The 72,089-nt window shown below is 34.0% G+C and overlaps 1 protein-coding gene across 1 annotated transcript; it reads right to left on the bottom strand.

Annotated features, from left to right (window-relative positions):
* Positions 1-45,250: 45,250 nt before the first annotated feature.
* LOC117340283 lies at positions 45,251-58,873 on the bottom strand. The gene is made up of 8 exons (XM_033902050.1): positions 58,703-58,873; positions 54,020-56,563; positions 53,499-53,592; positions 53,066-53,180; positions 52,408-52,497; positions 50,783-50,921; positions 50,390-50,511; positions 45,251-49,953 (listed from the first exon to the last, which is right to left on the bottom strand). Exons 1-8 carry the CDS (start codon positions 58,797-58,799, stop codon positions 49,690-49,692), a joined length of 3,465 nt encoding a protein of 1,154 aa, XP_033757941.1. The 5' UTR covers positions 58,800-58,873; the 3' UTR covers positions 45,251-49,689.
* Positions 58,874-72,089: the final 13,216 nt, after the last annotated feature.

Here is a 72,089-nt window from a genome sequence, read left to right as displayed (position 1 = left end):
AGATTAAGAAGGAAGTTTAAATCTGCAAAACCTGTAAATTGTGACACCAGTTATTTCAGCAGCGGCAGTTCCATTGATACCACCATCGTACCAACAAACGCCAATTGACCCACGTCTTCAATCCATAATGCCACCTCCAGTTATCGAAGAGGATTAATGCATCATCAATATTGTAACTTTTCTTCAACGTTTTATCGAATTGTTTATGTGCTGTGTTTTTCATACAGAAGTTCCAACATTTTCATCATATCATCCTCAACATATCAGAAGAGGCTTCGACTTCATGTATGCTATCTTCAACTGAAGAGACACTATTTTATATATTACAACAATTTTATTTATTCATATATACCGAAGAGACGTCTTCACCTATATCAACAACGATGGAGAGTTCAGCCTAACGTGATTCCAACACGAGGTTTTAATTTGTCAATATTATGTCAGAGTCAGAGACAGTGACGTGATAATACACGCACTAATATCTAAAATATAATCTACTGTAATCGAACGACATAACAACGCACCATACTTCAACGGATAAGGAAATACCTGATGCAGTTCAAATGCCAGGGAAAATAAGTCTACATTTCCTTGTCCGAAGAAGAAATATCTACATCTACACATCCACTAACACTTAACAAGATTATTCGACGGATTTGGAATACTCGATGGAGTAAAATTGCCGAGGAAAAAGGATATACCACTTCCATTTCTGAAGAGGAACATCTCCACAATACACGGAACTTCCTGAACGTCTTTTTTCACATATTCTCAGCCTAATTGGAGTGCGAGAATTCACAGTTGGATTTTCAGATGGTTGTACATCGTATCCACGCCATTTCATTTTAACATTCATTTTATATCAGTACATAAACATTTCTTTAATTACGTTGGACACTATACTGGAATTACAACAAGTGAACTGTGTGAACATAATATTGTGTGAAAATAATTCTTGTCTTTTGTTTATATATTTTAATGCATTTCAAGTACACATTTAAAGTTTTTGTACACATATAAAGTATTTTGTGAGTACAAACTAAATATTAATTGATTAATATAGCTGATATTACTATCAGTAATAGATATGTTGGTATGTCAATTCACTATAAGCTTTATGATTTTTGTTACTACGTAATGTAATCATGTTACTTCATGATTAGTATTCCATTCATTATTAGTATCTATATGACTTCATTTCTTATTCTAATGTAAGCAATGTATAATGAATGTCATTTAATTATCAATATTATACCGTTATAATATTTAGTATAGGTATCTAGCCATCACCACAATTTCTTTTGCTATTTTATTTTTTTTGTTTTTTTTTACAATAATCTAAACATGTTATAGTTTTCTTACTTTTCAATAATTTATGACAAAGGGACGATATCAACATAATTAATTATTTTAGGATCTACTTATATGATGTCGAAATTATATCTAATTTGAAATCATTTTTGACAAAGGGACGAATGAAATACAATGAATTATTTTAAAATTTAGTTGAAAATATATATCAGATTTTATTAGTTGATCTGATGTTAATGGTACATGTTGTACATGGTTATCTAATATTGTCTCAGGCTATATGACAGCCGTCTTCCGTATTATCATGTATCAATCAATCATATATACTCATACCTAGGACTTAGGACTATAAAAGATTAGATGTTACTATATTATAGAGTCGATTTTCAGGGACACTAAGTCCTGGGCTGGGCTTTCGCCCGGGACTGGCCTGAACCGATACATGTACAGATGTATACCTATGTATGCTATATGTATTTATGATGCACATATAACTTAATAAAAACACCACCTCAAAAAAGAAGATTCATTTCATTATATAATATATAAAATACATTATTGAAGTAGAAATATGTTTTTGTTGTTTAAGTATCATGATTTGCAAAATAAGTTATAATTTACTCCAGACCTGTTTCAGATGAAAGCACTTCCGGTAAGAACAAAATATAGTTGTCCAGTCACAGTTGGAGAAGAAAACAGCATCTGCAACCAGATTGAAGGCATTTGACCTGTATGTGAGATTGTAAGTATATAGTATACGTATGGTATTCATTAGTTATTATTATACCTCAGACTTGTATCACAGCTTCTGATTAGTGAAAACCATGTCACGTGATTAAAAACATTCGTTATGTCAACCACAACTTTCCAAATAATTCATTATTTACTTGCTGTCGCTTTCGAAACATCATGTCACCCTCTGAATATCATAATGTCACCCTCTCGTGAGCCCTCCGAAATCGTCATGTCACCCTCTCGTGAGCCCCAACTCGGAACTCTCTTCCGTAACGTCTTCAAAAGTAGTCGAATCAGAGGAGTTCCGAGTATTCTGCTTGACAACAACAATGGCTGCCGGCGGACGCTATCGTCTGCCAACAGAGGAGGAATTGGCGAAATTATTGCAAGAAAAGGATTCTAAAAACACCAAAAGGGTCATCAATGGGGTCGTGGATTCCTTTAGACATTTCCTATCTGCAACAGGTAGGCCTAGACCAAAGGATTGTGAAAACTTCGACGCCCATACATTGAAAGTTCGACTGGGAGAATGTTATGCCGGGTCCAGAAAGACGATGGGGTACATCTTAAATTTTTTTCTTAAAAACTGTTGATAGTAATAAATAAACTTATTGATATCAAAATTAATTCACTTATGTTTTTTTCGGTATAATAAAACAATTACTGCCCTTGTTCCGGGTTGACATGAATATTTGCCCACCCTTGAGGTGTCATGTCACCCTCTGGCTACGCCCTCGGGTGACATGACACCTCTCGGGTGGTCAAATATTCATGTCAACCCGGAACAAGGGCAATAATTGTATAATGTCGCCTATGCAACGATCTGGTTTTGTAAAAATGTTAAAACATAGAAAACCGTGCCTACTTCGACAGCTGACGTTCATGTTGTTTGTGGTTTGTTGTCAGTCGTTTTCAAGCACTTTCAAACTTTTTCTAAGTACTTTCTCAAATCACTTGTGGTTGATATTATCTTTATTTTATAAATAATTTGTTGTAAAACAGCAGGTAAGTTATTCCATAGCTCCTAAAAAGTTATGAAATCAATATAAGTTCAGTGATGTAATATGGGAGCTCGGAAGAGCACATGCATGTCGTGCACTGTCGTGTTTCACAAATATCAGAAATAAGATGGTGTTAAGGGGAAAAAAACACTGGAAACCAGGTAGAAGGTTTGGTTTATCAGGAGGCATACAATATGCTATCAGAAAGGCAACTAGAGCTGTTGGTCGTCCCAAGTATAGATTTTCCTCTGCCCTCAGCAGCCAACATCATACAGATAAGGATAAATCCAAAAATATCTTAATGAAAATAACTCGAAGGCGTATAATGAGATCTATCGTAAGGAGAACACGATCCCTACTCATGTCAAATGTGCCCAAGACAAAATTTCATATACATAAAATTGTTTCGCGTAACAGAAGGGACCTAAAGTTCAAACTTTGCAAAGTCAAAACCATTAATGCCAAGGGATACAGGATTGTAAACTTGGATTCATTAGAAAAGTTCCTCAATGAGATAACTGGCCATACAGTACATTGCAACGGCGCTAAAAAAAATGATAGAAATGGGTTCTCAAGCCATTTCCATCACTTCAGAACAACGCACACTTGGACTGGCATCTGTTTTGGAGGTTAAGTGTGATGGTTGCAGTACTTTGTTTCAGTTTGAAACAAGTACAAAATTAAAAACTGCTAGTTCATCACACTATGACATCAATATCAGGGCTGTATGGGGTTCTATTGCCACTGGTAATGGATCGTCACATCTTAATGAATTATTAGCCACAGTGGACTCCCCAGGTATGACAGAGAACTTTTTCATATATCGAACAAGAAATAGGGTCATTGTGGGGTGATGCAGTGAATGCAGAATTTGCAGCTGCTGGTGCTGAAGAGAGGACAATAGCAATTGAAAAGGGAAACTTTCATGATGGTGTACCCGCAATAGCTGTCATAGCAGATGGTGGCTGGAATAAGCGGAGCCACAAGCACTCCTACAATGCGCTAGGTGGTGTAGGCATAATCATTGGAAAAGAAACAGGTATACTTCTTTTTGTGGGTGTACGCACAAAGCATTGTTATATATGCTCAAAAGCAGAAAATGAGCACGTGGTCCCTAAACCTCATGTATGCTATCAAAACTGGCATAAAAGTTCACTGGCCATGGAGGCAGATGCTATAGTGGAAGGCTTCCAAAAAGCAGAAAGCAATCGTGGGGTGCGTTACATGTTGGTGATGGGGACTCCTCTGTGTATGCTCGTATACAGGAGGAGGTTCCCATCTGGGGTAAACATGTTCAGAAGGTAGAATGTGCTGACCATATTTGCAAGTGTTTCCGTGGCAGTCTGGAGAAACATGTAGAGGATAATTCTCACTATAAAGGCAAGGACAAACTTACAAAAGCTACGGGGATTAGACTTGTTTCTGCGGTTAGGTGTGCGATAAGGGTGAGATCTGCAGAAACCAACAAAACTGAAGCATGATATTAAAAATAGTGTGCACCATGTATTTGGATTTCACGCCAACTGCTCAGATTTTTGTAAGGCCAAGTCAACAGATATTCTTCCTTCATCGTTGATTTCTGACACCATAACCAATGACACATGTACAACAGCAAGAAGCGAAAACGACTGTGTAGAAGTTTGTAGTGACCAAGTAAATATGTGGCAAGAAGGTACATCATTGGAAGCCCAGGAACAGTCCCGTCACTCTACAAACTTAGATTATTGTAACCTTGACAGTATTATGCTAGCTGACATCTCATTACTGTTAGAACGCATTGCAATAAAGAGTGACCGCTTAATAACAAACACAACAACCAATCTAGCTGAATCTTGGATGCATGTCCGGTCTAAGTTTGATGGTGGAAAGTTATATAATATATGTAACAGAGGTTCGTGGAACACTAGATGCCTAGGAGGAGCTCCCCGATTAAATGTTGGTCCGCAATGGTCCCCTAAACTCTGGCAGTCCACCACCAACTCCACACCAGGTTACCATTTCTGCAAATTATACCAGCAACGAGAAATTCAACTTGACCACTCTACTAGATCCAAGAAAAGACCCGGAGCAAGTGCATCTAGATGGAAAAGAAAAATATCCTCTTTAAAACAGTCAACAACCAAATCAGCACGAGAGTCATATGGGAGTGAGGCACTTGATTCAACACCAGATGTGTCAACTTCGGATTGTGAAATTGTCCAAGACACATTTCTTAAAAATCATGTTAACATCAGCAAAGAAAGGATTTCTGCAGTCGAAAAGCTTACACGATCACAGTCTTCTTCTAGTGTTTGGCATACTGAGCGACGTATAAGGGTTACCTCATCCATGCTTGGAATCATAATTAAGCGTCGACCAAAAATACCTGTAACACCTCTGGTACGTCGATTACTCTATAGTACTTTCAAAGGAAACTGCCACACAAGGAAATGTCTGAAGGATGAACGAGTTACAACACAAGAGTACATTTTGAAAAAGGCATCAGAGGGAACCAATGTACAAGTGTCTAAATCCGGATTAGTTATTTCAGAACACCACAAATACTTAGCAGCAAGCCCAGATGGAATAGTGACTGTATCTAATGGTGAAAGTGGACTAATTGAGATAAAGAGCTTGCTTCATTCTAAGCCAATAAATTTGGATCAAGCTGTAAAAACACCAGGATTCTGTCTGACAGCCAATGCTTCAACCAGCTGAGTCTCAAGAAAACCCATGATTATTTTTATCAATGCCAAGGATTGTTAGCAATCACTGACCTACCTTGGATTAATTTCATTGTAAGAACAGTAAACCCATACCAGATGCATGTGGAAAGAATTTTCCAAGATAAGCCATTTTTTGATCAACAAATGTTGCCTAAGCTCCATTCCTTCTACTTTAAAGTGCTATTACCAGAATTGTCAATGCCACGAGAAGGGAAATTTCCTGGAATTAGAGAACCAGGTGTTTGGGTAAGCGTTAGTATAATAACAAATAAATACTGTACATCTAAACTCAACAGTCAAGGGACAAGACATGATAACTAAAACTAAGGAAAGTCATGAACACGAACCTGCATAAAAACTAGAGGTGAAATCAGGTGTTTCCAAAGGATAAATTAGGATTGATATTATATAAATAAGTTATCATATACCGCTATGCTTATATGTTTTCATAATGATTGTATAAATTAACCATGTATACGATTAATATCCTATATTTCTATCTATTTGTTTTGCAGTTCATACCAACAGACATTTCGCAGAAATGGCCGAGTGAGAAAGATGAATGTCCATCATCCAACAGAAATCCATCCAATGTCTCTCTAAGTAGTGCCAAGAAATCTGTGTTGAGCAGAATGTATCATTCTTTTATTTATTATTATTATTATTATTATTTTATATAATTGCAATTCTCCTATGAGTGCTACATGTTACGTCACTCCCAGCCAGTGGGATAACTCGACAAGGTTATCCAACAGTGTTGGAGAACCGCTCGTGACTGACGTCATAATTCAATTTCCCATTGTGACGTCACTTTTACCAAAGAAGTGACGTCACAATGCGAATATTTTTTTGATTTGACAATAGAATTGTGCATGTTTTTCTCCAAATTCATAGGAGAAACCAAATATCCACACTCGTCCATGTGAAATATGGATTATATTCACTCTCGTTAGTTAATTCTCAAGCATAACCCACTCGACAAGTCTCGTGGGTTATACTTGAAAATTAACTAACTCGACTGAATATAATCCATAATTCACTGTGACTCGTTAGATATTAGCTATATATTCTCAAATTCTTTAATTTTGTAATTTTTAATTTTAATTTTAATTGGTATTTTCTGTATGCACATATATTGTCAGCAAAAACAATAGCTATACATGATATAGTTATGATCTATGATTTATTTATTCGTTATTATGATATATTCATTTTTTACCACATCCAGTTCATCGCATTCTGCCAATTCTGTATCTCTAACAATGGACCACCATCATCACAGAAACGACAGAGACAGATACATGATTGTCCATCATCTTCACACTCCATAGTCTCGCTTAGAAGTGCCAAGAAACGTGTGTTGAGCACAAGGTATAATTCATTTATCAGCTCCTCTTGCAGAAACGCCCATATGAAATCAAATGAAACAAGATATCGCAGAGGGATCTTGGCATCCACCATCGAAAGACTGTTCTTTTCCCGTATTTTTTGTCTCAACATCATGTTTGAAATTTAAAGCAGTAATTGTGCTGTGATCTCATTCACAGAACAAGGCGATCATTCATCACAAATTTCATAACAATTCCTTCAGTACTTTCTGCGATATAGTGGTAAAAAACTCTAATTGTCAAAATCCAAGATGGCTGTCAGTCAGCCATGTTGGATTCTGACCCTCTGAAAATGTGTAATGATAAATACACAAACAAAAATTACAACTAAACATTCTGTAAAAAGAATACTTAGCTTGTGTGTAGATACGATAGGAATGACATTCTTCTTTGTCCGCGATTAATTTTTCAAACTGACGTCAACACATTCAGTACATGACGTCATCTACTTATGACGTCATATTCGCGATATTTTCTGACCGACAAAGATTCCATAAAGAAATAAAAACACAAACAACCGAAAATGATGTAAAAACACTACATTGGTGGTATGTATTTATATGTTAAAATATGTATATAAATATGTATATGTGTATTTTTAAATAAATAACCGAAAACCAATCTTGAAAAGTATATATACATACACATACACATAAAAGCAACAGTAATTCCTGAGTTACATTAAATGATCTATGATTATGAGTTTTTATTATCAATTATTTATATATTCTTTATCATGATGTACATGTATGATAGATGATTTTTTCAGGTTAGATACACCATCCAATTCACCACATTCTGCCAATTCTGGGCCATCATATAAGAGCAGGTAACTTTATTGAATGTATCCTAAGCTTGCGGGAAAATATAACATAGGAGTTTTTTTCAGACATATAAAAAATTTAAATCACTAAAACATGGGTCATGCGCTAAAACATGACTCATGCACCAAGAAAAACTTAATTTGTCTGCCTTAATCAAATGGCTATGGGTATAATACATATAGGATATTCAATGGTTTCCCATTTACCGGTAATATAAAATATATTTCACGAGTATGACAGATTTTGTTTATATTTTCACGAGTGCATAGCACGAGTGTAAAATATTGATAAAATCTGTCATACGAGTGAAATGGTTGTTATATTAAATGGGAAATTGTTAAATTTTCTGTTTATTGCATTTGCTGTTTATCTTGAAATGCATTTCTTGTTATCTAAATGCATATAGTCTAGATCTAGAATGTATCTTAGGTGAATGCATTGAATTCAAGAAATTCTATACATGTATCATCACTAGTAATGATATAAGATATAAGATTTCTACAGTGTATTTCATAGTGAAAATAACTTATTGATAATTTTCTATATTTCAATAGTAAAAATGCAATAAAGTACTTTATAACATGCAATACATCAGTATTATATAGTATTGTGAATATTGTTATAATTTATAATATTATGAGATATTCTTTGTTTCAGGCGCAGTGCTTCAAGCAAAGTTAACTTTCTTGGCAGAAGAATTGCCCATAAGTGGAATATTGAAGAAGACAGGAACAAACAGCGGTGGTTTAATGGTACAGTGCTCAGTGTGGTGAGCGGAAAAGACGGGAATGCGGATGCAGTTTATGAAATTTTCTATGATGGGACAGTGATTCTTATGAAGTGGACAACCTACGTAGAGATTACAGTGAATCATCTGTTAGATTCATTGATGTGTAAATAGCCTTTACGTACTTTTATGGGTACAATTTTCATTGTTTATTATTATATTGGCATTGCTAAACTTGGTAACTCGAGATCTTGTCTTCTTTTAATACTGTTCATAAAACAATATGAGAGAGATATTTATATGTTTATATATATTATATATATTATTATATTATATTGTATTATTTATATCATAATTTATAATATTATGTGATATTCTTTGTTTCAGGTGCAGTGCTTCAAGAAAGTTAACTTTCTTGGCAGAAGAATTGCCCATAAGTGGAATATTGAAGAAGATACGAACAAACAACGGTGGTTTGATGGTACAATAAGTTTCAATGCTTTTTTGAGCCCTTTATGATAAATATTATTTTTTATATTGTTTTTGTTAAATAATTACTCTTAAGATTGTGAAATAAATGAGTTGTCCTCTATTAAATTTTTGTGTAATTTCAATAGGGGGGATAACTCTTACATTGTACATATTTGCCTTGTCATCTATAGTTTAGTTTAAACATATTTTATTTGAAAACATTTCAAAAGGAATTGGACACAAGTTTTACAACTTATAATTGTCCTCTTCCATAAACATGAATATAATGGTATTAACAAATGGCAGCATTTACGATACAATATAATGATATTTTACACATAGATGTTCTATATATATATAAAAGAACACAACATTAATATCTATTGGTTGAAACAACGACGTGTGCCATACCAGTTACCAAAATTACAATAGTGTTATGGCTATTAAGTAAATGATCATGACATAATATTAATAAGTAAACATAAAACAATATGGTAATAACAATATTGGTTTACATGTACTATCAACAATATAGTTTCGATATATATAGTCTATCGATGTTATATATATCAGTATTTTGCATATTATATATATGTCATATATAATTTATTTTGCACAAATTGATATAGGAGTTGTATAGTTTATTGTTCATTACTTACAATTATGACAATAATGACATCAGATTAATAAAAACGGTTAGTATTTTTTATATAGTCTTGAACAATCAATCGTATATTGTCATTGTCAATTTGACTAAGTCTATCTGATCCATTAAGTATCAGATTTAGATCTATATGGACATTAAATAAAGACAATTTCCTCAAAAACATGACACGATGATCGTTATATTGGTGACATTGTAAAAAATAATGTAGCGCATTTTCCAAGGGAAATGAACAATTACATGAAGGGTTCAGAGTTAAATTAACTTTAAAAGGTCTGAATTTAATGAGCTACATCCATGTCGAAGTTTAGTGTGAATGACATCAAGTTTTCTGTCACCAACTCCTAGTCTTATTGCTACAGGTATTTTTTGTTTTATTTGTCTTTTAAATTTTGCTAATGTTTCTGAAGATCTTACAGTGATGTCTAAAGAATTCCATGTTTTTACTGTGCTGGGAAGAAATGATTTTTCATATAGAGACAGACGGCATCTAGGTGGTACATAATCTTGGTTATTTCTCAAGTTGTAAGTAGTATTTTCATTAACTCTGTTGGGCAAAAGGTCGTTCAAATAATATGGCGCCATATTATAGTGCATTTTATAGAATAATAAAAGTGTTTTCTGCTTTCGCCTTTCTAATAGTGTTTCCCACCCGGTTTCTATATATAGCGACTGTCTACTTGTAAATGAGGTTAAACCTGTGACAATTCTAGCTGCTTCTAGCTGCTTCTAGCTGAATTTTCTCTAACTTGTCAGTATCTGAGTTGTTACACCCATCCCATAATTTCAACTTACGTAAAACAGATAAGTGACGTGAGGCAGAATTAGCGATATTTGAAATATGAGTTTCCCACTTAGCATTTTCGTTCAACGTTACTCCTAAGTGTTTGTGTATATTACTGCAAGTCAATGTTGTGTTATTAAATTGTAAATTAATATCATTTTTTTCAAGAGAGCCGTTGAAGATTATAACATCAGTTTTGCTTGGATTAAAATTAACTTTCCATAGTTTTGACCAATGATCTATAGCTGTTAAATCATCATTCAAATGCCGTTCTATATTCATTCTGTTATTTCCAGAGTATGAGAGAGAAGTATCATCAGCAAACATTCTTGACAATGAAAATAAATTTTCAGAAATGTCGTTAATAAATATTAAAAATAGAAATGGCCCTAACACCGACCCTTGTGGAACTCCAGCTTTCAAGTATCCGGTATCTGAGCTTGAGTCACCAATGACAACGAATTGATTTCTGTCAGTTATATAGTCTTTTAACCAGTTATAAATATTACCTTTGAACCCATATGAATAAAGTTTTTTCAGAAGTCCACGATGCCAAACCCTATCAAAAGCCTTAGAAATATCGAAAAAAAAAACATACAAGTTTGCAATTTATTTTCCAATGATAGGCAAATGTTATGATAAATCTCAATTAATTGTGACACAGTAGAATGACCCGGAAGAAAACCAGACTGATACTTATATAAAAGGTTGTTATCAAAGACAAAGTTATATAGATGTTTATACACAACTCGCTCAAAAACTTTACTAACAGTGCTAAGCAGAGAAATTGGTCTATAATTAGAGGATAAAAAACGTTCACCTTTTTGAATAGAGGTATTACCATAGCAGTCTTCCATTGGTTAGGAAACTTACATTGAGTTAAGGATAAATTAAATAATAACTGTAAGGGAATGCATACAGTTTCAGCAGTATTTTTCAACATTTCATGACTAATAGTATCTTTACCAGTAGCTTTGTTTAATTTAAGATTCAAAAGAATATCCTTTACTTCACTAACAGATAAAATAATATTTTCAATAGTATTATTACCTCTTGATGTAAATTCAGGAATATCAATTGGTTCAGAGCATTATTAACATAGTCAACATGTTCATTATAAATATGTACCGGCATAGATCTTGTAGACTGTCTATAAAACAACTGCATAAAGCCCACTTGTTGTACTCGGAATCCCGCCAACAACCACGCAGCTTTAGAAATTAGGTCGGTCACTATTGTGTCCTTCACCGTATCAAAGTCAAAACGATCTAGGTCGTTTCCTCCAATCTGGAGTAACACTACTGGAGGTTGAGCATCCTGTATAATGTTAGATATCCATCTAGCATACATGTGACGAAGTCTACCTCCACTTTTTCCAACACAAGTAATCTGAACTTTGTCCGGGTCAAATCCCAGATTCGTCCATGAACCAGACAATGTACCACCAAAACGTCTAACAAAACTGTGACCCAGAACCACAACAGAAGCCATTTCACTAACGGTAACATACAAAATAGAACTTAGTCAAAGTAGTTAAAATACTTGGTGCAAAAGTACAATAAAATAGGTTGGCCTTGACCGTACGCACCTTGTTCCGCCATGTTTTCTTCAGCTTCTGTGTGTAAATAACTGCGTCATCGATTTATATATATAGCAGTCTAAAAATAGCGACAAATTAATGCGCGACACTGATGAAGCTTGACCTCTTCACACATCCCTCAAACATGCCTCCTTCCATATCAATATGATAAACTTTATTGATAATACTATTAGTTTGCCTGCATAAATTACATTAAAACAAGTTTTAATTAGTATTTATATATGCGGACAGCCGACCAAACCAGTTTTGCCAATATTTTTTTTATCCCGTATAAATTCCATACATCAATCTTAACGGACATGTTTGTGTCAATGCAGGCTTTGAAAGATATCATCACAATGATTCGCCCAAAACAAATATAAAACCAGTTGATCCATAATGATTTTAATGCTAACAGCTTAATATGCCTATCCGGCCCATCTGTGCAACCTTTCTAAACGGAAGGAAACGCCTGGTCTTACGTCATCCAAATATAGGCCGCCTATTTATATCCAAGTCGAGTGGAAAAGTACTGAGAAGGTTGAAAAAATAGACCATTTTTTAAAAAAATCTTGTGACCTTCTCTTAAAGATATTAAAAAACTAAACAAACCGTTTTCTTTAGCAAACATTTATCTATTGATATGTGCAGTGTATCTTTTCTGGATTTATTTTCGAATTTTGAAGGCGATTTAAACAGACCTTATCGGTCAAAATGACGATTTTGCCATGTTTAACCCAAAATATCTCACAAAAAATATTTGCAGAGGGATACCAGATACACTCAGACCTAGATCGAGCCGAGTTTTATGATTGTGCAAAAAATTATCCGAATCCTATAAGCCATTTTTCGGCTCCCAAATCGCTATTATATCCGGCAAAATCGGCGAATTAGCTCGTGTTATCACTACGTTCCTTAAGGAACGAAAACAGAGTTATTGCCCCTTACTACACTTCATTCTTTAATAATTTTTAGAATAGCTTTTATTGTTTTCACCCATTTAGATGAAGAAAGATTTGAATGAATTATCTTTGTTAGTACGTATTAGGCTGCTAGCTTCATTATTCATGTTCCTATCAGCCCAACTAGCTGAACTATTGCTCTGTATTCTTTTTGTATGAATTCTATCCGTCATAGTTTTAATAATATCTCGTTTGACGTCCATGGCTTATCATTAGGACATATGGTGATGTTCTTGGTAGATATACAATAAATTATGGCTTAGTTAATATAATAAACATGTAAAGCATTAAAGACATCTTGTCCTTCTTCCATACTTACCCAATTCTTTTTATTTTCAATCACATGATTCATTTTTAAAATGTCAGCATTATTGTACATGAGAACATTTCTTGTGTATGCATGTTTTCTAAACACAGTTTAGGGAGCACTAAAATTGATAACAGTGTGGTCAGTATACATTGGAAGAGATACAAATACATTTTTAACAATATTATCATTACAGGACAATATCAATTGAGGTAGAGGAGTCCTGGGTTATTCCTGTAGGATCTGGTACTTAGTTGTACAGATTCCATTTTGTTAAAAGTCTTTTCAAGTGCGAGTTAGGTTTAATATCACTCATGTTAACATTAATGTCACCAGTAATGATAATATCTGAATTTGCGTGATGTGAGATATCACTTGCATGATTAAGTATATTATCAAGTGTATCACAGTGGTTGATGTTACTATCAGGAGGACTATAAATACATCCTAGGAGTATTTTGTTTTTATTTACTGTAATTTCTGACCAATACAACTCTTAACCAGGAGTCTCGAGATCAAGTCTTCTGCTCATAATGATATTACCCTTAAAATAAACAATGATGCCACCCTCTTGGCGAAGTCAGCTTATTAGAAACAATTTCGAGAAGTAAATCGTTGCCATTGACCATTTCGTTTATTTGACTTTCAGTTAATGATATAATATCTTAATCATTTAATTCAGCTTCTAATATATCCATACCGAACGGATGTTTAAACAAGCAATGTCTAGACTACAAAAACGACCTGGATTTCAATATCCATATACATAACAATTAAAACCAATATTTAATAAGGGAGAAATTGACATTTGAATAATGATAACGAAGTAATATATATAAGACATAGTCTGTGTGTTATTAAAAATGATAAAGATATAACAGGCAAAAACACAGTAATAATTGGTATAAACATGATAATATAAATATGATGGGTATAATATATAACATAATATTATGACGACAAACAAATATCAAGATCATTTTGGAAAACAAGTGAATAAACATAATCAAAATTACCTATGGTATGTACAACATTTAAACGTTCAATCAACGACTGCTAAATATATATAAAGCATATAAGTACAACATGAATATACAGGTTACTCCCTTTACACTTCAAGGCACAAATCAATTTTAAATTGATCTATTTAATTTAGATCATGACCGTAATAGTATTACGGATGTGTGTTAAAATGTGTATTACATGTAGGTATGTTTATTTAATGGACGTTTGTGTATTCCATGTACATATTTGTATTGCACTAAGTACATATATTATATATGTGAATTATATATTTGTAATATGGGCATTATATATATATGTGTGTTTGTGTATGTGTGAAAACATGTATCATGTCTGTGTATTATGTTTACATGTTATATGTTGATGCATTTTATTCAATCGTATAATGTTTATATGTATTATCCGAGTGTATTATCTGTATACGTTTGGCAAATAAATATGTCTGTATTACCTGTATACGTATTATATTTGTGTATTACCTGTATACGTATTATATTTGTGTATTATCTGTATAAGTATTATATTTGTGTATACGTATTAAATGTGTGTATTATCTGTATACGTATTAAATGTATGTATTATATGTATACGTATTAAATGTGTGTATTATCTGTATACGTATTGTATTTGTGTATTATCTGTATACATATAATATTTGTGTATTATCTGTATACATATTATATTTGGGTATTACCTGTACACGTATTATATTTGGTTATTATATGTATACCTATTAAATGTGTGTATTATCTGTATACGTATTAAATTTGTGTATTATTATCTGTATACGTATAATCTTTGTGCATAACCTGTATACGTATTATATTTGTGTATTATCTGTATACATATCATATTTGTGTATTATTATCTGTATACGTATATTTGTGTTTCAGATGTATACATATTGTATTTGTGTATTTTATCTGTATACGTATTATATTTGTGTATTATTATCTGTATACGTATTATATTTGTGTATTATCTGTATACGTATTATATTTGTGTATTATATGTATACGTATTATATTTGTGTATATTATCTGTATACGTATTATATTTGTGTATTATTATCTGTATACGTATTATATTTGTGTATTATCTGTATACATATTATATTTGTGTATTATATGTATACGTATTATATTTGTGTATTATTATCTGTATACGTATTATATTTGTGTATATTATCTGTATACATATTATATTTGTGTATTATATGTATACGTATTATATTTGTGTATTACCTATATGCGTATTATATTTGTGTATTATTATCTGTATACGTATTATATTTGTGTATTATTTGTATACGTATGATATTTGTGTATTATCTGTATACGTATTATATTTGGTTATTATCTGTATACGTATTATTTTGTGTATTATCTGTATAAGTATTATATTTGTGTATTACCTGTAAACGTATTACATTTGTGTATTATCTATATAAGTATTATATTTGTGTATTATCTGTATACGTATTATATTAGTGTATTATTATTTGTATACGTATTATATTTGTGTATTATATGTATAAGTATTAAATTTGTGTATTATCTGTTTACGTATTGTTTTTGTGTATTATCTGTATACGTATTATATTTGTGTATTATCTGTATACGTATTATATTAGTGTATTATTATTTGTATACGTATTATATTTGTGTATTATCTGTATACGTATTATATTTGTGTATTATCTGTATACGTATTATATTAGTGTATTATTATTTGTATACGTATTATATTTGTGTATTATCTGTATACGTATTGTTTTTGTGTATTATCTGTATACATATTATATTTGTGTATGCGTATTATAGTTGTGTATTATCTGTACACGTATTATATTTGTGTATTATCTGTATACGTATTATATTTGTGTATCATTATATGTATACGTATTATTTTTTTGTATGCGTATTAAATTTGTGCATTATCTGTATACGTATTGTATTTGTGTATTAGGTGTACATGTATTATATTTCTGTATTAGATGTACATGTATTCTATTTGTGTATTATGTGTACATGTATTATATTTGTGTATTAGATGTACATGTATTATATTTGTGTATTAGATGTACATGTATTCTATTTGTGTATTAGATGTACATGTATTATATTTGTGTATTAGATGTACATGTATTCTATTTGCGTATTAGATGTACATGTATTATATTTGTGTATTAGATGTACATGTATTATATTTGTGTATTATTATTTATATACGTATTATATTTGTGTATTATTATCTGTATACGTATTATATTTGTGTATTACCCGTATACGTATTATTTTGTGTATTATCTGTATACGTATTATATTTGTGTATTACCTGTAAACGTATTACATTTGTGTATTATCTATATACGTATTATATTATTGTATTATTATATGTATACGTATTATATTTGTGTATTATCTGTATGTGTATTAAATTTGTGTATTATCTGTATACGTATTGTTTTCAAATGAGGTTATCATGGCGACTGTAGAAAATGGTTTTATCAGCCAAGGTGTGGCATGTATATACAATGGAGCTCGTGTAGTCTTGTCAATTCATTATTTGACCACAGACTAATTACAACAGATTTTTTTTATTTTTCCTGTAGATTGGTATATTTATGTGATAGAAAAAAAATGCCCTAAAATCTAAAATGGGGGAAATGGTTTTATTCACCAAATAGAGTTGAGGAAATAAGAGAAATTGACCAATATTATACACTTGAGTGACATTGGACGAGAGATTTTGTATGCAACACAAATAGACTAAAATAGTCAATTGGAACCATATGTACTATACTGTACAAAGCCACCTGTCATGTGATTTTTACTATGTCAGGTTACTCGCATCACATGCTAGTAACCTGTCATGTGATTTTTACTATGACAGGTTACTCGTTTCACATGCTAGTAACCTGTCATGTGATTTTTACTATGTCAGGTTACTCGCATCACATGCTAGTAACCCGTCATGTGATTTTTACTATGTCAGGTTACTCGCATCACATAAATGCGAGTAACGTGACGGCTGATATCGGCCATCGTACGTACTAAACCTCGTCACGCATGGTAGTCGATATAATCTCGGTAACCCTGGAAACCAGATCTTATAACATAGTAAGTGCCCTGAGCAATGCGCGTGACCTTTTTTTCTAAACACAGCACTTTCGTTTAGGGAGAATTTATGAAATTTCACACATTTAAAGTCCATTAAGCTAATTTCACCGTTACAAAAAATGGATTTTGGAATGCTTCATATGTATATCGGGCCGATCTATAAAAGAGCCAATTTTCTATTGATAACCTTGGTCTAACCTGTATTTAAAAAAAAATGTTGAATTGCTAATAGAAATAATGTGTCTTTTTCCTAGATGTCATTATCATCTACTCAAAAAAAATCTTCGATGAACATATTAGTAGATTTTAACATGTTTTGCCATACTCACAAAATATAGCTTGCACATCGAACCTTTCAAGTGAAAACTCTTTCAATACTGTATTACCTACAATCACCTCGGTACCTAGGGATAAGATTTTTTAACGCTTTTAAAGGTTCATTAATTGTATCTGCTGTATTTGTCATTCGGTCTGTGAGATAATAATAATGTTGTTTAAAAACATCACCAATAAGTGTAAAAACCATTTTCTTTAGCTAATTAATTCATTGCATTAAAAACAAATAACAGGTTACACTAGTCTTAACAACATGTTTATTGCATTTTTGCCAGTGAACTATAAACAAAATTATCAAACTGATGAAACTTATATTCTCATTGCAGCGATGTGCAGTAAAAACAAAGGTTTTGCAATGAAAATATAAGTTTTGCATTGAAAATAATTTTAAAAGCTTAAAACTTATACTCGTCATACTCGTGAAATATGGGATCCTAACCCTGTACATCAATACTTGTATTGTCATCCCTACTCTATCCATATAAACAATGAATGTCCTCTCTATCCTATATATATATTAATATATAGAAAGAGAGAGACCTTGATTTTCATCCCTTCCCTATACATAAATACTTTGATTGACATCCCTACCCTATACATATATACTTTGATTGACATCCCTACCCTATATATATATACTTTGATTGACATCCCTACCCTATACATATATACTTTGATTGACATCCCTTCCCTATACATATATACTTTGATTGACATCCCTACCTTATACATATATACTTTGATTGACATCCCTACCCTATACATATATACTTTGATTGACATCCCTACCCTATACATATATACTTTGATTGACATCCCTACCCTATATATATATACTTTGATTGACATCCCTACCCTATATATATATACTTTGATTGACATCCCTACCCTATACATATATACTTTGATTGACATCCCTACCCTATACATATATACTTTGATTGACATCCCTACCCTATACATATATACTTTGATTGACATCCCTACCCTATACATATATACTTTGATTGACATCCCTATTCTATACATATATACTTTGATTGACATCCCTACCCTATACATATATACTTTGATTGACATCCCTACCCTATACATATATACTTTGATTGACATCCCTACCCTATACATATATACTTTGATTGACATCCCTACCCTATACATATATACTTTGATTGACATCCCTACCCTATACATATATACTTTGATTGACATCCCTACCCTATACATATATACTTTGATTGACATCCCTACCCTATATATATATACTTTGATTGACATCCCTACCCTATATATATATACTTTGATTGACATCCCTACCCTATACATATATACTTTGATTGACATCCCTACCCTATACATATATACTTTGATTGACATCCCTACCCTATACATATATACTTTGATTGACATCCCTACTCTATACATATATACTTTGATTGACATCCCTATTCTATACATATATACTTTGATTGACATCCCTTCCCTATACATGTATACTTTGATTGACATCCCTACCCTATACATATATACTTTGATTGACATCCCTATTCTATACATATATACTTTGATTGACATCCCTACCCTATACATATATACTTTGATTGACATCCCTACCCTATACATATATACTTTGATTGACATCCCTACCTTATACATATATACTTTGATTGACATCCCTACCCTATACATATATACTTTGATTGACATCCCTACCCTATACATATATACTTTGATTGACATCCCTACCCTATACATATATACTTTGATTGACATCCCTACCCTATATATATATACTTTGATTGACATCCCTTCCCTATACATATATACTTTGATTGTCATGTCTACCGTATACATATATACTTTGATTGACATCCCTACCCTATACATATATACTTTGATTGACATCCCTACCCTATATATATATACTTTGATTGACATCCCTTCCCTATACATATATACTTTGATTGACATCCCTACCCTATACATATATACTTTGATTGACATCCCTACCCTATACATATATACTTTGATTGACATCCCTACCCTATACATATATACTTTGATTGACATCCCTACCCTATACATATATACTTTGATTGACATCCCTACCCTATACATATATACTTTGATTGACATCCCTATTCTATACATATATACTTTGATTGACATCCCTTCCCTATACATGTATACTTTGATTGACATCCCTACCCTATACATATATACTTTGATTGACATCCCTATTCTATACATATATACTTTGATTGATATTCCTACCCTATACATATATACTTTGATTGACATCCCTACCCTATACATATATACTTTGATTGACATCCCTACCCTATACATATATACTTTGATTGACATCCCTTCCCTATACATATATACTTTGACTGACATCCCTACCCTATATATATATACTTTGATTGACATCCTTTCCCTATACATATATACTTTGATTGTCATCCCTACCCTATATAAATATACTTTAATTGACATCCCTACCCTATACATATATACTTTGATTGACATCCCTTCCCTATACATATATACTTTGATTGACATCCCTTCCCTATACATATATACTTTGATTGACATCATACCCTATATATAGATACTTTGATTGACTTCCCTACCCTATACATGTATACTTTGATTGACATCATACCCTATACATATATACTTTGATTGACATCCCTACCCTATATATAGATACTTTGATTGCCATCCCTACCCTATACATATATACTTTGATTGTCATCCCTACCCTATACATATATACTTTGATTGACATCCCTACCCTATATATAGATACTTTGATTGACATCCCTACCCTATACATATATACTTTGATTGACATCCCTTCCCTATACATATATACTTTGATTGACATCCCTTCCCTATACATATATACTTTGATTGACATCATACCCTATATATAGATACTTTGATTGACATCCCTACCCTATATATATATACTTTGATTGACATCCCTACCCTATATATAGATACTTTGATTGTCATCCCTACCCTATATATAGATACTTTGATTGTCATCCCTACCCTATATATATAAATACTTTGATTGACATCCCTACCCTATACATATATACTTTGATTGTCACCCCTTCCCTATATATATATACTTTGATTGACATCCCTACCCTATATATATATACTTTGATTGACCTCCCTACCCTATACATATATACTTTGATTGACATCCCTACCCTATATATAGATACTTTGATTGACTTCCCTACCCTATACATGTATACTTTGATTGACATTATACCCTATATATAGATACTTTGATTGACTTCCCTACCCTATACATGTATACTTTGATTGACATCATACCCTATACATATATACTTTGATTGACATCCCTACCCTATATATAGATACTTTGATTGCCATCCCTACCCTATACATATATACTTTGATTGACATCCCTACCCTATATATAGATACTTTGATTGACATCCCTACCCTATACATATATACTTTGATTGACATCCCTTCCCTATACATATATACTTTGATTGACATCCCTTCCCTATACATATATACTTTGATTGACATCATACCCTATATATAGATACTTTGATTGACATCCCTACCCTATATATAGATACTTTGATTGTCATCTCTACCCTATATATAGATACTTTGATTGTCATCCCTACCCTATATATATAAATACTTTGATTGACATCCCTACCCTATACATATATACTTTGATTGTCACCCCTTCCCTATATATATATACTTTGATTGACATCCCTACCCTATATATATATACTTTGATTGACCTCCCTACCCTATACATATATACTTTGATTGACATCCCTACCCTATATATATACTTTGATTGTCATCCCTACCCTATATATATATACTTTGATTGACATCCCTACCCTATATATATATACTTTGATTGACCTCCCTACCCTATACATATATACTTTGATTGACATCCCTACCCTATATATAGATACTTTGATTGTCATCCCTACCCTATATATATATACTTTGATTGTCATCCCTACCCTATACATATATACTTTGATTGACATCCCTTCCCTATACATATATACTTTGATTGTCATCCCTACCCTATACATATATACTTTGATTGACATCCCTACCCTATACATATATACTTTGATTGACATCCCTACCCTATACATATATACTTTGATTGACATCCCTACCCTATACATATATACTTTGATTGACATCCCTATTCTATACATATATACTTTGATTGACATCCCTACCCTATACATATATACTTTGATTGACATCCCTACCCTATACGTATATACTCTGATTGACATCCCTATCCTATACATATATACTCTGATTGACATCCCTACCCTATACGTATATACTTTGATTGACATCCCTATCCTATACATATATACTTTGATTGACATCCCTACCCTATATATATATACTTTGATTGACATCCCTACCCTATACATATATACTTTGATTGACATCCCTATCCTATACATATATACTCTGATTGACATCCCTACCCTATACATATATACTTTGATTGACATCCCTATCCTATACATATATACTTTGATTGACATCCCTACCCTATACATATATACTCTGATTGACATCCCTACCCTATACATATATACTTTGATTGACATCCCTTCCCTATACATATATACTCTGATTGACATCCCTATCCTATACATATATACTTTGATTGACATCCCTATCCTATACATATATACTTTGATTGACATCCCTACCCTATACATATATATATACTTTGATTGACATCCCTTCCCTATACATATATACTCTGATTGACATCCCTATCCTATACGTATATACTTTGATTGACATCCCTACCCTATACATATATACTTTGATTGACATCCCTATCCTATACATATATACTCTGATTGACATCCCTATCCTATACATATATACTCTGATTGACATCCCTACCCTATACATATATACTTTGATTGACATCCCTACCCTATACATATATACTTTGATTGACATCCCTACCCTATACATATATACTTTGATTGACATCCCTTCCCTATACATATATACTCTGATTGACATCCCTATCCTATACATATATACTTTGATTGACATCCCTATCCTATACATATATACTCTGATTGACATCCCTACCCTATACATACATATATACTTTGATTGACATCCCTACCCTATACATATATACTTTGATTGTCATCCCTACCCTATACATATATACTTTGATTGACATCCCTTCCCTATACATATATACTTGATTGACATCCCTACCCTATACATATATACTTTGATTGACATCCCTACCCTATACATATATACTTTGATTGACATCCCTACCCTATACATATATACTTTGATTGACATCCCTATCCTATACATATATACTTTGATTGACATCCCTACCCTATACATATATACTTTGATTGACATCCCTACCCTATACATACATATATACTTTGATTGACATCCCTACCCTATACATATATACTTTGATTGACATCCCTACCCTATACATATATACTTTGATTGTCATCCCTACCCTATACATATATACTTTGATTGTCATCCCTACCCTATACATATATACTTTGATTGACATCCCTACCCTATACATATATACTTTGATTGACATCCCTACCCTATACATATATACTTTGATTGACATCCCTACCCTATACATATATACTCTGATTGACATCCCTACCCTATACATATATACTTTGATTGACATCCCTACCCTATACATTTATACTTTGATTGTCATACCTACCCTATATATATATACGTTGTTACCTCTGAGGGATTATGGGGGAAAATCACACATGTCCGTTGGTCTCTAAATTAAACCACCATTTTTCGACAAATGACTTAGCAAGACCATATACAATATAAGAATATTTAGTTGCACCAAACATTGCATTTTAAAACCATATACAACATCAGATAACATACCACTAACCTCTAACGGCATCCCTAACTTTCATATCTTAGACATTTCTATCTAAGTACTATCACTTGCTAAAAATAGAAACTGTGTAAATAATGTAACACAGTACAAACCACTCTCCTGATAGCATAAGCTCTAACTTTCAAAGACCTGAAATACATCCCTGGAATTTCCGAAAGAGTGTATGCTTTAAATATTATACCAACAACAAAATCTTTTTTGGAAATTATTTGGATAGATAACACCAGAGACTACTTTTTCTCCTTTCGTGAAATTGTTGCTATGCTAAAACATGTTCATGTTTCTGCTTTATTTTGTTCTGTTACGGGTATTACGGGATTTAGTTCATAACATACCTATGTAAACACATCAACTGTACTTGCATACATATGTAAAATAATAAGGATTGTTTGGTATGCCAAGGTGTAGTGGTAAATTAAATTATGACATACAAATGTATTAATTAGTCACATATGTAATACATACAACTAGGTAAATGAAATATGATAAAAGGTACAAGAGATACGCAAGACGGTATCATCATTTAATTTTCTGAATATTGAAAATATTTACTTAAGCATTGATGTCATTTTTTTTAGTTTCATCGGGGTAGCGGATTCTTACAGAAGTTTGGAAACAAAATTTGTTTCATACCCCGATGAAACTAAAAAAAAATTACATCAACGCTTATAATTAATTTTTGAAAATGATTTTCTAATTTAAAACATGTTTTATTAAAGAGGCTTGCCCGCAGAGAGATCAGAAAAATTGGCTAATAGAAAAAGATTTTTTACACATGACAGATTGTTGGAATTGTTGATTTTTTCATTTTATTTTCCTTATAAAACGCTGAAAAGTGATATTAAAACCTCATTTTTAAATATTATTTATTTAATCGCAACCCGCAATAAGTCTAATTTGATTGACACATCAAAGAAACAAGCACGTGCACAGTGCCGCAGTGATAACTTCAAAGGCAGCGGCGATTTACAAAGAAGATTTGCCGTTATATTCCATACATTTCCCTCTCAGGTTGAGTTTTAAAACGTCTTTTAAATACATATTCTGTAATTGTTTTCAAGAAATAAAGTCGGAAAGCCTCTAATTTTGTCACATAGAAACGTGTACTGAAGTTTATTTAGTGATCGGAGATGTGCCGTTTACCGGTCCGTCTGCGGGTAAGCCTCTTTAACAATTTTACTGGTTTTAAATGGGATTCTTTTTCTCAAATCAATACGCAACGTCAATTGTCGTATTGTGACGTCACATTTTTCGCGCCATTCTCGGAATTTCTTTCATAGAAGAATAAAAAGAATTTTTCGACCAATCACATTTGAGTATTTACCATGAAAACAAAGAAACATTAATTATATGTAAAAACACATAACTAACCTGATACGTAATATATACATTTATCCATGTGAAGAGAGTAGCACATATTGCGTACACAAAAAATGTTAATTTTATGACTGATGCCATTACCGGGCTTCGAACTTACGATCTACTGCACCTAATCGCCTAGCCAGACAACCCCAGAGCTTAAACCAACGCGCCTCATATACGTTCGTAAAAAGAGACCTTTCAATGGCGCAGTGATTGTCGGACCATTTGACGATATGAATACCTAGATAGCAATGTATATGCATACATGAAAGCGAATGGTATACATATAGCTTATTATATTCAAAACATTACAATGACGAAAGGAAACTGAAATCTTTTACCTTCAAATCAACAACACATATTGCATATGATACATTGTGTTAATATAGATATATACGTTGGGTATAATATACAACTTAATGTTATGAAAAAAAGATCCGTCAAGATTTGTTTGGAAAACAAGCAAACAGAGTAAATCAAAATTTTCCATTGATTGAACCACCATTTGAACGACTGCAAAATATATATGAAACATACACGTACAACAAGAATCTACAGATTACTTCCTTTACACTTAAAGGCAGAAAAGAATTAACAAATAGCGGGGGGGGGGGGGGGGGGGGGGACTTCCGGTTAACGGGATCTTAGACAGACGTGGTGTGTATCGCTCCGAGACAATTCACAAGTTCCCATGCATGGAAATCCTTTATATGAACTTTCATTGACTTCTGATATCAACAAGGAGATGGTAAACTGTTCTGATATTCAAAATAGATGTAAGGACTGTGAAATTACAAAGGACTTCCGGTTAACGGGATCTTAGACAGACGTGGTGTGTATCGCTCCGAGACAATTCACAAGTTCCCATGCATGGAAATCCTTTATATGAACTTTCATTGACTTCTGATATCAACAAGGAGATGGTAAACTGTTCTGATATTCAAAATAGATGTAAGGACTGTGAAATTACAAAGGAATTTGTATCAACGGGAGTACGCCATGCGTAATGGTCGGTAGATCGTGAGTTGAGCGAGCGCACGGACAGGTAACATAGCCCACCGTATATGAAGTAATAGCTCATATCCGTGCACAGTATTGTGGTTATAAGAAACATTCGATAGTGTTCTGTGGGCCTGATGCTCTATAATAGAAACCTTTCAACATGTCTTCAAATAAAAATTCGGCAAGGCAGAGGAACAGTGTCAGGTCGAGGGCGAGTGACGCACACGAAGGTAAAGAAAAAGATCGAAGTGTAAATGAAAAGTAAGATGCGATTGACGTAATGTTTTCTACACTCATTACTAAAAGAGGTATGGATTTAAAAGTATTGTCACTGAAGGAAGCCAATAGGACAGAAAACAAAGAGCTCATAGGAAAATTAGAAGGGCGATTGTTTTTACTTTGAGGAGGAAAATGAAGACTTGAAAGTAATGTCACCAGGTTAGAGCCAACAATATCAGTTCTGGAGGATCGGGGAAAATTGTTGAACCAGACACAAAACGATCTTGAACAACAAGGTAGAAAGAATCGATCAGAATTACCGGATTGGAGGATCCAGAAAGGCAGTAGACAGTGGAGAAGTGTGTGAAGAAAGTAGTTAAGTCCCATGAGGACCAAGCTAAATGTGCCTGTCACGGAGAGTGACATAGACATTGCGCACAGGCTTGGTACATATCAACAGAATAAACCTAAAACAGTAATATGTAAGTTCACGCACGGACAAAAAGTAGAGGTTATTCGCACAAAGAGGATCCTGAAAGGGCAACAGTATTGTGTGTACGAATATCTGACAAGGTTTAATCAGGAGAGACTGGAATCTTGATTGTGTGAAACATTCAATATAGTATGGATTAGAAACTGTTTGCCCAGCTAAAAGATGGAAAGAAAAGAAAAAAGTATACGACACCATCCTAACAGACAGTTACCTGTATGATGATTCCAATTTTAGGTAAAAGACTAACATTTGTGTTGGACTCTTGACAAAGAACTCAAACATGCGTAAAGTGTAGAGAACATTTATTTTCAGATCTCAGTATGATTCAGAAAACGAGCTTGTAAAGTTCAAATGATAGTGAAAATTTATAGGTGTAATAGAAATATAATAATTAAAAGTAACTGCTGAATGTAATAACAATAAAAGTAAATGTCTTGCAATTTAATCTTTCCAGAGGATTTTTCTGTTAAAAGGTGTATAACACATAAATCGGAACATACGTATGTAATTATGCATATTAATACAAATAAGAGCATAGACATATACCATAAGAATGTAAGATATTAGTTTGCTGCGGATATGTTCCATTATAGCAGCCTATGGTGTATCCTGAGTATAACCAAAGAAAAGCCATAATTTGGCTTCTATATTGTATCTGAAAGTAAAGAAGTAAAAGTTGTATTGAATTATAAATGGAAGCTGTATTTGGGTAAAAGGTTTCATAAAGAATGTATATTCTGTTATAGAAACAAATTCCCATATGTGTACATATCTATCATTTTTAGAAAAAAAATCGAATCAAAAGGGACATATGCAGGTCGATATGAAGGAATGCTCAGTTATAATGTAAACATGATATAAGTATGTTAACTCTATCACTATGATACTGGTTGGTATGAGTTAGTGATTTTATCTTCGGTATATTGTTCATTATCATATATGTAAGAGGTACAATTTAATTAATTAAAATAATTAGTTAATATTTTGTCGAGTACATGTACATGTTGTAGGCTACGTATGTATATCATACTTATACAGGCTATTTTGTGTTTCAGGGGTTTTTCCTTTTGTATCAAGTTATGTCCTAATATCCGGTAATAAAATATAGAAAGAACCAGCAGGAGTGTGCTCGTTTTCCTTCCTGTGACATATATCTATAAGGGCGTACAAGGTTTCATAAGGAATGTACATGTATATCACTTTATAGAAATATATTTCCATATGTGAACACATACATGATTTTCATGTTCTAGATTGGGGAAAAAATCAAAAGGTGCCTTTGCCGGTCTATATGAAGAAAAGCCCAGTTTTAATATAACTTATAAGTTTGTTAATTCTAGATCTACCACTATGAAACTGGATTAGATATGTTTTTTTATTTTTTATCTGCCGTATAATTTTCATATACATATATATATATATAAATGTGTAAAAGGTTTCGCAAGGAATACAGATCCCTTCATAGAAATATTTTTCCATGTGTATATATATATACATGTTTTTCATGTACTAGATTGGAAAAAAAATCAAAGGGGCCTATGCAAGTCTATGAAAGAATGCTCAGTTTTAATATAAGACCAGTGTGCTATTATTAAACTGTATTAGATATGATTTGTTAATTTTTATGCTGCTGTATAATTTTCAGCATCATATACATATGTATATAAATATAAGTGTGTTAAATGGTTCATAAGGAAAACAGATCCCTGTCTAGAAACATTTTTTCCATGTATGTATATATATACATGATTTTCATGTACTATATTGGAGAACAAAATCAAAAGGGACCTATGCAAGTCTATGAAAGAAAACTCTATCACTATTAAACTGGATTAGATATGATCGTTTAATTGCATCTTGTGCATAATTTTCATCATGTATACGTAAGTGTGTAAAAGGTTTCATAAGGAATGCCGATCCCTTTATAGAAATATTTTTCCATGTGGGTGTATATATAGATGCATGTTTTCCATGTATTAGATCGAAGGGGGAAAATCAAACTTGATAACTCTATCATTGTTAAATTGGAGTAGATATGACTTTTTAATCGCTTCTTGTGTATAATTTTAATATATATGATAAGTATGTAAAAGGTTTAATAAGGAATGTACCATATCTCTTTATAGAAATTGATATAAATGGTTTCGAAATGAAACAAGAGTCAGCATATTCATAATAATATTTCATATGTATAATATTGTTGGTATCAAATCAAAGATTAATTACAAAGTCAATATTACCAAGGTATACATGTATCGAAATACAGTCATATATTTTCACACTATATGTAAATATTAAGGTAAAAATATGGTTTCCCCATGTGTAGGTGTGCCTTGGTTGACATATGAAGTTACATATGGAACTGTACATGTTTTTGGTGAATTATTCCGGACTTATACGTCCGATAACTATAGTTTATTAGGTAGTTGTAAGAACTTCCGGTTTCCGGTAAAGAATGAGGAATGTGTGAAAGCGTGCGTAAGTTTCAACTGTACTGACTTTTTTTGACCTAGACTATCAAATGTTATCTTATTTTCTTTTCTTTTTTGTCTTCTCTTTCTCTCTTACATTCTTCCTCTTCACCCTTTCTATCGCCCTTCTTGATAAATTCTCGTGTCACCATAGTAGTGTTGGAAGTTCAAGGGGTTGGTTACTCCAACAATGTTAGAGGTTTTACACGGCGAGATACTTTTGACAGGCGCCGTGTAACCTCTAACTGCCCATAGCTGATTTTCCCGATGCTGACGATGACATTTTCAAAGTTCGTATATTGAAAAAATATAGCGTGTCAACTTACATTTAAATGATCCACAGGGTCCAATATATATTTCTTTCCATAATCGAATGATTAAATGAGAATAATTTCGTAAAAAAACACAAATTATGAAGTTTTCTTCTTCCGAAGCGGAGCAGAGCTCAAGCAGACAATACTGTCGGTAGTGATAGTAGATATACCACGTGATTTGCCGGTTAATACAAAAATGGATTACAACCTCTGTCCTACAAGCGGAATACAACAAAGTCCGTATCATTTCGTTCCGTTTGAAATAACGACACCTATTTTGTATCAACCATTAGGCAGCCATTATTAAAAACGACTAGAAAAGTGCTACAACGACATGGGCATGTATTTTGTGTGTTATACACCGTATTATACTATATATTTGTGTCTGTGACATACACATGGGATAAATATTGCATACATGATACGTAGACATCGTTGTAATGACCTGTCAACCTCTTAAGAGTTTTTTTCAAGCATATTTAGTTCCGCCCGGATTTCGGGCGGAAACTGCATCAAAGAATTAGTGCTTCGGAAATAAGAGGTCGCAGTCGGCAAAATAATATCCGATAGAAAAAGAGCCGACCAGTGGCCTCTTATGTTATAGGAGTAGGGGTTGGTATACTTTTCATATACTAACCAATTATGGATTCTATTAGAATAATATCGGCAAACTGCCAGGGTTTAAATGACAAAGGCAAGCGGAAAGATGTATTTTCATACTTAAAGCGCCATAAGGGCAATATTTACTGTGAACAGGACACCCATTTTACGGTAGAAATGGAAAATAGTATTAGGTCAGAACGGGGATATAGCTGTCATTTTAGTTCATATAGATCTAACGCTAGGGGGGTAGCAATTTTATTAAGCAATAATTTTGAAGGTAAAGTTCTGAATGAAAAAAGGATGTAGAACGTAATTTCATAGCCTCAGACATGTTGATGAATGATAAAAATGTGACTTTGATAACAGTGTATGGTCCAAACTCGGACGCCCCTAGTTTCTACCAGCATATAATAGATGTGATAAATGAATACAGTAATGACTTTTGTATTATTTGTGGAGATTTTAATTAAGTGCTGAACCCTAACCTTGATCATGATAGAAGTTAGAAACGGATAAACAATCCTAAGGCACGAGATAAAGTAATTGATCTGATAGAGGAATTCAGTTTAGTAGATATTTTTAGAGAACAACATCCAGATTGTACGAGATATGATGGAGATGGAGAAGAAATAATCCTATTAAGCAGGCACATTTAGATTTTTTTTCGTTTATCGGAGAATATGTTAGGTAATATACAAAAAAAATCTAGTATTGAAACTGGATACAGATCTAATCATTCCGTACCTATTATTACATTAAAATTTACTGACTTTAATAGAGGAAGAGAATAATTTTACACGATGAGGACTATCTCAAAACTATAGATAAGCTAATTTTGGAAATTAAAAAGCAGTTTGCGCTATTTATATATAACCCACATTTCCTAAATGATATATCAGATGATGATATCCAGTTTCAAATTAATGATCGTATTGTTTTAGAAACTATACTATTTGAAATACGAGGTAAAAATATTTCATGTGCATCATATAAGAAAAAATACAAAACATGCAAATAAATACTCTTATATAATCTTTTAACAGTTTAGAAATTATGAACAATGTTAATTTAGCTCAAGTAGATGAAAAAAAGGGAATTGGACAAAATAAGACAAGTTAAAACGAAGGGTAGTATTATAAGGTCAAAGGCTAAATGGGTGGAAGAGGAAGAGAAGCCAACAAATTATTTTTTTAATCTTGATATACATTTTATCTCAAAAATTATCCCGATTATAGAAAAAGAAAATAGTGATATCATAAGAAAACAGGACGATATTGTAAATGAAGTTGAATTATTTTATAAACAATTGTATGCTAGTAATAGTAACATTGAACAATTAGATTCAATTCAATTTTTATCGAACTGTAATGTTCCAAAATTAAATGATGTAGAATCTTTATCTTTAGAGGGAAATATAACTCATACTGAAGCCTCGCATACTTTAAAAAATATGAAAAATAATAAAAGCCCGGGGTCGGACGGATTTACTGTGGACTTTTTGAAGTGTTTTTGGAAACAATTAGGTAGATTTGCTTTAAGATCTATTAATTATGCCTTTTTAAATGGAAACTTATCTATAACACAAAACCAGAGAATTATTACAGGTATACCTAGAGGGTATAAACTAAGCCAATTTCTTCTGTTTGTCTTTTAAATATTGTCTACAAAATTGCATCAGGCTCAATGATGATTTTGAAAAGGTGTTTGATTCGGTGAGCTGGGAGTTTATTGATAATGTATTTAAATATTTTAATTTTGGTAAAGACAATAAAAGCTGGATAAAAATATTACATAATAACTCTATGTCTGCAATTAATCAAGGTGGTAATCTGTCTCCCTTTTTTAAATTAAGAGGGGTTGTCTGCAAGGTGATCCAATAGCTCTTTGTATTTTTATTTTGTGTTAAGAGATACTAGCAATTAGACTTAGAAATAATATAACTGTCCACTACTTCTCTCACAATACGCAGATGACACCTCTCTTATAATAGATGGAAACAAAAGAATCATTAAAAGAACTAAATTCATGCTTAAAAATGTTTGGTCTCAGAATAAATAAAAGCAAAACATATGTAATATGGATAGGCAATCAAAAAAAATACGGATGAAATTTTTGGCCCCCGGCTAATTTTTCGAAAAAACCCCATTCCACTTAAAATCATTTCAAGAAAAAAATTCCCTCGTAAAATCCGAAAATCCCGCTTTAAAAACCCCACTTTAATTTTTAAAACAAAAAACCATAAATTTAAAACCCCACGAAAAGCGCCACATTGTGACTTATAAGTTTTTGGCTAGGTTTGACCTCCTTTCCCCCTTCATTTTTTGGGACAAACTTACATGAAAATAATCTTTTAAAATGAAAACATCCTCAAACAAATTCAACTTAATTAAATGATTAAAAACAAAACCGAGTACAAATCCTGCAGGCGCTTAGGCTTTTACAAATTTTCCCCCTCTGGATGCCTACTAGACTACTTAACCCAAACTTTTTATTTCCTACAGATTCGGTAACACTTTGCACCGGGGTTTCGTTTCTTTCAATCCATCTTTTTTAAAAAAAAAGGCACACTAAAACAAATACACCACACCTTAAAAAGGCCTACACACATTAACAATAAAACTTTAAAACAAAATAAATTCCAAAATTGTGAAACTGCCACTAAAATTCGTGCCATTTTAATAATCCCCCTTCCCAAATTAAAACTCCAAAGGGGGTATTGACCGTCCCCCCCTTCCCGGGGGGAAACCGGACCCCCCCGGGGGTTTTGTCTCATTTTTTGGACCCCCCTAGATTTTTTCTAAAATTTTTTTTGAAAATTAAAATATAGTCAAACGGGAAAAAAAAACTGGGGTTTCCTCCCCCCAAAGGTTTTTTTTTTTAAAGGGGTTTCTTTTCCCGTCCCAGTTTTTTTTCTTTTTTCCCATATTTTATTTCGTGTTACCAATTTTTTTCGGTTTTCTATAACCCCAACCGTAACATAACAAATACCTAATCTTATCAAAAAAAATTTTTTAACAATATTTCTTTGGCCCCAAATGAATTTAATTCCACCCAAAATAAACTACCCTTTTTTTTCTAAAAAAAAATTTTATATCCAAAAAATTTTTTTCAAAAAAAAGGGGAAAAATTTGTAAGTTCATAAACTTAGGTTAAATTCATGAAAGCAAATAATTTTTCCCTTTAATACATTTTAAAAAGCAAAGTTTTTTTAAAATTTTTAAAACTAAACTCCTTAAAAAATCAAAAAATTTTAATTTAAAATTTTTTTAAAGCCCAATTTTGGGCATTGGATGGGAAAAATTGAAAAAAACAAAACCTTTTAAAAATTTCAATTTCCGGGATAACAATTGGAAAAGGCCCCCCTTAATTTTGTAAAAAATTAAGGGGGGTTCCCTTAGAATTAAAAGAAAAACCAAAACCTTTATGAAAAAATTTTATAATCCCTTTTTTAATGTATTTTTTAAAAACAATTTCCAGTTCAAATTTTTTCCCATAATCATTAAATTTAATCCCTTTATAAAAACAAAAATTATTTTAATATTTTTTTTTTCCTTCTTTTTTAAGAATAATAACTCTTCTCCCCAAAATTTTCCTCATTACAAAAAAACTTTTCTGAATTTCCCCAATTAAATCACTTTTTTAAAAACTATTAAAATGAATACTTCTTCCTTCAAAAAAAACTAAAAATCTTCTATGACCTTTTCCAAGTTCTACCGCCCCTGTGTTTTGTAACGTTTACCTGCATACCATTTTTTTTTAAATCAAGTTTTAAATTATCTATACTTTAAATATAAATCTTAAAACCCATTTTTATAGATGTTTTTTTAAGGGAAATTTTAAAACCAAAAATTTTACTATTTTTTTTCCCTAAAAAAACATTTTAAATTAAAAAAAAAAAATTTCATTTTGATATTAATACCTTTAGAAGAATTAAAAATGAAATTTATGTAAAAAATTTTATAAAAAAGACTCTTTTCTTTTTATTTTTTTATTTTTATTTTTTAACAAAGGATGTGTGGGGTTTAAAAAAAAATGATTACTTTTTTTTGTAATATGAGAAGGGAAAAAATTTTTTCCAAAGGTATTTTTAAAAACCCATAACTTTACCTTAAAAAATTACTTCCCTTTTTTTTCCACTTTTTCTATATACATATGTTTTTTTACAGGAATTTTGTTTGGGTGGTAAAGAAATTTTTTATATTTTAATTTTAAAACTTTTTAATTATTCTGGTCAAAAATATTTCCTTTTTTTAAAAATTTTTTTAAAACCAAAAAATAAATATCTTAAAAAAATTTTAAATTTAAATTTGGATCCTTTGTAAAAAAGGGCTTTTTATTTTTGGGATAAAAAATTAATTTCATATGTTTTTAAACATTTTTTTTTAATTTTTTTCTTGGGTTCAATATTTTTTCTTCTTTTTTTTTTAAATAACTTTACCATTGAAAAAGGTAAGAGATTCTCCCTCAAAATTAAAAAAGGGGGCTCCCTTTTTTAACTGTCCTCCTTTGTCCTTGTTTCAAAATGGGGGAAATACCTAGTTTTTTAAACACCCATTTTTTCATCACTGGGGTCTTCTTCATTTTCATTTTATCACAGTTTTAAAAAAATTAAAGGTAGGGGAGTAAATTTTCACATCCCCAACGATATATAACCCACTTCAAAAAAGAGGAGGTTTTTTTTACTACCGCGTTTTGCCTTTGGGGTCACACTTCCAAAAAAAGGGGCAACAAAACCCGGATTATTACACCCCAAATTCGGGGTCCACATTAAAAAATCAGGGTTTAAGCTTCGGGTTAAACAAAAAAAGATTTAAAAAAAAACCCCCCAACCCCCCCCAAAAAGGGCCCCCCCCCCCCCCCCCCAACCCCCGGGGGGGAAAACAAAAACCCCCCAAAAAAAAAAACCCAAAAAAAATGGTTTTTTTTTTTTTTTTTTTTTGGGGTTATGGGTTTTTTTTTTTTTTTTTTTGGTTTTTTGGTTTTTTTGGAAAAATTTTAAAAAATGTCCTTTTTAAAATTTTGTTGGTATTGGTTTGGGGGGAAAATCTTTTTGTAAAAGGGGGGGTGTTTTTTTCCCCAGAAGGGGCCCAAAAGGGGGGAAAGGGAAGTTGTGAACCCCTTCTGTGAAGTTTACCGGGAAAGACGTCGAAAAAAGAAAATATGTTAATTTTTAAACATTAGGGACCCCAAGGGGAGCCCCTTTACAAAGAAAAAACCAAACCGGAAGAAGCCTCGGGTCCGGGACCAGTTTAAACACAAGTAAAATTTTTAAAACACCCTAAATTTTTTTAACATTTATTTTTTTAAAATTTTTGAGGGGGGGCTAAAACAAGACATCCTTGCAGGACACCCCAATGGATTTTCGCGTTTCGGAAAAGGGCCTTTTTAATTTTTGTTTTTTTTTAAAAATAGGGAAAAGGCCAGGTTTTTTCCGTTGAGGGAAATTTTCCCGGTTGTTCCCCGATCCCCTTTGGTCCTTTTTTTTTCCCCGCCCTTTTTCGTTTTAACCTGTTTGTTCTAAAATTGGAAAAGGCCCAAATCCGGTTGCTTGTTTTTTTTTAAAAAATCCTTTTGGGCCTTTTAAAATCCCCGGGCCACCTGTGCCATGACCCGTAATTTGGCGTAATAACCAGTAGCGTGCCAAAAAATCCCCAAATGCCCTTTTTAAATCGCCCCACCTTTCAGCTAAAAACCAAAAAAGAAAAAAAAAGGGCAAAAAAACATTCGTAAAATGAAGGGAAAAAACTTTCCCCAACAAGGACAAAGATTTTTCCCAAAAAAACTCTTCAAATCTAAAGCCCCTTCTTAAACGGCAAACTTTTCCCAAGGCAAAAAAATTTTTGGGGAGGAGCCCTTTAAAACACACCCCAAAAACTTGGCAAATCGTACAAGCCCAAAAATGAAACTAAAATTGAAAACCAACCCTTTTTTTTCAAAACCTAAATTAAATTTCATAGAAAAAAGTAAAATTTCCCCTTTTTAGGGGTTTAAAAAACCCTTTTTTTCCCTATTCCCCCCGGGAAAAATTTTTTTTTTAAACGATCCCTTTTTTGGTACCCCAACTCCGTTTACAAGAAAAAGACACCATTGGGAGGGGCCGCCAACCACGGGGAGGGGAAAACCCTTTGGCCAACAACGCTTTAGGGATACTCTTTTTTTGTCTTTTAAAAATATCCATTCTTTTTTGTGGTTTTTAAAATATTTTCCATTTTAAGTAATTTCCAAAATTTTTTTAAAGGGAAAGTTGAATTTTTTCCTTGAAAACCGTAGGGTTGCCAAATAAAACAGATTGTTAAAACCAATCCAAACAAAGGACAAAAAAAAAGGAAAGGGGAAATGTAGAAATTTTAAAAAACCAAAAACCCAAAACTTTTTTTCCCCATAAAGTTTTTGTACAAAAAGTGGGGGGGGTTAGTAAAAAAAACACAATTATTGATCATAAATTTTAAATTGAAGCTAAAAGCATAAGCTTCCGTTTTGTACTAAAAATTCTTTCTGGGGAAAATCCGAAATCTGGTCCAAGTCAAGATCGTTATTTTTGTTTTACATCATACAAATGGTCCAAAAAAGGGGAAACTTGTCAGTGTTTTTTTGGCAAAACATACAACTGGTCCAAAATCGACTCGTCAGTGTTGTTAGGGCCATACACGGGGCCGAAGGGCGACCGTCATGTTGTTTATGGGCTCATACAACGGGCCAAATCAAGGGTCGTCATGTTTTTTTATGGACCTCAACTGGTCAGTCCTTCAAGACCGTTTTTGTGCCTCTACAGCTACAATTCACAGAAACCCCCATACGGGAGGGAAAAACATTTGGAATCCGAGAGAAAACTCCCTTAGACGGGTTTGGAGGTTTTGAAGTTTAAAAATTTTTTTAAATAAAGAAAAAAAGGTGTTTATTCTAAATTAGAAAAAATACTTGTGAAGTATACACAAAATTACAAAAAACTCCGCTGGAGTAAGCGGAAGGGACGGGATTACTTACTTTCTCCTGGCTATACTTTCAAAAAGATATAAACAACGTCAAACAAACAATTCTTCTCCGGCTAACTTTCATACAATCTAAACACGTCAAAAAAGACAATGTCTTCTCCTGGCTATACGTGCATACGATCTAAATAACGTCAAAAGCAATGTCTTCCCTGGCTAACGTGTCATAAAAGATCTAAACTAATCAAACAAACAAAGCTTTCTGGGTATCTGTCAACAGATCTAAACAAAGTCAAAACAAAAAGTCTTTCCCCGGCTTACGTGCAAAAGATCTAAACTAAAATCAACAAAACAAAATCTTCTCCTGGTTTACGTGTCAACGATCTAAAATAACGGGCAAACAAAACAATGTCTTCTCCTGCTATCTGTTTCAGTCAAACTAACGTCAACAAAACAATGTCTTTTCCCGGGTATACTTTTTCATACGATCTAAACTAACTCAAAAAGACAATTCTTTTACGGCATAAAAGTTCATACAGACTAACCCAACGTCAAAAAAACAATGGCTTCTTTCCCGGGGTATACTTTTCAACGATTAAAAAACGTCAAAAAAAAATTGCTTCTACGAACAAAGGAGTGGGGTAAAAAGTTGTGTGTATAAAATTAGCATTTCGATGTTGATTGATGAAGGTAAACGTTTTTGTGGTTAATTAGCATTTTTTATGTTTAGATGGATCAGGAGGGAACCAGTTTTTATATGAAATTAGCTGTTTGATTTAATGGGAGTCAGGGGGTAACACAGTTGTGTGATAGAAGTTAGCATGTTCGCTGTTTTAGATGGGAGTCAGGAGGTAACACAGTTGTTGTATAGAAGTTGCATTTTGATTTGAGATGGAGTCAAGGGGGAACACATTGTTTTATATGAAATTACATGTTTGAAAGTTTTGGATGGGAGTCGGGGGGAACACATTTTTGTATTAATTAGCAAAGTTTGATGTTAAAATGGGAGTCGGAGGTAACAGTTGTGTGATTGAAATTAGCATGTTTTATGTTAATGGGATCAGGAGGGAAAAAAAAACCCTTTTGTGTGATTGAAGTTACATGTTTGATGTTAAATTGGAGTCAGGGGGTAAAACAGTTTTGTGTTTAATTTTCATGTTCATTTTGAGAATGGGACAGGGGGTAACCGTTTTGTATATGAAGTTCATGTTGATGTTTTAGATGGGAGCAGGGGTCACATTGTTGTAATGAAAATTGCTTTTGATGTTGATTTTGGGGGTCAGGAGGTAACACTTTTTTGGGGTATAATTTTGCATTTTGCTGTTGGATGGGAGTCGGGGGTAAAACTTTTGTATATAAAATTAGCATGTTTGATGTTGAGTTGGGAGTCAGGAAGGGAACACGTTTGTTGTATATAATAAAACATTTTTAGTAGATGGGGTCGGAGGGAAAACCCTTTTTGTGTATGAAATTAGCTGTTTGATGTTGGGTTGGGGGGTCAGGAGGTAAACAGTTGTTTTAGAAGTTAGCATGTTTGATGTTAGATGGAGTCAGGAGGTAACACGTTTTTTGATATAATTTTGCTTTTTGATTGAGATGGGAGTCAAAGGGAACACAGTTGTTTATGAAGTTACATGTTTTTATTTGAGTTTGGGGGTCAGGAGGAAAAACAGTTGTTGTATTGAAGTTTTTCTGTTTTAGTTGGATGGGGGGTCAGGGGTAACACATTTTATATATGAAGTTACTTTTTGTTTTAATGGGAGTCAGAAGGTAACACGTTGTGTGATATGAAGTTACAGTTTGATTTTAGATGGGGTCGGAGGGAACCAGTTGTATAATTAAGTGCAGGGTTTTAGGTTTGGTGGGGGTAAAGGTCACAGTTGTGTGATATGAAGTTAGCATGTTTGATGTTGAGATGGGGTCAGGGGTAAAACAGTTGTTGTATATGAAGTTAGCAGTTCGATTTGAGATGGGTCAGGAGGGAACACAGTTTTTGTGATTGAAATTTGCATGGTTTTGCTGTTGATTGGGAGTCGGAGGTAACACATTTTTTATTGAATTAGCATTTTGATGTTGGAAAGGGGGTCAGAAGGGAAAAGTTGTTTTTATAGAAGTACATTTGATGTTGAGTTGGGAGCGGAGGTAACATTGTTTTTATTTTAAAATTACATGTTTGATGTTGAATGGAGTCAGGGGGTAACCTTTTTTTGTATAGAAGTTGCATTTTGTGTTAGTTGGGAGCAGGAGGTAACACGTTGTTGTTAAAGAGTTAGCATGTTTGATTTTAATGGGAGGGCAGAAGGTAACACGTTTTGTATATGAATTACATTTTGATGTTGAAAGGGATCAAAGTAACACGTTGTTGTATATGAAGTTCATGTTGTGTTTTATTGGGGTCAAAGGTTAACGGTTTTTTGTTTGAAATTACATGTTTATGTTGAGATGGGAGTCGAAGGTAACCATTGTTGTATATGAAGTTGCATTTTGATTTTTGAGATGGGGGTCAGGGGGGTAACACAGTTTTGAATGAATTAGCATTTTGATGTTGGGGGATGGAGGCCGGGGTTTTTGGGTTTGCAGTTGTGTTTGGTTGGGGTTTGGGTAAACCCGTTTTTTATTTTAAATGTTTGATGTTTAAAAGGGGGGTCAGAAGGTAAAACAGTTGTTTTATGAAATTAGCAGTTTTTATGTTGAGATGGGGGTCAAAGGTAACCCCGTTTTTTATATGAAGTTTCATGTTGATTGGGGATGGGATCGAGGTAAAACCCGTTGTTGTATGAAATTTGCATGTTTTGTGTTTTTAATTAAGTTTTAAACCGGGGTTTGGTGTTTTTATTATAAAAATAGCATTTCGGGTTAAAAAAAAAATTACATACCTAGGGTCCCCCATCCCCAAAAAAACCCGGTCCATTGTAGTGTTGTTTGAAAAAAAAAAAATTTCGGATATTGGCTTAAAACAAATAATAAAAACTTTTAAAATTGGAAAATTTTCCCCCCAATTAGTTGCCTTGTCCCGGTCGCTTTTTGAACGAAACGGAAAAAGGGTTTTTTTTACAAAATCCTTTTTTTTTTAAAGGAAATTTTCCCATTCAATTTTTCTTTTATTTTATCTTTTACAATCCCCTTAAAGAAAAACAAAATAAAAAACCCTTTTCAAAAAGGAAAATTTTTCACTCCAAAATTTTTTTTAAATTTTTTTTTACAAATAGCTTTAATTTTGAAAAAAATTTTGAAATTTTTAACCAGCAAAAAAAAAGTAACAAAAAAACCCAAAATTTTTCAACTTTGATCCCCCTCTAAAACCTTGTTAGTTTTTTTGGTTTTGAAAAAAAATAAAAAAAATTTGAAAAATTTTCCAGTCTAAGTACAAAAATTAATTTTCCCAAAAAAACCTGTTTCCTTTCATACCGTGCAACTTAAGGAACATTGAAAATATTTTAAAAAATTTTTTTGAAAAAATAAAATTAGGGGTTTTAATTTTTTTAAAAAGTTTTTCATTCCTTTTTTAATTTGAAAATTCCGTTAGGGGAAAAACCTTCGTGCCCTTTTTGGCTAGAAATTTTTCTAACATTGATATTATTTTTAAAAATACCCAAAATTTTTCGCAAAAAATATTTTAAATTACTCTTTGGGATTTAAGGTTTTTCAAATCCATTTTTATATAACCCAAAATTTCCTTTTATTATTTAAAACGATTAAACCGGAAAAAAAGGTTTGAAAAGACAAAAAATGGCATTCCGTTTGCTAAAAAATTACACCTGGTAAAACCCTAAAATTGTAAACAAGGGGGATCCCCTTTATCTTAAAAAAGGGGGGGGCAAAAGGGGGAAAGTTTTTTGATCCCGTTTTAAGGGGTACCCCAAAATGTCTTTCATGCTTTATTCGCGATTTAAAAAAAATAAAAGCCGAAGATTTTTTTCAATTTTAAAAAGTTTTATTCGACCCCAATTTGCAATAAGAAACCGGCCCAGGGCCTTTGCATTGAAAACAATAGGGAAAAAAACATGTTTCCAATTTTCAAAAAGTTGGCACTAAAGAAAATTCCCCCATTTTGGAGCCAAAACAAAACCAGGGCCATGGCCCCCCCCGCTAAAAAGGGGGTTTGCAGGGGAATTTTTGGCCCGGCAGAGCAGATATTTTTGTGTAATTTCCCAAAGGGCAAAAATCATTAAAAATGCTTCCCCGAAGACAGGGAAAAAAAAATTATCCCCGTAAAAAAAGTTTGGATTTTCAGAAAAAAGTTTCCCCCATTCCCAATTTGGCTTTTAAGAAACCCTTTTTCCCATTCCAAAACTAAAAAATTTTTCAAACAATCCCCCTTTTTTTCCCTTAATCTAAAACGTTTTTTGAGAAGAAAAGCTTTATCCCCAAACACTTGGAAAATTTTCCCTTTTTGGAAAAAAAAACAATTTTGGGCAAACAAAAAACTTTCTTTTGGGGCCCCTTTTAAAAGCAAAGTTGTTTTCAAAAAAATAAAGGAAGATGGGTTCTTTTCGGAAGCGATTTAATTTGGATAAAAAATTTTCTCCCAAAAAGGGACAAACAAACAAAATAATATTTGTCCCCCTTATGTTTTTGTTTTTAAAATTCAGGCCTTCCTAAATTTGGGGAAATTTTAAAAAAAAATGCTTCCTTTTTTTCACAAGTCTCTTGATTCCAATTTGGGGGTTTTTTAAAGTATTGAGACCCTTTTTACTATTTCCCCCAAAAAAAATTTCCCCCCTTTTTTCCCCAAAAGGAATCAAACTGAAATGTTTTACGCCAAAAAATTTCCCGGGCCCATTTTAAAACTTTAAAAAAAATTTTTTTTTTTTAAAAAAAGAATACAAGTCCGGAAATTAACTTTCCCTTTGAGGCCTTCCATATACAAACCGCTTTTTTTTGTTTTCTAAAAGTTTTACAAAAAATTTTAAAAAATAAGTTTTAAAAATAATTTAAAAATCAAAAATTTCCCAATCCAGAAAAGGGCGAATGAAAAAAGGATAAAAATGTATCAATTTCCGAAAGCTTACTCCCCCCAACAAAAAAAATAATAAAATTTTGGAACCGCGTTTCATGTGACTGAAAACCCCCAATAATTTTATGAAAAAAGTTTAATGATTTCAAAAAATTTAGAAAATTTTTTTATTTCCAAATTGGAAATTTATTTTGTTTTTTTTTTTTTTAACGTTTTTTAAAAACTTTGTAAAAATTTCCAAACCCCTGTCATTAACAAGAATTTCTTTGTGAAATTTGTTTTTTTAAAAAGTTACATTACCCCCAAAAAAATCTTTAATTTTAATTTTTTATTTTTGTTAACATCGGAAAAACTTTTCCGGTCCCCCAAAATTAATTTAACATTTCCCGGTATTCCGACGGAAATTTTTGGGTTTTTTGGGAACCACCGTTATTTTTTGTGGGCAATATAAAAAGGCCCTTTTAACGGCACCTATTTTTAAAAATTTTTAATTTTTTACCCTTTTGGCCCCGCCCCCCAGCCCTTGGGGTATCAGGGCCCAACAGTGAAATCAAAGTCACCTTTGATAATTAAAAAAGGGGGAAATAATTCCAAAAAAAAAAAAAAAAAAAAAAAAAAAAGGGGGGGGGGGGGGAATGAATCAAATGAATTCAAAAAATGTGATTTTCCTAAATTAATAAACTATGAAAGGGGTTTCCCCCCTCCCCCCTCCCCTTTTAAATGTCCTTCCCAGAATGCTAAACAAAGCTCCCAATGAAAGTCAAGGTCATTCATTTGAACAAACTTGGTAGCCCTTCACCCCAGCATGCTACAAACCCAATATCAACTCCCTGGGACTCTTGGTTATTGAGAAGAAGTCGTTTAAAGATTTCAGTCTTTTTGACCCCTGTGACCTTGAATGAAGGTCAACTTTATTCATTTGAACAAACTTGGTAGCCCTTTACCCCAGCATGCTACAGGCCCAATATTAGGTATCTGGGCCTTTTGGTTAGAAGTTGCTTAAAAGGAAAAGTTGACGCCGGACGGACGACGGACGCCGCGCCACGGCATAAGCTCACTTGCCCTTCGGGCAGGTGAGCTAAAAATGAAATATTGACATGGGATTCGAACACAAGCTGTAAGTCATTATGACAAAGACACATACTAAGTTATAAATCCACGTGGCATGCAGTAAGAAACAAGAGATCCCAGAGGGATCTTGGCGCCCACCATTGAATGATCTTCATAGGTTCCATGTTAGATTGATCTTTTCTCTACTTTTCCCTTCATTTTACTAATCTGTGCAAATTGAGACATCCCTCCAGTACTTTTCAAAGAAGGGAATCCTAGCTATATAAGAAATTTGAGATTTAACGATAATGGCGGTTTGTTTGCCAGGTTGTTTTCAGGACAGACTGGTCTCAAAATGCAATACAAGGGACCAAGGGGAACCTACTTATGAAATTTGAGAAAGATCCATTCAGTACTTTGAGAAATAGAGATAACAAACTTCAATTGTCAAAATCCAAGATGGCAGTCTGTCGGCCATATTGTTTTCCAATTGATCTCAAAATGCAATAAGCATAATGAGGCACCAAGGGGAACCTCCATATGAAATTTCAGAAAGATCCCTTCAGTACTTTCTCAGAAATAGCGATAACAAACTTCAATTGTCAAAATCCAAGATGGCTGCCTGTCGGCCATGTTATTTTCAGATTGGTCTCAAAATGCAATATGCATAACTAGGCACCAAGGGAAACTTACATATGAAATTTGAGAAAGATCCCTTAAATACTTTCGCAGAAATAGTGATAACAAACTTCAATTGTCAAAATCCAAGATGGCTGCCTGTCGGCCATGTTGTTTTCGGATTGGTCTCAAAACGCAATATGCATAACTAAGCACCAAGGGAAACTTACATATGAAATTTGAGAAAGATACCTTAAATACTTTCTCAGAAATAGTGATAACAAACTTCAATTGTCAAAATCCAAGATGGCTGCCTGTCGGCCATGTTGTTTTCAGATTGGTCTCAAAACGCAATATGCATAACTAGGCACCAAGGGAAACCTACATATGAAATTTCAGAAAGATCCATTCAGTACATTCTCAGAAATAGCGATAACAAACTTCAATTGTCAAAATCCAAGATGGCTGCCTGTCGGCCATGTTGTTTTCAGATTGGTCTCAAAACGCAATATGCACAACTAGGCACCAAGGGAAACCTACATATGAAATTTCAGAAAGATCCATTCAGTACCTTCTCAGAAATAGTGATAACAAACTTCAATTGTCAAAATCCAAGATGGCTGCCTGTCGGCCATGTTGTTTTCCGATTGGTCTCAAATCGCAATATGCATAACTATGCACCAAGGGGAACCTACATATGAAATTTGAGAAAGATCCCTTAAGTGCTTTCTCAGAAATAGCGATAACAAACTTCAATTGTCAAAATCCAAGATGGCTGCCTGTCGGCCATGTTGTTTTCCGAATGGTCTCAAAACGCAATATGCATAACTAGGCACCAAGGGGAACCTTCATATGAAATTTGAGAAAGATCAATTCAGCACTTTCTGAGAAATAGCGATAACAAACTTCAATTGTCAAAATCCAAGATGGCTGCCTGTCGGCCATGTTGTTTTTAGATTGGTCTCAAAATGCAATATGCATAACTAGGCGCCAAGGGGAACCTACATATGAAATTTGAGAAAGATCCCTTCAGTACTTTCTGAGAAATAGCGATAACAAGAATTGTTTACGGACGGACGGACGGACCACGGACCACGGACGCAGGGCGATTTGAATAGCCCACCATCTGATGATGGTGGGCTAAAAAGTCCGGAAAACTGTGTGGTGACCATGCCAACAACACTTACGACAAGTGTGACGACGATGAGTGTGATGACAGACAAAGTAATCACTTGCCCATCATCAATTTTGATGGTTGTCTAAAAACCACAAAACCAAACATGTAAAAATTCAACATTCGCTTTATTTATACAGCTTGTGTATTTACACAGAAATCTGCTGCCATTTTTATATTTCAAACATCCATTTGAAAATGCTAAGTAAACAATACATGAAAGATACATAACACACCCGAAACAAAGGACAGAGGATCATTGATCAATTGTCAAACAAGACAAAGGACAGAGGATCATTGATCAATTGTCAAACAAGGGACAGAGGATCATTGATCAATTGTCAAACAAGACAAAGGACAGAGGATCATTGATCAATTGTCAAACAATTGTGGCGTTATTGTTAAGTCAAACATAGCTGGTCCCAGTTTAATGATAATCTCAGTCTATAGTAATTTCCTTTTCCTGCAAATGCAGAACCTCAAAGGTTGCTAGTTATTTTAAGTTTCTGTGAGGGACATTATTTATAGAAGTTTCTGTGAGGGACATTATTTATAGAAGTTTCTGTGGGGAAAATTATTTATAGGGAATTCTGTGGGGAAAATTATTTATAGAGAATTCTGTTGGCGACATTATTTATAGAGAATTCTGTTGGCGACATTATTTATAGGGAATTCTGTTGGCGACATTATTTATAGAGAATTCTGTTGGCGACATTATTTATAGAGAATTCTGTGGGAGAAATTATTTATAGAGAATTCTGTGGGAGACATTATTTATAGAGAATTCTGTGGGAGACATTATTTATAGAGAATTCTGTTGGCGACATTATTTATAGGGAATTCTTTGGGAGACATTATTTACAGACCTTTTTAGATGTGATGCTCATTTTTCTGAACTTATTGGGTTTTTAAAAATTATAAGCATTTCTCCTGATAATTTTTGACTATAACTATGGTCCCAAACCAAAATCTGGGGTTGGCAATTATGTGTTTGTGTGCTGCTGAAATTGTAGAAACATTCAGGTGTACAATTATGTAGTTTGAGTACATTTGTCCATACAATGGATGGTAGTATAGTTTCATAAAACACGGGGCTATTGACTTTTCTTCTAGAAAATGTAATGAATATAAGGAAAGGTATATCCGCCTCATGTATCATATTGTTGTTCAGTATCATTATATACATCATGGCTCCCTGTCCGCCTCATGTATCATATTGTTGTTCAGTATCATTATATACATCATGGCTCCCTGTCCTCACGGTCCTCCACAGAAAGCAGCTGGTGTCGTAATTGTTATTTCAAGCATATTATTTAGCTGAAAGACCCTGTGATTAATGATCATATCAATAATTGTTGAACACAACATACTTGTACCTACATGTCTATGAATGATGTAAATAAAAACCGCTCGTATATTTTTAGCCATTTTACGGAGTTGTGGCGAGAACAGGGAACCAGTGACATAAGACATATGGTGTATATGTACAGTATACATTGTAATTAAGGATTGTATTGGCAGATCACAATTAATAGTACATTTTACAGACTTTCAATAATATATTGGAGGTGGGATATCCAACGTAAACATTTCGGTGTGGTTCTGTGTAACCCAGCCGACGGATTCCACAAGGAACACAAGATGTTGACAACAAGCCTAAGTGTCGAAACTAGTCAATTACATGATTAAATTTGATCCAGTGGATTTCACCCCAGCACCATGTTGTTATGGTCATCTTTACCCTTAGACTTTCATTCAGTAAACAGGTCTCTAGCAGAAAAAAATATGTGAGCTTTAAGGGTTTATGTCCTTAATTAGTTAAATACAGTACTGAACAAAATATGATACACCGATATTCAAAACATGCAAAAATTAAAAACATAGAAACTTTTCTATTTTAGACAATTTTTTTAAAAGGCACTTAATTCCAACAGTCTTTGTATTTAGCATTTTTTTACCTATAGGGTTTTGTTTTTAAATAGAGATATACAATGTATTGAAAACAAAATAGAATTATAATAGGGATAAACAAAACAAGAGATATATATTATAAACTACTAAATTATCCCAGCCTGTGGTTTTAGTAATACAAACAGTACACGGGATCTCCCCTTGTATAATATCTATATGGGGGTAATACAAATTTAACTACATCACCACATCTGACGATTGTTTAGGAGAAAGACTTCTAAAAAGATTAATAGTGTATAGATTATAATTATCAAACAAGACGTCATTTTTAAAGAACAAACAGAGGGATGTTATTGTGAGCTCTTCAATAAAAGTTTATGATCCAGAATGTATACAATATTCGTGAGACATTGACATATTTTAATAATCATGGATTTTAAACAAATACCGGCGATTTATTTCCATACTACATAACGTGTTTCTGACAAATACAACAGTAAAAAGAATCTGTATTATAGTCTAAGATAAATCATTTTATAAATATTTATATCATAATGAGAAAAAAAACAGTTTTAAACATTAAAAATTTAATTATACATAAAATAAATGTTATACTCTATCTCTGTATATAATCTATAACAATACAAATAAAAGGAACTGTTGCAGTTCAAATCTCTATATAAATAAATTGTCCACCTACTTCCTAGTTTAATAATGTCATAAATGTAATACTGATTCCTTAATTTTGATTTTTAGTTTCTACGCTTGACATTGTTGACTTTATCCTGGGTTTGGTCTGTACGCTTGTTACCATGAGAGTGACAGTTACCATAACAACCAAACAAAATACCTAATTGTGTTACTACAACAACAACAACCAAAACAGCTACATCATCATAGAAACATGTTATGAACTAAAATACCAGCATCAAAAGGGTTACCATAATATATATTTACATAAATTGTAATCTACAGCATTGAAACCTTCATCAGAGCAAGGAAACATGTTTAATACAATGTCATTATATACCAAGAAACAATTTAAAAATCTCACATAAAATATACAATTTTTATATTAAAAACCAATGTTAATGGCACAAATACGTCAAAAAAATGCTCCCATACTGTATTTAACACATATAACTTCTTATCACAGCCCCAATCCTATATCATTAGTCAAACTAAACTTTTTAATGTTTAATTGTTCAATCAGGGATAGCTACTAATATCTCTTATAGGTATATCGAATAGATTCTTAATATAGCACTATTTATCTGTGTACTTTTTTATCTATGTGTACTTTCTAATGTGTCATCAATTATTGTGTACCTTTGATACGTGTCATCAATTATTGTGTATCTTTGAAATGTGTTGTCAATTATTGTGTACCTTTGAAACATGTCATCAATTCTTGTATACCTTTCAAATGTGTCATCAATTCTTGTGTACCTTTCAAATGTGTCATCAATTCTTGTGTACCTTTCAAATGTGTCTTCAATTCTTGTGTAACTTTCACAAAGGTTATCATTTTTTAAACATCTAAGAACTGTACACATTATATTTACATATGAAGAATTTCTTTGCAAAGAAGATATATAACATACTTTAGTCAGGTAGCATACAACCTTCAGTCTCTGTTTCATGCATTTTACTGACAAAAGATCTTAGCACTTTTATTGTTATCAATCACAGAATTTATCTCAAAAACTTACTACAAGAGCACTTCAAATTCAGGTCAGCCTTTCTTGGAAGGTTTTCATCCAAATTAATCTGATAACTTCAAAAGCCTCAACAATAAAATCTCAACAATAATTATAACACATAACAATTCAACATAAAAATCTTATTAAATACTTAGACAAGTACTATTCTACAAATTAAAAATGTAATAAATAGTTGATACTGATCAGTAAGACAAGTACTTTTTCACAAAGTTGAAGTCCAGTGTTGTACTTCCAATGATGTATCCCAGATGTACTAACGAACGTATGTTGTATCGTAAGTCTCTGGGATGTATTTGGTCTCTTTAACTCAAATTTGCTAAGTAGACACTTTTATATTTTTATATATACGATTATTTTATTTCTTGTTATTAACCGACAATTATGAAAAAAAAATTCACTGAATGTCATTTAAACAAAGAACAAAAAAACAAATCCTGACCAGGGTCTGGGTACTACTACGGACGAAGCTACAGACTTACTGTAGTCCAGATTTAGTAGTACCATAACAAGTTTTAACACTTCACTGGTGAAATGTCTGACCAGACTGCGGACGAAATTCCAAACTGTTTACAGAATATTGAACAGAGGCAGCAGTTCACCTGTTCTGTCTCGATGTCAGTACAACATATATTGTTGAAGATGTACATCTTGTTGAACAATGTTTTTGTCAATCAGCTAAACTGTACGTCGAGATCTGTCTGATGGCTAAAACAATTTCTGAATAGTTAACCATTATGGTCGGACTAGCTCGAAGCTGCGTCGCTTTGGTATTCAGGCACTGATGCTTCCCTCTATTGATGGAAAAGTATACCAAGGGAAAGAACTCCCAATGTACAACTCCAATAATCATACATGGGAGACAACTCCAATGTCAAAAACTATTCCTTCAGAGACAGGGGAGACAACTTGGTAATCACATTACCCCATTCATCACTCTGGGGGGGTCACCATTGAGAGCAGCGTTTAGCGTATTCAAAAGCCGCTGCCAGTTCTCGGGCTGAAAATCCGCTTTCAGGCCCTCGGCAATCTTTATGCATGTACTGCCATCTAGTGTTTGAAATTTAATAATGTTACGAAGCTTTTCCCCGGACTCAAACATACTCAGCATTCTCTCCACAAGGGCAGTGTCACGTTTCTCAATCGCATACATCAAAGGAGTTTTTCCATTTTTCTTGTCCTGAAAAAAGTAATGATGTTGTTGAATATCCAACTTTATTAAAATTTTATCAAAATCATTTGCTTAGGGCCCTGGGTACCAAATCTTTTTTTTTTTTCATTTCCACAGACAGATATCCTATATCGCAATCAAACATGTGTGACAATTTTTCCTAATTAAGCTCAACAAAAACACAAACATATTAAAAGTACTTTGTATACACAAGGACTACCCCATTTATCTCAAATTTCACTGCAAAAAGGTTGTAAACGACAGATTTCTGACATTGCATGGAAGAGCAAAATTTTATTTTTTCGAAAATTTCTAGATATGAAATCTTTCACTGTTCTATAACTTTTTTCTGTACAATCATAATTTACAAAGATACAGAAGATTCAGAAAAAACATGAGTTTCAGTAAAAAGAAATAAAAAAATCAATCCAGAACATTAATGTACCTGTGATGTAGGGTCAGCCCCTGCCTTCAGTAAAGTCTCAATGATAGGGACGCTGTCAATGAACTGTCCATTCTTATTCTGACGTCTGTGGGCAAGGATGGCGCAATGTAGAGCTGTGTGACCTAATAAACAAAATACAAGTGATATGGATTGATTTTTGGCATGTATAAGAATTTAACGGAGCAATTCTTGGCAAAAAAATTAGGGTCTGGTGACCAGTCAAATATATCTCAGCATTAACAACTACCACAAACACACTTTCATATTCATCTCAAATATTTTGTTAGAAACAAAACAGGATGATAATTTTAATGCAAAAACACAACCACAATAAAATATCAACATCCTATCATTTGTGATGGAAGGACAAAAGTATAGACTTAAGTTACCCACCTTCTGAGTTGACAATATTGAGGTTGATGGCGGGAGATCGGATGAGTTCCTGGAGCGTTGAGAGGTAAGTATGACCATTAGATGAAGCCACATGTAGTGGCGTCTTCACTTCTCGTGTCTTGCCATCATTTGAATATACCTGTGAGACATAGAAAAACGTACACCTGTATGACATAGTACATAGTACACCTGTATGACATAGTACACCTGTATGACATAGTACACCTGTATGACATAGTACACATGTATGGCATAGTACATAGTACACCTGTATGACATAGTACACCTGTATGACATAGTACATAGTACACCTGTATGACATAGTACATAGTACACCTGTATGACATAGTACACCTGTATGACATAGTACACCTGTATGACATAGTACACATGTATGGCATAGTACACTTGTATGACATAGTACACTTGTATGACATAGTACACCTGTATGACATAGTACACCTATATGACATAGTACACATGTATGGCATAGTACACTTGTATGACATAGAACATTGATAGCACACCTGTATGGCATAGAACATAGTACACCTTTATGACATATATAGTACACCTGTATGACATAGTACACCTGTATGACATAGAAAATAGTACACCTGTATGACATAGAAAATAGTACACCTGTATGACATAGAAAATAGTATACCTGTATGACATAGTACAAATAGTACACCTGTATGACATAGTACACCTGTATGACATAGTACACCTGTATGACATAGTACACCTGTATGACATAGTACAAATAGTACACCTGTATGACATAGTACAAATAGTACACCTGTATGACATAGTACAAATAGTACACCTGTATGACATAGTACAAATAGTACACCTGTATGACATAGTACAAATAGTACACCTGTATGACATAGTACAAATAGTACACCTGTATGACATAGTACAAATAGTACACCTGTATGACATAGTACACCTGTATGACATAGTACACCTGTATGACAGAGTACACCTGTATGACATAGTACACCTGTATGACATAGTACACCTGTATGACATAGAAAATAGTACACTTGTATGACATAGTACACCTGTATGACATAGTACACCTGTAAGACATAGTACACCTGTATGACATAGTACACCTGTATGACATAGTACACCTGTATGACATTACCTAAACATATCAATAAAGTTTACAGTTTGCCTTTTTTTCTGTTTCCTCTGGCTCCAACACCAAACATTCTGATGTTTTGATGGGCAGATATCCAATTTGATTGTCAAAATATCTAATGCATTGTATTGGATCTAGAAGGAAACTGGACTTCCTTTCTGTAAGTTAAATCACTAACTTATTATAAGTTTTAGAATTTCATATGTACCAGTATTCTTTTCTGAATATTTGTACATGATATTAAATTGGAAATTTCCCATTAAAGGATAATATTTGTTCTCTGTTTTAAAGAAACAAAATCAGAAATCCCTTGCATACTCCAGAACTTACATGTAATTAAACCAAGTGGTTTGATTTTTCATAAAGATAGAGGAATTTTTTGGATGTATATAGGATACTTATCTTTTCCAAACTGATTTTGGAAAACCCCTATTACTCATGTTTAAAAGTGAAAGTGAAAGTAGACTGTTACCTGAGCCATTGAGCATGGGTTGGCATTCCGGGCAACCAAACTATGGACCATCATTGGCTGATTGGCTGCCACAGCTAGGTAAAGAGGTGTCTAAAAATAGAAACAGACAGCACTTTAAATAAAGAAACAGAAATCACTATAAATATAAAGAAACAGAATGCATATATAGTAGCTTAAAATAGAAACAGAAAGCATAACTTTATTATGTAGCTTAAAATAGAAACAGAAAGCAAAACAAGTGTATTTCTGCGGTACAAACCCATACTTATAACAGAAACTGGACCAAAACAAATATAGCTATGACTTCAAACGAAGATTTTTCAAAATTAGCTGTACTTCCACTGTACCTGCATGAATGCAAGACTTTTAAGTTTAATGTTGTACTCAAAAATATCTTGTTTCAAAATATTTTCATCATGTATGAATAATGATCTGAGTTTCTTGATTACCAGGATGGAAGTATACAGCGAGTCCAAAAAATGGGACCCTAAAACAATTATAAAATTTTTTACTCAACCAATCACATATGACATCACTTTTCAGAATGTCATCTGTGATTGGCTAAGACAAAACTTAAGATGGTTTTAGAATTGTTTTAAGATCTTTTGGGCCTGTACCACATGGTGTGTGATCTCCTCACAATAACGTTATTACCCACCTGTCTCTTACAATTCGTAGCATCAATCATAACCTCAAGTTTCTCTCTGCACAGTCGTTCAATCAAAGCCTGGACCATGCTAGCATCCGTCTTACATACAGCAACGTGAAGATATCTGTGTCATCACAAATATCTCATTAACCAAAGAGTTCAGGTCAAAGGGAAGTAACTAGTATTTAAATCAACTTTAAAAAGTAACTGTAACTAATGCAGAAAGAAAATATCTCTAATAAAAGAAAATTACATTCACTAAAAAATCATTTTGATTAATTTTCTATAACATTCAATACTTTAATAAAGAGTAAGAAAGAAATACACAAAATATAAAATTTAAGTGAAAATCTTGTTAAGTATTGTTCTTTGTACATCATTCCTAAAAAAGTTAAAAAAAAGTTTTCTGAGTAACTGCAAATTAAAGCATTCGTATACTTACGTGTCTCCCTCATCATCCTGGTATCTGAGCCGGTCCCGAGATATATCGGCCACTGTCCGTCTGGCCATATTCAGCAGGTTCTGTCTGTATATAGCTGTAACAGTAAGTAGATCATAATTGTATGATGTCCTTTAAAAAGTCAGTTAATTCCATCACAATTCTCCCCAATTAACATAAAAAAAAACAGGGGCCACAAATCTATATAAAAGCAACAAAGAGGCATAATTCTCTATAAATATCAAAGGGACATAACTCTGTATAAATACCAAAGGGACATAACTCAGTATACGTAAATAACAAAGGGACATAACTCTATATAAATAAGAATTGGGATAACTCTCTATATAAATAACAAAGGGACATAATTCTCAATAAATATAACTCTATATATAATGCTGTGAGATTCCATTTCAATATATAAATCACCAGTATACATATATCTTCCTGAATTAATGTTACTGTTTTTACCTGTCACCAGGAAACAAAATCCTAAAACAATGATACTGTAATGGATAACTTACTTTGCGGATTCTGTCCAGGTTTTGGGACGACAGGCCTTGTTCCTGGCTCATTGAGATTTCTAGTCATCACAGGAGCTGTGTTTGCTGGCTTTGAACTGTCAGGTATGGACGTACCAGGCTTGGGGAGAATTTTCTTTAATGCCTTGGCAGGTTGTGGTTTACTGCGAGCAGTCTGGTTCATATTCTGGTTGTTTAGTATGATGATCATAGGTGGAGGCTGGACCACGTTCCCCGCGGCCTGAATTCCATTTCCTGCTTGCTGGTTTCCCGGAGGCATCAACACCATTTGAGCTTGGGAGACTGGCTGTTGTGGCAGAACTGGTGTAGTCATGGCAGTTGTAATTGGTAATTTGGAGTTCATAGGCATCGGTGCTGCCATTGGGATCATGTTGTTTGTTACTAAGGTAACAGGAATACGATTCTGGTTCTGTGTAGTGGTCATGATGTTTGGCACAGGCTGAATGTTCTGTAATGGTTTATTACCAGGAGCTTGGTTTCTGTTCTGTGTGACATGTGGGACATGCTGACCAGTGACGATGTTTTGAGGGGGAGCCATGGACGGAACACTCATCCCCTTATTGCTAGTCTGGTTCTTCTGCATCTTCTTCTGATTATTAGATTCAATGATGTCATCAGCCAGAACTTCCATGACAATGTTGAGTTCCTTTTCATCAATCTGTTCATTAATGAGTTGAGAGTTGGAGACTTGGGGTGCTGTTGTCTGTGATGGCATGTACTGGACATTCTGTTGTCTCATCGTCGGTCCTGATGACATCATCTGGGACATGGTGACAGACGCCTGTGATATCTGAGGAGACCCCAGGTTGGGCTGAGAGACTCTGGTGTGAGACATCCCCATATGTCCAGGCAACTGTGAAATCATTGGAGCATGGGATGTCGGAGCTACAGAGTTAACCATTCCGTGGTGGCTAGCAAACTGTTGTGATGTCATAAGAGGAGCAGCAGATTGGGATGGAATAGAGACAGGATTTAGAATGCCTGGTTGTCCAGCCAGTTGCTGTGACGTTGTCAGGGACACTCCAGAGTTTGACTGACTAGGAACTATGTTTGGCAGACCTAGGGACCCTACAGATGGTTGTGACGATGAAATGTTGAGAGGTCGGCTTTGTTGGGGCATCATGGCATTACCAGCTAGGCATGGCCCTGATTGCATCATGGGAGATCCTGCCTGTTGCATCATGGGAGATCCTGCCTGTTGCATCATGGGAGTTCCTGCCTGTTGCATCATGGGAGTTCCTGACTGTTGCATCAAGGTAGATCCTGTCTGTTGCATCATGGCCGATCCTGTCTGTTGCATCATGGGAGATCCAGCCTGAGGCATCATGGCCGACCCTGTCTGTTGCATCATGGGAGATCCTGCCTGTTGCATCAAGGGAGATCCTGCCTGTTGCATCAAGGGAGATCCTGCCTGTTGCATCATGGGCGATCCTGTCTGTTGCATCAAGGGAGATCCTGCCTGTTGCATCAAGGGAGATCCTGCCTGTTGCATCAAGGGAGATCCTGCCTGTTGCACCCTGGGAGACCCTGCTTGTGACATTCCCTGCGAGCCGCTCATGTGTGGAGGTGAAGTCATCGACTGGTTGGAGATTTGACTTGGTGAGTTCTGTTCATCCCATGGAGTGTAAGTGTTCTGTAAGGCCGAGTCATAGACTGGGGAAGTATTATCATGTGGACTATTTACTGCCAAATCACCAATGATACCACTGTCATTAGACATATTTGATGGTGGCGGAGAATTGATAGACTTCACACTCGAATTATCAGGTGAATACAGCTGATCGGAGTATGGACTCTTGGCTGACTCTGACTCTGACTCGCTCGTGTATGGTTCACGTCGGCCATACATCTGGTCGATGCTGTTTGGTCGCGGCTGTTGGTTGCTGACCACATTTACATTGCCATTGACACTCTGGCTAAGCACTGTCTGGTGTGACTGGTAGACATTCTGGGAGAAGACAGCCGTGTTGTAGCTGTGAGTAGACATGTTGTACTGTCCACTGTTGTTCGGGGGATATGGATTATACTGTTGATCAACCATATCAAGAATGTCGTCCTGGTTCAGCGACGGGAATTTCAGATCTGTGACCTCCTTATTCGGTGATTTTACAACCATCATTCCAAGTGAACTGTTGTCTTTTGTCAGAAATTCAAATTGTTCTTCTCCTGGTCGCAAATATCGTAATGGTGGATCGTTACCATCATCTTCTCTTCCACGTTTTTTATCTTTGAATGTTTGTGCATTCTGTGAACCGTATCCTTTGTTGTAGCCCATGTGTTGAATGTTGTTTGTTGTTGCGAGGCCATGGGTCGGTCCTCGTGTTAATAAAGCACTGTTTTCCTGGCAAGGCTCTGTAACAACTTCTTTCTTCACCTCCTTCTTTGTCTCATAATCAACTGTTGAGTTCTCTCCCTTGGAGGAACTCTTTGGGGTTATCAGACTCTCTGGAAGTTCATTGTCCTCAACAGGTTCCCGTTTTATTGTCAGGGCAGACAAATTGTTTGCAAGATTTTCAACAGACTCATCTGAAAGCAATAAATCTCTCTGTCAGTAACACAAACAAAATACTTATCTGAATTTGAGGAAAGTGATGTACACTTGTTAGAAAGCTGGCTTATCAAATATTTGTGCCTACCCTGAAATTGTTTTTTCTATGCTGTATTTATCAATGATCTGTATATTTTGTTACACTATCTTCCATGTTACTTCATGAAATGTTTGTCTTTCATAGTTTGAAGCTGTCAAAATATTTTGTGTGCCCAAACTTTTCGCGGTGAATAACTATAAGTCATACAACAATATTATAACAATGATATATAACACAATAATACATCCAATATTTGTTGTCTATATAATGATTCCATAGCAAACATGAGAAAACATCAAAAGTTTATACACAACGAGTATTTCATGTTTTAGAGTACAATATGTATAGCGTGCTCCCAAATGCAACTTGCCCAAGTTTCCTCTGGCCCCAACATCAGACTTAGACATTCTGACAGATAGCGTGAATTTCCTCTGGGACAGATGAAACTCAGGCTAGTTCTATCTGCAAGAATGTCCAAGTCTGTTGCCAGGGTCAGAGGAAATTCAGACTAGCTCTATCTGCCAGAATGTCCAAGTCTGTTGTCAGGGTCAGAGGAAATTCAACCGAGATTTGTTCATGAGTTTGGTTTACTCAAGCATATATGTAATGTGATAGTCAGAATTACTCTAACATTTTTTTCAAATTTTGATCTTAAATTGATTTAAGGGGCATTCCTTCATTTGAATAAAGTCTAGATCGTCAAAATTTAACTTACTGGAAAATGTATTTTTCCAAATAGTAAAAGTTATAAGATAAACCAATGTTCTTCAAGTATCAAGTACTGAAAAATCTTAATTGGACCTGAAGTATCACTAATTACTGCAAAGACATACACTATTTGCATACAATACATAGTATTACATACGCCTTTTTCCTGTACATTTCGGTGTTAATTTCATTACATGTAGGCAAACACACTCATATAATTATCATTCAGACATAGTTTTTATCGACAGAAATTGTGCATATTTCTGATGTCAAAACGAAGGATTCTGAATGCCCCTTAAATCAATATTCACTGATAGACAAATGTAAAAACTTCATATAACAATAGAATAATTCAGACCAGAGATCTACATACAAACAAATCTCTGTTCAGACTTATAAAAAGTATACAGGGGAATACTTGTCAATCTACAGACACATCATGTATCATAGAACGTTAGTCAGAATAATTCTGACATTTCATTGACTTTTTTTTATTGGACTGGCGTCGATTAATCAATGCCGGACGGCTCCACCGTTATAAAAATCTGATGATAAAACGTCAGAATATTTCACACTAGAAAGTATTACAGGGCCTCATACATATATGTCGACCTACAGACTGTTCATACAGCATATTTACATATTTTCACACATTATTCTTCAGCTGACAATGAGATACCTGTCGAAGTATTATTCAAAGACAGCTGTGTATTAATTAAATATATTCAATTTTCTTTAAATTCAAGCATATACATCTATATAATTATAATAACTGCATATGAGATATACAGTCTTTACAGATCATGTTTAAAATATTTAGACATTAATATCCATGATTTATGATCACACCATGTCTCGGTATAATCCAATGACACTTACCATTAATTAACATGCTATCATTTGCATAATTTAAACATCAACACGTTTTAATTTTATAAAATGTCCACTTCGTATTACAACACTTTGGGCATAATATACTGTCATTAACTGTTATAAACAATACGTATCAATAATCATGCTACTGGTGATATTTGACATATAAAATATAACATGGATATATTATAATATATATATCCGAGCCTGAATATTAACATATACACCGACGTGACACAAACTGCCATGCAGGATGTCGCGTTGTTTAGCTCTTGTTGACAACAAAGAATATTTGATTTGTCAGTTTTCGTTTGGCAGCAATAGATAGCGTATATGTCTTTATCAAACACGAGGGCATAACTAACATCAGTGTTTAGTTTGGTAATATATATTTTAACTAAATCTGCTTGAACACCTGTTGTAGACATGAGACCCAAAATATGCTTCGTGACGATCGACATTTCGCCTGCGGCAATCTAATCATAAAACCACTTACCGTTCTCGCTTTTGCACGACTTATCTGAAGCCATTTTCCCTTCATCTTGTTTCTCTTCAACACAAGAATCTGCAGTTCTTTCTTTGACGCCCGTCATTTTCGTTAAAATATCAAAATTATTACTTAGATAGAGAATTAATACCAGTGTCTTCCTTCGTCTTGTAAACCTGCAAAATGACACCCGGATATAGATGGTGATTGGTTCAATTAGAGGTCACGTGGAAATTTTCGTCATAAGGGAAATCCCCTAATTGACATTCATAAATGACGTTGTCCAATCAAAATCGACCTAATTTATAAACTTCCTCTGGTGCTATTAATAACATGAGGCTCCAGTGGGGAAATGGTGAACATGTAATGACTTCCGTCTGTTGTTAAACTATATTTATAAACCAGTATTAAGATGTGCGGTGCCGTAACCACAACGCTGTTGACAGAGGTAGATTATACCCTAGATAATTTAGAATTTTAGCAGGTGCCCGACCAGGGAAAGACCGTGAATGCAGGGAAATCCAAATCGTATTCACACGTTATTTTCATTCTTGAAAATAGATCATTACAACATCCACAGTTGTAATGTATATAGGCGAGCGTACAGTATAATCTCCGGAGAGAACGGATGTGCACTCTTTTCCCCAAAGAAATTCAACAAGTTTTATTTCAAACAAGACAAAGGTTCAAACAACAGGCTTAGCCTGTATATAAGTTCTCTCCTAGAGGCAGATACATACCAGAGACCTATATACTAAATTAATATAGGTCTCTGTATATACTTATAAACTAAAATAGTATACAGAATGGCGTGCCATATGCTAGAGGTAACTACTAGTATATGAGTAAATATAGATAAATATATCTATATAAACATAAAATACAATGTGATGTAATTAGAAAATTAAGCATAAAGCATCAATCGATCAAACATAAAATATGTGTTTGGAAATATGGACAATATCTGATAATTTTCTCTTTGCATATTATCTAAACTTGTTTTCATTTTAATGATGTTTTGAAAATAAATAAATGAATAAATAATTAAATGATGTCAGACTTCGTAGTTTTATTAGTAGTTAGTATGACAAAATATGTGGGTTATTTCAGTGTGATAGTACAGGAAGATTTAAGTAATGCATTTAATAACAAAAAACGTTGTATCATGTTATAATTTGTTCCGCATTTACCTGTAACATTAGCTGTCACTCAGTACTACAAATTAAAACGGTCAGATAATTAGGCCATGACAGCAAAGCCGAAAAAAATAACCTAAGATTTCCCGGTGTTATCAAAAAAAACGAAAACAAGAAAATTGTTGTTGTTGTTTTTATTATTATTTTATTTTTTTAAAGAAAATCTTGGAAGGATGAGATGTAATATGTACAAAGTTCAATTGTTGACATCAATTGACAAATACGTTTCCACAACTGTAAATGTATTTATAAGACATATTACTCTCTTTCTCTCTCTATAAGTGTGAAATGTTGGTTACTTTTGTCCCCAATTCACTTTATTAACAAAGATACAAATAGAATTTTTCCAAATTAAATCATAATGAAGTATACTGTTCTGTTACATACTGTCACATACAGCTGTATGTTAGATCAACAAACTGACCAGGTAAATTCCCCGGATATATTTGTTAGCCAGAGAGTATACTAATGGTGTTGATATAATACACGGATACATTTGTTAGCCAGAGAGTATACTAATGGTGTTGATATAATACACGGATATATTTGTTAGCCAGAGAGTATACTAATGGTGTTGATATAATACACGGATATATTTGTTAGCCAGAGAGTATACTAATGGTGTTGATATAATACACGGATATATTTGTTAGCCAGAGAGTATACTAATGGTGTTGATATAATACACGGATATATTTGTTAGCCAGAGAGTATACTAATGGTGTTGATATAATACACGGATATATTTGTTAGCCAGAGAGTATACTAATGGTGTTGATATAATACACGGATATATTTGTTAGCCAGAGAGTATACTAATGGTGTTGATATAATACACGGACATATTTGTTAGCCAGAGAGTATACTAATGGTGTTGATATAATTCACGGATATATTTGTTAGCCAGAGAGTATACTAATGGTGTTGATATAATACACGGATATATTTGTTAGCCAGAGAGTATACTAATGGTGTTGATATAATACACGGATATATTTGTTAGCCAGAGAGTATACTAATGGTGTTGATATAATACACGGACATATTTGTTAGCCAGAGAGTATACTAATGGTGTTGATATAATACACGGATATATTTGTTAGCCAGAGAGTATACTAATGGTGTTGATATAATACACGGATATATTTGTTAGCCAGAGAGTATACTAATGGTGTTGATATAATACACGGATACATTTGTTAGCCAGAGAGTATACTAATGGTGTTGATATAATACACGGATATATTTGTTAGCCAGAGAGTATACTAATGGTGTTGATATAATACACGGACATATTTGTTAGCCAGAGAGTATACTAATGGTGTTGATATAATACACGGATACATTTGTTAGCCAGAGAGTATACTAATGGTGTTGATATAATACACGGATATATTTGTTAGCCAGAGAGTATACTAATGGTGTTGATATAATACACGGATACATTTGTTAGCCAGAGAGTATACTAATGGTGTTGATATAATACACGGATATATTTGTTAGCCAGAGAGTATACTAATGGTGTTGATATAATACACGGATACATTTGTTAGCCAGAGAGTATACTAATGGTGTTGATATAATACACGGACATATTTGTTAGCCAGAGAGTATACTAATGGTGTTGATATAATACACGGATACATTTGTTAGCCAGAGAGTATACCAATGGTGTTGATATAATACACGGATACATTTGTTAGCCAGAGAGTATACTAATGGTGTTGATATAATACACGCATACATTTGTTAGCCAGAGAGTATACTAATGGTGTTGATATAATACACGGACATATTTGTTAGCCAGAGAGTATACTAATGGTGTTGATATAATACACGGATATATTTGTTAGCCAGAGAGTATACTAATGGTGTTGATATAATACACGGATATATTTGTTAGCCAGAGATTATACTAATGGTGTTGATATAATACACGGATACATTTGTTAGCCAGAGAGTATACTAATGGTGTTGATATAATACACGGATATATTTGTTAGCCAGAGAGTATACTAATGGTGTTGATATAATACACGGATACATTTGTTAGCCAGAGAGTATACTAATGGTGTTGATATAATACACGCATACATTTGTTAGCCAGAGAGTATACTAATGGTGTTGATATAATACACGGACATATTTGTTAGCCAGAGAGTATACTAATGGTGTTGATATAATACACGGATATATTTGTTAGCCAGAGAGTATACTAATGGTGTTGATATAATACACGGACATATTTGTTAGCCAGAGAGTATACTAATGGTGTTGATATAATACACGGATATATTTGTTAGCCAGAGAGTATACTAATGGTGTTGATATAATACACGGATATATTTGTTAGCCAGAGATTATACTAATGGTGTTGATATAATACACGGATACATTTGTTAGCCAGAGAGTATACTAATGGTGTTGATATAATACACGGACATATTTGTTAGCCAGAGAGTATACCAATGGTGTTGATATAATACACGCATACATTTGTTAGCCAGAGAGTATACTAATGGTGTTGATATAATACACGGACATATTTGTTAGCCAGAGAGTATACTAATGGTGTTGATATAATACACGGATACATTTGTTAGCCAGAGAGTATACTAATGGTGTTGATATAATACACGGATATATTTGTTAGCCAGAGAGTATACTAATGGTGTTGATATAATACACGCATACATTTGTTAGCCAGAGAATATACTAATGGTGTTGATATAATACACGGACATATTTGTTAGCCAGAGAGTATACTAATGGTGTTGATATAATACACGGACATATTTGTTAGCCAGAGAGTATACTAATGGTGTTGATATAATACACGGACATATTTGTTAGCCAGAGAGTATACTAATGGTGTTGATATAATACACGGATATATTTGTTAGCCAGAGAGTATACTAATGGTGTTGATATAATACACGGATACATTTGTTAGCCAGAGAGTATACTAATGGTGTTGATATAATACACGGACATATTTGTTAGCCAGAGAGTATACTAATGGTGTTGATATAATACACGGATATATTTGTTAGCCAGAGAGTATACTAATGGTGTTGATATAATACACGGATACATTTGTTAGCCAGAGAGTATACTAATGGTGTTGATATAATACACGGATATATTTGTTAGCCAGAGAGTATACTAATGGTGTTGATATAATACACGGATATATTTGTTAGCCAGAGAGTATACTAATGGTGTTGATATAATACACGGATACATTTGTTAGCCAGAGAGTATACTAATGGTGTTGGGTCGTGTACCTTTTTGAGGCTGGCACGACATTTCAAATGTTCAATTTCAAAAAATTGTTGAAAAGTGTACAAAGACACGGGACTAAACACATTAACAGATTCCAGATGCATTTTTTTTGGATTTATTCCGCAACAGTTGTCAATATTGTCTGTACACATGTCATAAACGGTACAGTTGTCAATATTATCTGTACACATATCATATACGGTACAGTTGTCAATATTATCTGTACACATATCATAAACGGTACAGTTGTCAATATTATCTGTACACATATCATAAACGGTACAGTTGTCAATATTCTATGTACACACACCATAAACGGAACAGTTGTCAATATTGTCTGTACACTTATCATACACCGTACAGTTGTCAATATTGTCTGTACACTTATCATACACCGTACAGTTGTCAATATTGTCTGTACACATATCATAAACGGTATAGCTGTCAATATTGTCTGTACACATATCATAAACGGTACAGTTGTCAATATTCTCTGTACACATATCATAAACGGTACAGTTGTCAATATTCTCTGTACACATATCATAAACGGTACAGTTGTCAATATTCTCTGTACACACCATAAACGGTACAGTTGTCAATATTCTCTGTACACATACCATAAACGGTACAGTTGTCAATATTCTCTGTACACACACCATAAACGGTACAGTTGTCAATATTGTCTGTACACATATCATAAACGGTACAGTTGTCAATATTCTCTGTACACACACCATAAACGGTACAGTTGTCAATATTCTCTGTACACACACCATAAACGGTACAGTTGTCAATATTGTCTGTACACATATCATAAACGGTACAGTTGTCAATATTCTCTGTACACACACCATAAACGGTACAGTTGTCAATATTGTCTGTACACATACCATAAACGGTACAGTTGTCAATATTCTCGGTACATATATCATAAACGATACAGTTGTCAATATTCTCTGTACACACCATAAACGGTACAGTTGTCAATATTCTCTGTACACATACCATAAACGGTACAGGTGTCAATATTATCTGTACACACCATAAACGGTACAGTTGTCAATATAATCTCTACACATACCATACACGGTACAGTTGTCAATATTGTCTGTACACATACCATAAACGGTACAGTTGTCAATATTGTCTGTACATGTACCATAAACGGTACAGTTGTCAATATTCTCTGTACACATATCATAAACGTTACAGTTGTCAATGTTCTCTGTACAAAATCATGCACGCGCCGTCGTCAATATTATCTGTACATACATCATACACGGTACAGTTGTCAGTATTCTCTGTACACATACCATAAACGGTACAATTGTCAATATTCTCTGTACACATACCATAAACGGTACAGTTGTCAATATTATCTGTACACATACCATAAACGGTATAGTTGTCAATATTATCTGTACACATACCATAAACGGTACAGTTGTCAATATTCTCTGTACATATACCATAAACGGTACAGTTGTCAATATTCTCTGTTCATATATCATAAACGGTACAGTTGTAAATATTCTCTGTACACATATCATAAACGGTACAGTTGTCAATATTATCTGTACACATATCATAAACGGTACAGTTGTCAATATTCTCTGTACACATATCATAAACGGTACAGTTGTCAATATTGTCTGTACACATATCATAAACGGTACAGTTGTCAATATCTGTCTACACATACTATAAACGGTACAGTTGTCAATATTCTCTGTACACATATCATAAACGATACAGTTGTCAAAATTCTCTATACACATATCATAAACGGTACAGTTGTAAATATTCTCTGTACACATATCATAAACGGTTCAGTTGTCAATATTCTCTGTACACACACCATAAACGGTACAGTTGTCAATATTCTCTGTACATATATCATAAACGGTTCAGTTGTCAATATTCTCTGTACACATATCATAAACAGTACAGTTGTCAATATTCTCTGTACATATATCATAAACGGTACAGTTGTCAATATTCTCTGTACACACACCATAAACGGTACAGTTGTCAATATTCTCTGTACATATATCATAAACGGTACAGTTGTAAATATTCTCTGTACACATATCATAAACGATACAGTTGTCAATATTCTCTATACACATATCATAAACGGTACAGTTGTAAATATTCTCTGTACACATATCATAAACGGTTCAGTTGTCAATATTCTCTGTACACACACCATAAACGGTACAGTTGTCAATATTCTCTGTACATATATCATAAACGGTTCAGTTGTCAATATTCTCTGTACACATATCATAAACAGTACAGTTGTCAATATTCTCTGTACATATATCATAAACGGTACAGTTGTCAATATTCTCTGTACACATATCATAAACGGTACAGTTGTCAATATTCTCTGTACACACACCATAAACGGTACAGTTGTCAATATTCTCTGTACATATATCATAAACGGTACAGTTGTAAATATTCTCTGTACACATATCATAAACGGTACAGTTGTCAATATTCTCTGTACACACACCATAAACGGTACAGTTGTCAATATTGTCTGTACACATATCATACACAGTAGAACAAAATATCACAAAGTGTTCATTTTCAAAATAAATATGCTGGTTTTAATCTATTTACATATTTTTATATTGTATGTGGCTATCAAAGAAGATGAGTTTTCCTGTTATTCCAAAGTTCTCCAGATTGTGTAAGAGACCCCGTTAGAGAACCTTATACCGGGTGGTATACATCTGGATAATTTATTGTACAGGCTGGTTAAACTCCTGACCGATATTTCTCAGTAAGATAACATAAATCATACACTTCGATACACAAATACCGAAATAGATGTGTTTACGTAATACTTGCGTCATTATCGATAAACATTAGGATATATATATATATATATATATATAGTACGTATGGTGATAACATGTTATGATCGATAATACAGTCGGATAGAATTTAAAACAATGACTAACATCAAGCGTTTTAACGATCCTAATCGATTAAAACAATGACTAACATCAAGCGTTTTAAAGACCCTACTCGATTAAAACAATGACTAACATCAAGCGTTTTAACGATCCTACTCGATTAAAACAATGACTAACATCAAGCGTTTTAACGATCCTACTCGATTAAAACAATGACTAACATAAAGTCCTAAGTAACCATAGCTGTTGATAGGACGTTAGTAACCATAGCTGTTGATAGGACGTTAGTAACCATAGCTGTTGATAGGACGTTAGTAACCATAGCTGTTGATAGGACGTTAGTAACCATAGCTATTGATAGGACGTTAGTAACCATAGCTGTTGATAGGACGTTAAACAATACACAGGAGAGGCCGTCCTTAAATGAACAATACACAGGGGAGGCCGTCCTTAAATGACCATAGCCGTTGATCAAAACCAACGGCAGCGTAAAAACTACACTAAATGCTTTTCTCGACATCGCTGATGTTGTTATAGTCCTATAACACGCATTATATTGTTATTATCGACAGGTTTTAATATACTGTACGGTTACGTCAATTCATGCTGTAGTCACCACATAACGCTATTGTATTATATTTTAATCCTATCAAAGTATTTCTCATCCATGACAGAAGTACGACAGATGGAACGCGAGGTATTAAAAAATAAACTCGCCCCCGAATTACCTCCCCCTTTAAATCTCGTCATCGGTTAAATTGACTGGAAAATAAACACGGAAACTTTTTACATCGGTATAGGTATGGACTTTTAAATCTCAAGCTTGTCACGAGGACAAACGCGGTATTACATTGTGTTGGAAATGGGATTGGAATAGTTAAATACAATGTAGAGCCTACCCATACGACTCCTGTACCGGAACACAAAATACCACATTTTAATATCATTTAACCTCAATGGATATTAAGAGGGAAACCAAACGCAAGATTCTCTCTTTTTGGCTTATATTTAAAATTGTTCGTCTCTGTTCTTTAATCCTTTGATATATCAACTATTTTTTTTCCAGACAACTGGATTCAGACATATATATATATATAAAAAAACATAGTCATTAAATGTATTTTACTGTTAATCATTTCATGGCAGGAACAATGGCGCGTTGTATTTTTTTTAATCTAGTTCCTATTTTAGAATTACCTCGCGTAAGTTTATAGTAGCGGAAAAAGAAACCAATGTGCGATTTGGTTCTAAACTCTAAAACAACTGCTTGAGCTCACTTAAATTTCTCAGCTCAAGAGAAGATGGTAAGGTCAAATCACGGAATATTTTCCAATAAAACTTCATTTTCAAGCGATTGGTAACTAGATAAATGCTTTAGTATAGAGCGTTTGATTGACGGTTTGACAAAAGTAGAAAACAGTCGTCAAGGCGCCATCAAACAGTCGTCAAGGCTCCATCAAAAAGTCGTCAAGGCTCCATCAAAAAGTCGTCAAGGCTCCATTAAAAAGTCGTCAAGGCTCCATTAAACAGTCGTCAAGGCTCCATTAAACAGTCGTCAAGGCTCCATGAAACAGTCGTCAAAGTTTCATTAAACAGTCGTCAAGGCTCCATTAAACAGTCGTCAAGGCTCCATTAAACAGTCGTCAAGGTTTCATCAAACAGTCGTCAAGACTCCATTAAACAGTCGCCAAGGCTCCATTAAACAGTCGTCAAGGTTTCATTAAACAGTCGTCAAGGCTCCATTAAACAGTCGTCAAGGCTCCATTAAACAGTCGTCAAGGTTTCATTAAACAGTCGTCAAGGCTCCATTAAACAGTCGTCAAGGTTTCATTAAACAGTCGTCAAGGTTCCATGAAACAGTCGTCAAGGCGGGTATGTTTTATCCAATCTGAGGGACGGGTGATGTTTTACCCAATCTGAGCGGGTATGTTTTATCCAATCTGAGGGACGGGTGATGTTCGATCCAGTATGAGGGACGGGTGATGTTCTATCCAATCTGAGCGGGTATGTTTTATCCAATCTGAGGGACGGGTATGTTTTATCCAATCTGAGGGACCGGTGATGTTCTATCCAGTATGAGGGACGGGTGATGTTTTATCCAGTCTGAGGGACGGGTATGTTTTATCTAATCTGAGGGACGAGTATGTTTTATCCAATCTGAGCGGGTATGTTTTATCCAATCTGAGGGACGGGTGATGTTCTATCCAGTCTGAGGGACGGGTGATGTTCTATCCAGTCTGAGGGACGGGTATGTTTTATCCAATCTGAGGGACGGGTGATGTTCTATCCAGTATGAGGGACGGGTGATGTTCTATCCAGTCTGAGGGACGGGTATGTTTTATCCAATCTGAGGGACGGGTATGTTTTATCCAATCTGGGGGACGGGTGATGTTTTATCCAATCTGAGGGACGAGTATGTTTTATCCAATCTGGGGGACGGGTGATGTTTTATCCAATCTGAGGGACGGGTATGTTTTATCCAATCTGAGGGACGGGTATGTTTTATCCAATCTGAGGGACGGGTGATGTTCTATCCAATCTGAGGTACGGGTGATGTTTTATCCAATCTGAGGGACGGGTATGTTTTATCCAATCTGAGGGACGGGTATGTTTTATCCAGTCTGAGGGACGGGTGGTGTTTTATCTAATCTGGGGGACGGGTATGTTTTATCCAATCTGAGGGACGGGTATGTTTTATCCAATCTGAGGGACGGGTATGTTTTATCCAATCTGAGGGACGGGTATGTTTTATCCAATCTGAGGGACGGGTGATGTTTTATCCAATCTGAGGGACGGGTGATGTTTTATCCAATCTGAGCGGGTATGTTTTATCCAGTATGAGGGACGGGTGATGTTCTATCCAATCTGAGGGACGGGTATGTTTTATCCAATCTGAGGGACGGGTGATGTTTTATCCAATCTGGGGGACGGGTATGTTTTATCCAATCTGAGGGACGAGTGATGTTTTATCTAATCTGAGGGACGGATGATGTTTTATCCAATCTGAGCGGGTATGTTTTATCAAATCTGAGGGACGGGTATGTTTTATCCAATCTGAGCGGGTATGTTTTATCCAGTATGAGGGACGAGTGATGTTTTATCTAATCTGAGGGACGGATGATGTTTTATCCAATCTGAGCGGGTATGTTTTATCCAGTATGAGGGACGGGTATGTTTTATCCAGTATGAGGGACGGGTATGTTTTATCCAGTATGAGGGACGGGTATGTTTTATCCAATCTGAGGGACGGGTGATGTTTTATCCAATCTGAGGGACGGGTATGTTTTATCTAATCTACTCATTATCGGATGTTTATACGATCACAGACTTGAATAACTCGTAATCACTGGAGAGATGAGGACAACGTTGATAAAGAATACACTTGGATAAGGGGGAGTTGAAACGGCGAGACATGAGAGGGGTGAAGGGCCGATTCCAAAAGCTCGCAATCAGTTAAAGATAAACAACTTTTCAAAACTGTAGCGATACAGGAAATATTGTGTTTAGATACATGTAGTAATTTATGTCACAAGAATTTAGATGTTAGTGATATATGTTACCTATGACGATTAGAAGTTGGGGTTTTACTACAGCACAGAAGTCTAGTTATAATACACCAGTTATATATATGGCACCGCTTGAAACAAGCATTTCTATTGGTTAAACGTTTTATATTATCATCCAATATTTTGACGTCGTCATTATTTGTAGAGCTGTATAGTAATTTCTCTGATGAAAGGAAGTCAAATATAGCTTGTTGTGTATAAGCTACAATAAATTACAAATTTGAACTTGAATTGCGGAAGTAATTTCACGATAACGTACAACTTGAAAGAGGATATTACTTGTAGATGTACATGTACGCTGTGAGCATTTCTCGGGGAGAGGAACATTCAATTTGAACATTTTAAAATCAAATTATCAATTCATCTGCTCTTAAATTTCATTGTGTGTTGTGGACAGATATTTTATAATTTGTGATAACTTTACAGCTGTGGCTATACAGGGAAACTCTCGTAACAAAATTAGATTTTTACATTTGGTTATATACATGTGGTATTTTACACCACATCTATTAAGATAGTGTAATATTTTACCTTTGACGGTTAGAAGTGATATTTTTACTATTTCCCTTTATTTTCGTGATATTTGTAATTTCCCGAGATGGTTATATTACGTTCAAGCTAACAATGCACGTGTTTACCTGTACAGCCAGGTAATCTAGAGTAGGGTACCTGACACCCGGAACTCCTGACAAAAGCCATACAAAACATGCAGGTGGAAACTTCAACCGCAGTCAATATAATCTAAGATTAGATCTGAGAAGTATTTTTTTAAAGCAGCTATATACTAGAATAAGGATTATTTAAAAGGTAGCTTCTAACTTATAACTCCTAACCCTACACTGGGGTTGTAACCCTTCACCCTACACTGGGGTTGTAACCCTTCACCCTACACTGGGGTTGTAACCCTTCACCCTACACTGGGGTTGTAACCCTTCACTCTACACTGGGGTTGTAACCCTTCACTCTACACTGGGGTTGTAACCCTTCACCCTACACTGGGGTTGTAACCCTTCACTCTACACTGGGGTTGTAACCCTTCACCCTACACTGGGGTTGTAACCCTTCACCCTACACTGGGGTTGTAACCCTTCACTCTACACTGGGGTTGTAACCCTTCACTCTACACTGGGTTTGTAACCCTTCACCCTACACTGGGGTTGTAACCCTTCACCCTACACTGGGGTTGTAACCCTTCACCCTACACTGGGGTTGTAACCCTTCACTCTACACTGGGGTTGTAACCCTTCACCCTACACTGGGGTTGTAACCCTTCACCCTACACTGGGGTTGTAACCCTTCACTCTACACTGAGGTTGTAACCCTTCACTCTACACTGAGGTTGTAACCCTTCACTCTACACTGGGGTTGTAACCCTTCACTCTACACTGGGGTTGTAACCCTTCACTCTACACTGGGGTGTAACCCTTCACCATACACTGGGGTTGTAACCATTCACCCTACACTGGGGTTGTAACCCTTCACTCTACACTGGGGTTGTAACCCTTCACCCTACACTGGGGTTGTAACCCTTCACCCTACACTGGGGTTGTAACCCTTCACTCTACACTGAGGTTGTTACCCTTCACTCTACACTGGGGTTGTAACCCTTCACCCTACACTGGGGTTGTAACCCTTCACCCTACACTGAGGTTTTCTCGGTACGTTATAGTGCCGACAGTAGAATCATAGGTCTTTGTGAAAATACAATCAAAACAATTGTAGACTATGTTACTCTGTTACAATAGATTCTCTGTATAGTTACATATACAATGCGATAAGATATAAAATATTTATCTACAAATATATGTTCAATCAAAATTATACTATATATCCATAGTGCTCTTAATAAGCACAACCATCATCAGTAAGAGTAGATTAATTGGTAGCTTGGGTTTAAAATGATCAAAATTAATATCAATCTCCCAGACTGAGAAAGGCTACCCTTCGTTACACACTGCCTGGCACAGTGCCAGATGGTGGAGGCTGGAATCATGGTTTTTACTGTATTCTTTCAAAATTACAATTTTTATTTTATTATTAAATGGTGGCTGTAAAACATATACACATTTCATTGTTTTTGATGTATTCTTGCAAAATTAGTATTTAAATTTTCTTTTTTTTTATATAGAAATTGTTATTAATATTGTAAAATTTGAACCTTGTGTTGAAAATGTGCGATTAGTGTACATCATGACTAACTCTACTTATATCAACTTAACTATTGACCGAGATATGACTAACTCTACGTATATCAACTTAATTATTGACCGAGATATGTATCAACTTAATTATTGACCGAGATATGACTAACTCTACATATATCAACTTAATTATTGACCGAGATATGACTAACTCTACATATATCAACTTAATTATTGACCGAGATATGTATCAACTTAATTATTGACCGAGATAT

This window comes from Pecten maximus, chromosome 13, assembly GCF_902652985.1.
Source record: "Pecten maximus chromosome 13, xPecMax1.1, whole genome shotgun sequence".
Taxonomy (NCBI): Eukaryota; Metazoa; Mollusca; class Bivalvia; order Pectinida; family Pectinidae; genus Pecten; species Pecten maximus.
Note: the sequence above shows the minus strand (reverse complement) of the source record. Positions and strands in the feature narration are given on the sequence as shown.

Coding starts and splice junctions, on each gene's coding strand:
- LOC117340283 (XM_033902050.1), bottom strand. CDS start 58,799: ATGACGGGCGTCAAAGAAAGAACTGCAGATTCTTGTGTTGAAGAGAAA. Junction 53,181..53,498: donor CAGGATGATGAGGGAGACAC/GTAAGTATACGA, acceptor GTGATGACACAG/ATATCTTCACGTTGCTGTAT. Junction 52,498..53,065: donor CTACGAATTGTAAGAGACAG/GTGGGTAATAAC, acceptor TTCTATTTTTAG/ACACCTCTTTACCTAGCTGT.